This window comes from Phalacrocorax carbo, chromosome 1, assembly GCF_963921805.1.
Source record: "Phalacrocorax carbo chromosome 1, bPhaCar2.1, whole genome shotgun sequence".
Classification (NCBI taxonomy): Eukaryota; Metazoa; Chordata; class Aves; order Suliformes; family Phalacrocoracidae; genus Phalacrocorax; species Phalacrocorax carbo.
Genome location: NC_087513.1, coordinates 180,854,537 through 180,926,625, shown reverse-complemented (window position 1 = coordinate 180,926,625; position 72,089 = coordinate 180,854,537). Strand labels below are relative to the sequence as shown.

At 37.5% G+C, this 72,089-nt stretch overlaps 1 long non-coding RNA gene and 1 pseudogene across 1 annotated transcript; both read right to left on the bottom strand.

Annotated features, from left to right (window-relative positions):
• Nucleotides 1–10,633: 10,633 nt before the first annotated feature.
• Nucleotides 10,634–26,843, bottom strand: LOC135312647 (uncharacterized; annotated as a pseudogene).
• Nucleotides 26,844–30,487: 3,644 nt separating this feature from the next.
• Nucleotides 30,488–47,336, bottom strand: LOC135317864 (uncharacterized). The gene is made up of 3 exons (XR_010376482.1): nt 47,024–47,336; nt 35,086–35,164; nt 30,488–34,409 (listed from the first exon to the last, which is right to left on the bottom strand). It is a non-coding gene; the product is annotated as an uncharacterized LOC135317864 (long non-coding RNA).
• Between the last annotated feature and the right edge of the window lie 24,753 nt (nt 47,337–72,089).

Here is a 72,089-nt window from a genome sequence, read left to right as displayed (position 1 = left end):
CTTTTCCGCTTCCTTCCTACCTTCCAGCTTTACACTTGGAGTTTCACATATGGGAAACTCAGGCAAATGGGTGCACTGCCACCACCTCCCTTACTTGGACAGTCAGAGGACCAGAAACAACAGACTTGCAGCAGTGGATACTTGTCTAGATGGTGCCTTTGAGTCACCCCTGCAGGAGTCAAGCTATAAGCAGCCTCTTCTCTCAGGGTGGAGTTTTTATATACTTGTAAGAGACTGACATCACTAGCATTGATGTCGTATGGTCTCAGAATATGGCATTCAGGAACCCAGTAAACAAATAATTGTTTCCTTAAAACCAGAACATTTCACAGGAAAACCCCTTCATAACAGTCTATAATCTGTCTGTCTTTTCTTATGGCTTATTATTTTCTGTCATCTGAAGAAGACCCCTATTACTTTGAGACTTATTTCCTTGTCTCTGGCTATTTTCTTTTCATTAAAACCTCAGTAACAATATACCCTGTTCTTTCTTTCTCTGTCCTTCTCAAGAATCTTTTCAACCCTTTGAACAAAATGAATACACTCGGTTACTTTATGCACTTACATGTTGTTGATCCTGGACAGGTAGCATTCATGTCTTACTGTTAAATTTCCATCATAAAGTGAAACAGATACCAGTCAGATGCATTTTTGGTGCCATCCAATTTACCTTCACAGAGCGGGCACAAAGTCTTGTTTTTCTAAACAAAGTAGAAACAAACAGGAACTGGCAGTTTCCTTGCCCACAATTTCTGTGCTGATCTTTCTGACATGGCCAGGATTCCTCTCACTAAGGAACATGCTGCCCGCTGGCTTTCCACATCTGTTTCTACCTCACACACAAACAGACCCAGTCAGTGCCTGTGTCTATGAACGCACAGGGAAAGCTTTTGGATTCTCAGGCCCTTCTTTATAGCTCATTACATTGGGTCATGGCTATATTGTTTCAACTATATTACTCCAAAAAGAACTGTAAGTACTTCTTGCATTTAGAGCTTGTCTACATGTGGAGCTATTGAGAAATAATTACTCAGTAATAGCTCAGAAATGCATGACTAACTTATAAATGCATTCTTATTTCAGACCTAAGGAAGTATTACATGATAAATAAGGAAAAGGTACTATTTAAAGTAAGTTCCCAGTAAGCTGTTGTAAAATACCTATTCTAGTATAGGTTAACATTTTCTGATAGTTTCTAGATTACCACATCCCACATTACTTCATACACTAGTTGTGTTATTTTTGCCTACAACTAATGGAACAGGGCAGATACCTTCAAGAAATGATTCATATTTTAGGGAACAAGGTTCTTTTCAGATTTGCAGAAAATCACCTGGGGGTCTTGCTGAACAGCAACTTAAACATGAGCCAAAAATATGCCCCTGCACCAAAGAAGACTGATGGATGGCATCCTGAGCTGCATTAAGAGGTGTGTTGCCAGCAGATTGAGGGAGGTGATCTTTGCTTTCTACTCAGCACTGGTGAGGTCACACCTGGAATCCTGTGTCCAGATTTGGGGTCACCAGCAAAAGAGAGACACGAACATACTGGAAAGAGTCCAGAAAAGGGCCACAAATATGATTATGGAGCATCTGTCCTATGAGAAAAAGCTAAGAGAGGGGACTGCTTAACTTGGAGAAAACTCCAGGGAATCTTTCTAATATGTATAAATACCTGAAGGGAGGGTGCAAAGACAGACCCGGGCTCTTTTCAGCAGTCCTTAGTGACAGGAACAGAGGCAATGGGCACAGTCTGAAACACAGAAAGAGTCATCTGACCATCAGGAACCACTTTTTCTTTCTCCCTCCTTGGAGATATTCAAAATATGCCTGGACGTGGTCCTGGGCAACCAGCTCTATGTGCCCCTGCTTAAGCAGGGGTCCCTTCCAACCTCAACCATTCTCTCATTCTTTGATTCTGGTTCCTAAGAGTTGCATACCTCAGTTAACAACAAAGAATATGAGCTCCAATTTGAAAATAATAAGACCTTTGTAAATTTTACTCTTTGGCTTGCAAAAATTTTATAGTATATATTAAAGACATATCTCTCTATATCTATCTACATCTTTATCTATATCTATATCTCCATATATCAGAAATTTCAGAAAAGCAACAATTATTTAAGAGATATGTTAAAGTGTATTATATGTGACAAATATCATGCAAAATACAAAAATCTCCATACATGCATTGTCTGACAAACAAAAACTAAAATATGCTTACAGATCAAAAGAGATCATCACTTAGACAACAGGAAAATGTGAGTCCACACCACTAACCATAATTTAAAAGTACTCATTAAACTGTTTGTCACTTCAGATAAACTAACACAGAGGAAATAACAGACAGCACCTAAGTGAGAAGAGTATAAATGATAGGAAAGGGTAACATCTGATGAAATAATTATTGGGTTTTTTATAAATATTCTGATGTAGATATAGGAAAGAATACAGTTTATATTTTGTTCAAAGACACAGCAATGATTATAGATCAAAGTAATCCTATAATTCATTTAGGTTGTGAAGGGACTGTATCTTTGTTTTACATATATGTATGCATATGAGCACTCAAAATGCTTACCAGAATGAAATTATAACCCTGATATGGAACTTCAATAGCAACAGTAAATAATTAAAATAATAATAATTTGTGCTGTGAGCAAAGGCAGAGTACCTTGTCCTTAAAAAGCTATGATTTGTAAATGGTGGAAATTCAATGGGAGTAGAAGCCCATGAAGGTGAGTCTCAGGTCTTAGCTACACCATACTAGCTGTCCTAAAGCCCAACAGCAGCAGTTTATAGACAATCTGCTATTTTATAAATAGCTAGAAAAAAGGAAAGCAGCCATTATAAGATAACCTGTGAGGTGACTTTATCAAATATTTCAATCCAAGAACAAGTCCTTTATTTAATAAGAGCAATTTGTTCACAAATGAATTTTGTCCCTTTGTCCTAAAATGTTACTTCTACAAATAAAACCATGTGTAAAAAGAATTCTGTCAGCAAGACAGAAGAAAAACATATCTCAAAACTGCAACTACAGAAAATGAGTTACAGCCATTTTACAAGTGTAAAGATAACTGTCTTTCTCTCCATCTAAAATCCCTGACCCAGAGGAACTCAGCCAAGATCAGCTCAGAAGGACTGAATGTTCCCTAGATGTAGGGACCTATACCTTTAGATTTATTTAATGCAGCTACTTTCCAAATTCCAGCACAAATCTAAAACGATTTAGTCAGCACAGGATAAATTATTTTGGTGATAAGCTTTCATTAGAAAATATCTAGAGAGAATGAAATTAACTTTTTTTATTGGATCTTTGGATTAATTACCCAGTGAACACCTATTGACGGAAGGTTGAGCTTTTTTTTAATTTCCATTTCAATGAATGCTTTCCCTCATTCAGATCTTCAGTTATTCATTGTAAGTGTTGATGAAGCATCCCCTAGGGCCTCAGTACCTCCTCCCTAAATTTGAGAGCTTTGCTGAGATGCTGTTTAGGAATCTCTCAGTCTAAACTTTCTTTATAATCAATGGTGAGAGATAAATGTCTCCAAAGGGATCTTCAGTCTACATCAGCACTTGGAGGTGCCTCCCTATCTGCTATGTAGGGAACTTATATTGGCTGCATTCCTATTCAGACATCTGATGTACGAGCTTAAAGCTAGGTCAGATGTATTAAGGCCTAAATTCCCAAAGTCTCTTCCTCTCATTTTTTTCTTAAACTTTTGCCTAATTTTCCTTTATTATTTTCTTATCTGAAGAAAATCGAAGTTCTGATCATATGTTTACTCATTTAGTTTCTTACAGACATACAGATTACAGTATTCCAGCTCTCCATGTTGATAAAAATTATGCTTAATCAATATTTATGTAATACAAACCATACCTACTTCAGTACATTATTGCCAGTGAATAAATACTAACCTGGCCAGCACTCTCAGCCACTTAAGCTGCAATACATATTAAAGTTGTTAAGAAAGTATTATAAGATTAATGATCTTGGACTGAAATCCAGACACCAATTGCCTTATAATAATACTATCCTGTGTTATAGACTGAATGCAAAGAGTAGTAAAAGTAAGAAAAGATGATGAAACACTGTAAGTTTGAAGTTAACTAAGCAGGCATTGAGAAAAACCAGCTAGGGTACTTATAGCATTACAGTACAGAGCATTACATTAAAGGTAGGGGTAATTTTAGAAAGAAAACCTAAGAAAATTAATTGCAGTCATCCCGTGCTTTGGACTAAAAAATATTAAAATTACTAACAAATTTTTTTCCTTTATTTTGAAGATTCTGCATTAGATCATTAATTTTTAAAATATAAGCCTCCAGTAAAAAGTCAGAAGAGAAATCAAAATATGAAAACATAGAGTGTTTGAGAATTGGGAAGAATTTTCAGTTGTTATTCTTAGAAGTCCTATATGGAATTACATTCCATGTATATCTTTTTTCTGTTGTTTTTTATGCTGCCTATCACCATTGTATCTGATTTTTGTCCATGTAAAATCAATAGAAATAAAAAAAATTATAATGAACTTTAAAGATTAACAAGGAGGAAAAAACTGAACAAAATTTTGCCTAGCTTCTTTAGCAGTTTTTTTGTTTGGGTCAATAGTTTGTCACAAGTTCATTTTTATTTATTTTTAGTGTTATTTCAGTGTGTCAGTAATACAAACATCATTCTTCTATTCAAGCTGTCTTGCAATATGTTGTAAAGAATTTTTAAACTTGAAAGTAATCTGACTTCATAAAAGACAAAGTCTAGGTATGTAAAATGATGCTGGAGACAAATAGAAGACCAACAAGTTTTACTTTGAGTGGAATGCACTGCATCAGCTACATAAATTATACCTGCTATATAAAATAATTAGTAAGTAAATGCCCCCAAAGTCATCATGCTCTTTCATTTATATTTTATTTCAGTTCTCAAATGCTCAGTTAAATCCACCTAAAGAGATTGTATATCTGCATGTTACTGTTTTGGAGATAGCTGGCCATCATAAAAGCACACAACTGAAAGACCTGAGGCATCAGGAAGGATATTCTTGAGCCTTCCTCTTCTGCCACTCTTTCCACTCAATCTCAGATAAGTCAGCAAGAGTCAAATTAATCTCATCTAACTTCCATTCACTTTATTTCAAGCTGATCAGCAGCATCCCTCTGCAATAGAAAGAACCAGGCACCCTGAGGTGCCAAATCATCATCTTATGAAACAGGTGTTCATATCAAGAGATATATCTAACCCCCTAAATTTATGGAGGATCTGCCTCCCAGCTGGTGATAGAAGGTACCTATGCAACTAATTTAATCTATATAAGTAGTTCATATGTGAGACAAACCTCACTCATATAGAAAGGTGTTTAGGTAGTTAAAGATGACAATTCTAGCTGTCTTTGAGATTTAGACAATGAAGTTCCCTAGAAATTCCCATCTGAAATTTTAGGTGCCTAATCACTTTGCCTTGCTGTCTTAACCTTCACATTACCATCTTTATTACTGAAAAACAGAATGGAAATAATAGCACTTGCCTACCTCAGAGGGATCTCTATTGTGAAGGTAAATGCATTGTTTGTGAGGTGATCAAACTCCATGATAATGGGGACCACATAAGTATAAAGACTTTGCGTTTTATGTTTGAAAACTACATCATGCACAGTGGGAGCTTCTGAAGACTAGAAATAACAGCAGTAAGAATAACTTTCTTGGTCCTTTTTTAAGAGCTATTTCTGTAGTATAATATGGAATGACTAATACTATCACAATTTAGTGGTATTATTACAATAAACAAATGCTAAACGTGGTTTTAGTGTATAAATGCAGAACCAAGAGCTTTTGTTATATATCATGTAAATATATCATACAAAAAGAAAAAAAAAAGGTAGAAAGAACAAAACTGGAGTGATTTTAAAATCCTGAGCTGTTTCAGACAGGTACATCAGTAACAATACCATTAGAGTTTTCAGAATGCACCACAAGCCTGCAAAGTTTATTGTTTCACCACATGCTGCAGAGTTTATTATTTCAGGAGTGAAATCTACAAACATAATGAAATTGAATTGAATATACAAGGCTGGATATGTACCTTGAGGGCATTTCAAATATTCACACACTGAGAAACCGTAGAGAAGGAATATAAGGATAAACAAAATGTAGCAAATAGAAATAAGCATCAGAAAACTGAAGAGAGCAAGAGGAGATAAAACTGGTAAAATAACAGGATGTTTGGGGTTTTCTCTGCATTTTCTTTGCATGCTTTTTCACTGTCTAGGTGGATTTTAGAAGCATAATTTTCTTTTACTAGAGAGAGGCTACATAAGCAAGATTAAAATACCTAAGCAGCCCACAACTATAAATTACTCTGCTGACAACTTTCTACCCAAGCCCACAGCAGTACATAAAATCTCCTTAAAAACAGATTTGGCAAAGGATGTAGCTTTTGGGGTTAAAGTATTTGAATGGAAATACCTCAGAATTTTACAGCTACTTAGGTTGAGTAGAGTGTACTCAGATGATTGGCTCAGTCATCACAGTCCTCACAGTTCTGCTCAGATAAGTAGACCTGGGGTCCCTTCTCTGATAGAGGTTGGTGCTAGGTGCATCAGAAAGTTCTGAGGCAGCTTGTCTCCAGGTAAAACTTCATACTACCACTAAATAATTAAAGGTTGGCTTATATCTTAAAATGTAAGTTGATGGCTATTTTGTACCAAAGGACTATTTCTGTCTTGGAAAATAATCTTCAGTTTCAAATATCTCAGAACTACGAATTGGGAATTAAAAAACATTGGGAGGCTGAATTAGGTATCACCTTGTTGCTTGTGTATTTAGAAGTAATGTTCCACTTGCTTGGGTGAAGTGAACACTCAGGTAACAAAGGCTAGGGCTAAGAAGGACTTTTCTTAGGTTTTCTTTGCATTTTTCCTAAGAGAAAGGAGCTAGTCAAAACTAATCTAATGTCTACTGCCACTGGGCAAAATTCCGCTGTTATGTCATTACCTGTATCTTAGTTAAGGGTCACTTTTACCATAGAGGTGATTTCTAGTCACCAACAGCTACTAATCAATGTGTTTTCCTGGTCTTGGAGGGTAACATTGCTATGAAAGTGGAAATTAAGTTGGAGGTTGGTTTTTGTTTTGTTTTTGTTTTGGTTTTTATTTTTTCCCGCTGACAGTGTAACCAGAAATTCGCTAAGGCAAAATCCTGAAATTAGCCAGCTATGTTATGAGTGAAGGAACATCATCCCAGAAAGGCCTTGCACTGCAAATCTACAAGAGAGTTACAATTTATTCAGAGTAGCTAACAGATACTTTAAAAAGAGGGGAGCAGCGCCTGAGGCTCTCAGGATACAGTGCCTCGAGCTTGATCAATCTGGTTCTGGGTCAGAGGAGGGATAAGAAGAGTATCTGTTTCTCAGGAGTGGGAATTTCCTGGGATTTGTGGTCATCTATAAGCTTTATGTTTCCAATAAGACTGCTGCAGGCTGCATTGCAGAGCTGCTGAATGTGGGTCACATTCTACCTACAAGTAATAATTTGGCCACCCTAGAAGTTAAATAATTATTTTGTTAAAGTCAGTTTCTTACCATTTCCACTTTAGTTTCCAAGGGTTCTTTTGATGGTATTAATGCCATAAGCAGAACTAAATATCTGCAGAATTATGGCAAGTTTTTCTATAACATTTCACTTGAATCTTATTCTTCCCTCAATAGATTAAAAGGTCTTTCATCTCTGCAGTTTTAAGTAGTATTTTCCACCGTAACAGGGGGAGGCCACATCTCTGCTAGTCGGTTTGCTGACTGTTTTAATGCTTTATAATTTTGTAATGTTCTCCCCTAAGGCTGTCCAAGGGTGATACACAAACCCTGCTCCAATGCCTGATATTAGTTGTCCAAGACAATGTGTTGATTCTTGACTTTTTCCTTTCTTCTACTCAGCTCACAGAAGATAAAGGGAGACTGTGCTGATACTGTCAGGGGACCTTGGGCTTTTAAGACAACATATTTTTTTACTATTTTATTTAGGAAGCTTCTCCTAATATTAAGAAGTAAGATCCCTCACAAAAAGACAGAGAGTAATGAAAGATAAAAGACTGAATGTTGTCACAATTTTTTCTGCTCTACCCACAGAGGCTGTTTCTCTTGGCCAAAAATACCTAGGATGAACTTGCTTTTTCAGTATATATTACATAAACATACTACAGTTGTTTTACAATTGTATTGCTCAACTTTGACAATGCATAACTGAAATTCTGTAGAGATAAATATGAATATCATCAAGGTATCAAAATACTTTGAATGAGTTTGTTGCTTCCCAGTGACTATGTCAAAGATATTGACAGTTTTGTTATTCACCAAGGAAAGAAGAAACTGGAAAAACTATTAGTCTATTTACAGGTATTTTTATTAGATATACTAAAACTGCAATACCAAGGAAATGCCCATACCAAGTAACCTGTGTTTAACATGATGAGGCAGAAAAGCATTTTCTTCTCATTCTTTCCTGGGCCTGCAACAGCACAGCTATTCTTTGGGTTGACTGACTTTTTGTCTCAGTGTAGAAAATTTTCCTGAAGAGGAGGGTAGACAAATGCAAGGTCTTTGTGCAGCTATTTCTAGCTAATCAGATAAAAGTTAGGTCAACTCTGGAACTGCATAGGTGCAAAATAACAGTGGTGTGTCCTAATGTATGCAACTGAAAGGTATGTGCAGGCTTGATAACATGCTAATGTAGCCCTGTAGCAACAGATTATAGATGGCCCACATCTCATCAGATTGGAGTATGATGCAGATGACACCAAGTTGTGCATAAGTGTTGATCTGCTCAAGGGTAGGAAGGGTCTGCAGAGGGATCTGGACAGGCTGGATCAATAGGCTGAAGTCAATTGTTTCAGTTTTAACAAGGCCAAGTGCTGGGTCATGCACTTGGGTCAAAACCAACCCATGCAATGCTACAGACTTGGGGAAGAGTAGCTGGAAAGCTGTCCGGCAGAGAAGGACCTGGGGGTGTTGGTTGACAGCCGGCTTCTATCAGGAATACTGTAGCCAGCAATAGCGGGGCAGTGATTGTGCCCCTGTATTTGGCACTGGTGAGGCTGCACCTTTAATATTATGTTCAGTTTTGGGCCCCTCACTACAAGAAGGACATTGAGGTGCTGGAGCGTGTCCAGAGAAGGGCAACAAAGCTGGTGATGGGCCTGGAGCATAAGTCTTCTGAAGATCAGCTGAGGGAGCTGGGGTTGTTTAGTGTGGAGAAGAGAAGGCTGAGGGGAGACCTTATCGCTCTCTACAACTACTTGAAAGGAAGTTGTAGCGAGGTGAGTGTTGATCTCTTCTCCCAGGTCACTAGCAATAGAACAAGAGGAAACGGCTTCAAGCTGCATCAGGGGAAGTTTAGGTTGGCTATTAGGAAAAATTTCTATACTGAAATAGTGGTCAGACATTGGCTGCCCAGAGAGGTGGTAGAGTCGCCATCCCTGGAGGTATCTAAAAGATATGTAGACATGGCACTTCAGGGCATCGTTTAGGAGACAGGGTAGTGTTGGGTTGATGGTGGGACTTGATGAGCTAGAGATCTTTTCCAACCTTAATGTTTCTATGATTCTATGTTTCTATGATGTTGTGGTTTAACCCAGCTAGCAACTAAGCACCACACAGTCATTCACTCACTTACCCCTAGAAGGATGGGGGAAGAGAAGCAGAAAGGTAAAAGTAAGGAAACTTTTGGTTTGAGATTAAAGCTGTTTAATAATTGAAATAAAATAAAATATAATAATAATAATAAATTGTAAAGAAAAGGAAAATTACAAAGGGAGAGAAATAAAACACAAGACAGACAAGTGATGCAAATGAAAACAATTGTTCACCACCAGCTGACCAATGCCCAGCCAGTCCCTGAGCAGCAGCGTCCCCACCAAGCTGACACCTAGTTTATTGCTGAGGATGATGTCATATGGTATGGAACATCCCTTTGGTCAGTTGGGGTCAGCTGTCCCAGCTGTGTCCCCTCCCAACTTCTTGTGCAACCCCAGCCTACTCGCTGGTGGGGTGGTGTGAGAAGCACAAAAGGCCTTGACTCTGTGTAAGCGCTGCTCAGCAGTAACTAAAACATCCCTCTATTATCAAAACAAATCCGAAACATAGCTCCGTACTAGCTGCTGTGAAGAAAATTAACTCTATCCCAGCCAAAGCCAGCACGTATGAGTAGAGAAACATCTAACTTCTACATGTCATTTTCTAAGAACAAACTTCTAATAAATATGTGTATTGAAGAAACTCTGTAACTGAGATCAGAGTCACAGACAGATAGAAAAATAAAGATAGAAAAATAAAGGGAAAAGAGGCTCCTAGGCTAGAAACTGAGGCAAAAGCCAGGAACCCACTAACAAGTTTGACTTATGCGCAGTAAGGAGGGAAGCCCTTTCTGGATAGTGTAGATTTTAAGAACTCTAGACTGTATCCAACCTTAATACAAAGGGGAATGTTGACACAATGGGAGAGGCACAACACTAAGAACATTAAAAGTTGACAAAATAGTTTGGCTGGTATGATCATAGAATCATAGAATCGTTAAGGTTGGAAAAGACCCTTAAGAGTATCGAGTCCAACCGCTAACCTATCACTGTCAAGTCCACCACTAAACCATATCCTCAAGTACCACATCTACCCTTCTTTTAGATACCTCCAGGGATGGCGACTCTACCACCTCTCTGGGCAGCCTGTTCCAATGTCTGTCCACTATTTCAGTATAGAAATTTTTCCTAATAGCCAACCTAAACTTCCCCTGATGCAGCTTGAAGCCGTTTCCTCTTGTTCTATTGCTAGTGACCTGGGAGAAGAGATCAACATTCACCTCGCTACAACTTCCTTTCAAGTAGTTGTAGAGAGCAATAAGGTCTCCCCTCAGCCTTCTCTTCTCCACACTAAACAACCCCAGCTCCCTCAGCTGATCTCAAGAAGACTTATGCTCCAGACCCTTCACCAGCTTTGTTGCCCTTCTCTGGACACGCTCCAGCACCTCAATGTCCTTCTTGTAGTGAGGGGCCCAAAACTGAACATAGTATTCGAGGTGTGGCCTCACCAGTGTCGAGTACAGGGGCACAATCACTGCCCTGCTCCTGCTCACCACACTATTCCTGATCCCATTCCAAGCTGGGAGGAGAAACCTGTCCTTGTGGAAGTCAGCCAGTGTCTACCTGGCAGGGAACTGCCAATGGAGGAAGAACTTATGGTTCCAAATACACCCGCATTGTCACAGGCATTTTCAGATCTGTCATGCTTGACAGGCTAGCATTTTTCACATGGGCAACTGCATTGGCAACTGGAATCCTAGCATGTAGAAAAGGTCAAAAGGTAGCTGCAGAAGCAGCCAGTTAGGGACTGGAAAACAGAAGATTTTTTTCCCTAATGAATGGATAAAATATCTTGCCTACCATTGGAAGCTAAGACACTTTTGTACTCAGTGGTAGCTATGCCTTAAAGAAATAAATGTGAGAACGGCTTTTAGTGCCAGGACCTGGGATCCAGTGCAATCAACCACATCTTTCAGTCATATGTGGAAGGGCAAGACACAATCCCAGCACAAAGGAATAAAATTCTGTGTCCCATGCCCCATATCATCTCAGTTCTGTCTCCATTCCTTAGAGCTCCTTGTTAGCAGGACCCCATGGTCCAGAACTATCAGTGTCCTCAAACTGCTTCCTCCTACTTTTATCCTGTCAATAAATATGACTGTGAATGATCACTTAATGGAGATCTTTCTTTGTTCAGTTCAGAAAATGTCATCTAAGTCTGTTTGCTCTAGGGGTCTGATTATTTTCTTAGATCTTGTTTCATCCTGCCTCAAGCACCACTGTTTTATCTGTTTTGCAATGAATTCCATTCCCAGCTCAGTGAGCCTCTGTGACACCTGAGGATAGACTTCGGTGTTTTTCATCATGGAGACAAACACCCTGGACTGTATTATTATTCAGATCCTCAGGAAGGGCTGTCCTGCCAGTCTCAAGCCTTTGCTTGCTTGAAATTATTTCCTAAAATCAACAGAGTAAGAAGCGTGGTGCTGAAAGAAGTTGTTAGAGAAACCCTGCAGTAATTACCCAGGTGGATGTTGGCATTGCATCCTTAGAGCAATGCATCCATATTAGGAAATCTACTAAGAGACTTTTTATATAACCAAAGAATCCCACACAAAGCTTGTACATGGAGTATGGCATGAACCTTGTCTTACACAATTTGGGAAATAGAGTATAAACCATGACAATGTAGCCAGATATTAGCTAAGGAATTACTCATTAAAACTACCACCAGAGACTTAACCATCAAGAATGGAATTTGCAGTGAACTGTAAGAGTTTTAGCTGACAATGCTGCTGTTAAGACTGTATAAAAAGGTTTTGTTGGGCTTTTTTTGGCAATTGTAAGGTGCACAACACAAAATATTCATAATGATTTATTACTTAATAGTTTAACATGTGATACTAAGTGTCCCAGAGAGTTTACTGTGTCATGATCTGCTTGAAAACAAGTGCAGTATTAGAGACAGTATGATGAGATCAGTCCTGTGCATGCATCTGTCTGTGCATCTGTATGTGTTATTTTAGTATTTCTGTAATATGCATGCTTATATTCAGGTTCTTCTTCAGAAAATTGCAAACCACAATTTCTGTTGATAGCCCGATTCAATGTTGTCTATTGTCATAATCTGCCGTGGACCGATGAAAGTTTAGACAATTTGTTATTAAATGGTTTCCTCAGTGAAGAAAATATTTTAAGGACAGCAGCTGTGGTCTGCCTTCAGTGCTAGAGGTTTTTTTTAAGTCACTTGTTTCACTGATTTAAGCTCTGACTTTGAAAAGGCCAAGCAGCAGGGGAAAAAAATATAAAACCTTACGCCCTATTTCCTAAGGGATACGTATTATCATTATTGACCTATTCAAGGAGAAGTAGCAGCTGGAGGTGGAGTTGCACACAGTGTTCCCTGGCATGCTTTTACTTCAACTACAAGGACTCCTCTCCAGTTATCAATGTTTGTACCTACCAGAGCTTTGACTTTCATGTTTCCTTTTCAATACAGGTCAAACAATCAATGCAGTAATACTGTTCCTCTTCAAACACTTCAGTTTTGTAGGGTTCCACTGTTGCTACAATCATATCCCCTTTAATTTTCAAATCAGCTTTGGATTTGTTCCAGCGTCCCCTTTAGTAAATTGATTTTTAACAGTAAGTGGCTTACATTGTCCATGTTTCTTCAGAAACCGTCTTGCTTTGGCAACTTCAAAAAGTTTGAGAGAAGAGAGAAAAACTACTCTGAATTCTTGTAGAGGTAGAGTGTCATCTAACATTTATTCTTTTGGGTGGCATTAAATCTATCTTGCGGTCATATACTTACGCATGCACACTAACCATCCCCGTCCCCTTTCTTTCCAATTAAGTGCACTTTACAACTTCTGTCCCTACAGAATCTTGTTATCAACTATAGGAACTGTCTTAATTCTCATACTGCTTTTTCTAGCTACCTGTTTTCATCATTTCAACATTGTCATCACAATTTCATTTCTGTACTTGGCTCCTTATACTTTGATTCCTTAATTAGTTTTATAAATCTTCTTTCTCTGATGTTTTGTCTCTGTTTTGTATGAAAGATAAACCCCTTTCGAGCACCATTCTTCCTGAATTTACTGTTGTATATCTCCACTTTTCTACCAGTTGTAATTTTTCTTTTGTAGTTGCCAGCTTCCCTTAGAAATTCAGCCTCTTTCCTAACATTAACCTATTTTTCATAGTAAAACTAAAAAATTTACAAGTGAAAATATACAGAGGATGACTGGCTTTATTATTTGACTGAATATCTAATCATAGATATTAGTATTCACACTTCATACTTAGCACTTAGTAGAATATTTTCAAAGTATAATTATCCAGTAATTGTCCAGATCAATAATGATCCAGTTCAACACTGGACTAAATTAATCCCTGATATTATTCCTTGGAGTAAATGGATTATGCCATTAATTATTTTTTTTCCATTCATTAATTAATCCTCCTGGACACTTGGTGTTATAAGTGCTAAAAGTTAAGGTAACTTGCCCAAGGTATGAAACAGTGGATCAGTAGCAGAACTAGAAAAAGAAACCAGTAATTCCTTGATGGGGGCCCAAAACCAAAGTTCAATAGGCTATACAACCTGTATTTCTGAATACCAGTAGATACTAAGTAAGAATCTCAATATAAAATGCCAAGAGGCTTTCATGGATTCATGTTTTGCCAGTAAGAACTGGAGTAGAAAGCCTCTCTCAGCCACAAAATCCTCTGTGGTAGAATCCATCCTTTATCAGGGATGTCTATGTGCAACAAGAAAAATATCCAGGTATTAATGCTATATTAATTAATGCTGTAACATTGCTCATAATATGTGGAAAGAAGAATGTCAGAAATGGAAATTATGAAAGCACAGAAAATTGTTATGGCTCCGAGATGAAGAGCTTCCAGCCAACATCAAGCTCTCTTCTACCAAAAATATATTATCAATGTGCATGGTAGGGATTTATCTTGACAACATTATTTGCGTCTTCATTTCCAGAGTGATTCAGTCACTGGGACTCATTTTAGAAGAACACAAGTTTTATCTTTCAGCAAAACTTTGAGATAGACCACCATTTTGCTTTTCTTTCCACCAAAAAAGCTCTTGACAATAATGGCAGAGAGAGAAGCCCACCCACTGCAGCCTGCAAAATGTGAATCTAAAGTACTTCACTAAATTGTTCAGTGGTATTTGCCAGAGATAAGGTGAGGACAAGGGGCACCTGTGGTTTCTTTTCCTACAGCCTAGTCTAGTCTGATGCTATTCACAGGTCATTCTTTGAATGACTGACAATGAATTTTAGATTCCTATTGAGCTAAAATCTTGACATTTAGTACATTCATTCTTTATGAGATGCCAAAGAAAAAAATCTCCCAATTGAATTTTGACTTTTCCATTGCACATTCCTAAAAGGTCACTGGCCCTTTTTATTAGCTGCAACCATTGTCAAATCTTTGTACTAGAGGGTAACAGTTAAGAAGAGGGAGGTTTTATGAGACCTGTGGGGAGTAAGGAGTCACTCCATCACTAAATTTCAAGATTATATTCATTTTTTGGCAGTACAGTTTGCTACATCTCTCATTTATAGGAAAGAAAGTAATATGGAGTTATAATTATAAAAGTTTAGGCCCCAATAATGTATATTTTGCTCATCCATACAAATATTGAGATTAAATTAAAAATTATCTATTCATGATGCCCAGATGATGTGGGGATTCTTCTCTGCATGAGTGGGTATTAAACTATCAAATGTACAATCTTACATTGTGTGTGCTATTTCTATAATCTTTAAAACAAGTATGAAAAATAGTCATAAAAACTGTGATACCAAATTAAAATCACTGAGTGACAGTGAATATTTCACTGTGTTGTAATTTCTGTTTCCCAGAACAACTACATCACTGTAAGGAAAAATACTGAAAAATGCTCTTGAGTACTGGAGCTCACCAAGACTAAACAAGAGTGTACAAATGCTAATACAGTAAGAACAAAGAGTGTCGTAACATATGTATTTTACAGAATCAAAGGATCACAGAACATTTGACAATGGAAGACACTTTTGGAGATCTAGTCTAGCCTCTCTCCTCAAAGCAGAGTGAGCTGGAGCAGGTTGCTCAGGGCCACACCTGACCGGGTTTTGAACATCTGCCAGGGTGGAGACTTCACAATGTCACTGGACAGCCAGCCTCAAGTCTTCAACCATCCTTGCAGTAAAACATTTTTCTCTTAGGTTTAAATACAATTTCCTGTATTTCAGTTTTTGTCCACTGCCTTTTGTCTTTTCAATGGGCACCTCTGAGCAGGGTCTTGCTCTGTCTTCTTTACCACCTCCATCAGGCATTTGCATTCAGGGACAAGATCCCCCTGAGCCTTTTCTTTTCCAGGCTGAATAGTCACAGCTCTCTCAATCACTTACCATGTCAGAGGCTCCCTTTGTCACCTTTGTGGCCCTTTGCTTCAGTATGTCTCTCTCGAACTGGAGAGCCCAGAATTGGACCCAACATTCCAGATGTGTCTCACCAGTGCTAAGCAGAGGGGAAGGATCACCTCCCTCAACCTGCTGGCAACAATCTGCCCAATGCAGTCCAGGAGGCTGTTTGCTTTCTTTGCCACAAGGATGCATTGTTGGCATATGGTGAACTTGTCCATGAGCATCCTAAGCCCTTCTCTGCATAAAAACTTTCCAGACAGTTGGCCCCAGACAGTACTGGTAGATAGGGTTATTTTTCTACAGGTTCAGGACTTGGCATTCCCTTCTGTTGAACTTCTTCCTATTTCTCCAGCCTTTTGAAGTCTCTATGGATGGCAATAAAACCACCTGATTACACCCCTCTAAGGATATCAGTCCAGTCAATTTTCAATCTCCCTCATTGTCCAATTATGTAGTCTGTAACCCATCAGTTTGTTTATGTCGATGTTACCAGAGACATTGCTGCAAGTCTTACTTAAGACTAGACAAGAAATAACCTTGCTCCCTTTTTCATTTCAGAGACAATTAACATAATCTAGTCATTTTCAAAAAATACTAATTTCCAAGTTAAGCAAGGGTATCCTTGCCATAACATCAGCTGACTTCCTCAGCACTCATTAGCACAACCCTTCAGGCCCCATAGATTTCTATATGTCCGATTTGTTTATGTGTTCCATGACTTGATCCTACTCCACCAAGGGTAAGTCTTCTGGAGTTTTCCATTGGTCTTTGGGAATTGGAATTACTGGTCTCTGGATTGGACTGAGATTAAGAAGACATTGAGAACCCCAGACTTTCATCTGCCCTTTGTTACCAGGTCCCCTCTTGCATGCAGCAGTGGGGCATTCTTTTTGCCCTTCATCTTACTCCCAAGATTCAAATCAAGGTAGGTTTTAGCTTTCCTAACCTGATGCTTTCATGCTTAGACAGTGTGTCTATATTCCTTTAAGGTCCTGTACCTATTTCTACCTTTTGTTTTTATGTCTGAGTTTAGTCAAGAGCTCCTTGCTCATCCAGGTAGGCCTGATCCCAACCTTCACACCCCCTACTAATCCTTCCTTGTTTGTAAGAATCAAGTCTAGCAGAGCATCTCCGCTTGTCAGCTCCTTGAGAACCTGCATCAGGAAATTGTCCTGGATTGCCTCTTCCCTGCTGTATTGCCCCTCCAGAAGATATCAGGATACTTAAAGTCATGCATTAAGACTAGGACCTGTAAATGTGACATTTCTTCTATTTGTCTGAAGAAGGCCCTATCTTCTTTCTGATCAGGTAGTCTGTAGTGGACACCCACCAAAATATCACTCATGTTGGTCTGCCCTCTAGTCACCTCCCTCAGCTCTCACCTGACTTATCACCCACCCCTAGGCAGAGCTTCATGCATTCCCACTGCTCTCTTACAGAAAGGGCAGATCCACCTGCTCACTACCAAGGCCTGTCCTTTCTAAAGGGCCTGTATCTGTTCACTGCAGAGCTCCAGTTGTGTCAACTATCTGACCACATTTCTGTGATGACCATCCTGTACACTTTGCTTGCCACGCCCATCCACCACATTCTTACTTGATTGAGGGTCATCTCCGTTCCCCATAATTTTTAAAGTTCTCCTCTGCAGGTTAGCTAGCCTGTTGGTGAAGATGCTTTTGCCACACTTGGTCAGCTGTATCCCATCTCTTCCTAGCAGTTCTTGATCCTGAGAATGGGTCCAATGGTCATAAAAGTCAAATCCCGGTTGTTGACATCAGCAGCACAATGAGCTGTTAATTCACAGGATCCATCCAGTCCTTAAGCCCTTACCAGCAGGACTGAGAAGAAAACCATCTGGACTGCAGCCTCCATGCCCTTCACCCTCACCCCGAGAGTCATGCATTCAGACTTGTGATATGCTCCAGATTTTCCTGACAGTTATCATTGGTGCCTGTGAGGAAAAGCAGCGAGGGGTGACAGTCCAAGGGCTGGGTAAGCCTCAGCAACCTCTCCACAACATCCCAGATCCAAGCACCTCACAAGCAGAAAGTCCTCCAGGGCAGCAAGGTAGGTGGGCAGAAGGTGTCCTCTGCCCCCTGAAGCAGCAGCCTCCCACTGCTGTCACTCACCCCTTCCTCCTTGTGTTGCAGTGGGACTCAGGCTTAGCCTTCTACCAGGGCACTGACCCTGTCCTATAGCTGCAGATCTTCAAGTGCACCATTTTATAATAATCCTCTAAGAAGAACTAGATAGACTCTGTGCAACATAAACATCCAGTAGAAAATATCTATCTAGAGAATGTAAGTAAAAAGAATATAATTACTGACAATGCTAGCTTGTATACACATAGATATTACTTGGCATATATATACTGAACTAATTATTCTGCCATAGTTCTATCAGTCTTAGGTCCCGTGTGGACATCCTGCATGCCAAAACTCTTATATGGTCCCAGAATAATTACTCTAGAGTAAATATTCCGTATAAAATGCCTATTATTTTGAAACAGAATGTCCATACTGATCTTAAACCAATAAAGCTATAGCAGCATAGTTTATAGATATGCCAAAAAATATCTATTTGTAGACAAGCCCTCCAGTAGTAACAAAGTTGCTATGAGTAGCAACAATTTAACAGAGTTTCTTTTCTTTCTGTTTTCAGTTCGGTTTTGTTGGTGTTGCTTTAGGTTGTTTTTTTGTTGTTGTTTTGTTAATAATGAGGTAGAGATTTGATTCTGTGGTACGTGAGAATGAAAAATCATCACTCTAGGTGTCACTGGGCTCATTTTATGATTGTTTGCCTGTGTGCTGAAACACTGCTCATTCAGAATAGGTGGTTTTACAGATTGTTCCCTATGTTCTTCTGAGTGATTATGAACCGTGTTATCTACAGAATCATGCAAAATTTCAGAGCTCAACAAGCAGTAAATGACCATGATTAATGCAGTTTATTCTGTGACAGTTTTTGGGATCACAGCCATGAGAGATGTCATGGTTATTGCTCTGAAATGGTTTTCCTCCATGTTACATGTCCCTATTCCTTTGTCTATTGTTCCTTTTTTATCGTCTCCTTCTTCTATTGTTCTCTTGTCTATTGTATCCTCTTTCTTTCAGCCAATTTTAGTATGTTTAGTGAAGCATTTTCCTTATATGGTACAATAAATATAAACAGCCATCTTTACATTTCTAGGCTGCATAAAAGAAGTGACCTAAGAATGAAGGGCAACAACTGCACATTATCATTGTATATGTTTCTTTTGTTCTGAAATAAAGTAAACACCGTTCTAAGAACCTGAGGTCCTCAGAAAAGCATTTTACTGATTTTATTTGGTAGCTCAGCTGATAACAAACCCTTTGGTATACTTTCAGTACCCGTGCAGATACACATCAATTCAATGTAAATGGCTTTCTTTTGTCATTTCAGCTAACCTAAAAGAGGGCATTGTCTCCCACAAATACTTTACTAAGCCAATGTTTTAAGTTCTCTAAAATTCTTTGATACCTTCAGCTTTTCTTGATACAGAAACATTTGAAATTCATTCAGGAGTAATAACCACAGCCACATGTTTTGTTCTTTCAAGGATACCTCTAGGTTTTATACAGCGTATTTTTCTTGTTGATAGATGGAAGTACTCTGTTCTGGGGATTAAAGACAGAATACACTCTCTGGTTTTTAAAAGTTCTTTGCTGATATAGGCATTTAGCAGCAGAGCTAACAGCTTGATTCTTCTGAAAAAAATCAGGCAAACTTACTCTTTGCAGGGGGGTATCTGTCACTCAATGCAGTGAGAGCAGCAACAGCTCATTCTGATCTCATCAGCAGTAGTGAAACCAGTAACCCATTTCTGCAAATTAGCATATTGAAAAGAAGCTGTCTGAGGAGCCAAGTGGCTGAATAACTTCCCTGAGTTTCATAGAGAGCATTCTGCGCTGACTAATATTGATGCACTGCAGCATTAAGAAATTATGACAGACATCCCAAGAAAAAGAGAGACCAATAGATCCTACTAAAAATGCCTGTTTGAGTGACAACGGAAGACAAATGTCTAATTTTCCTGATGATCCCATAGAATAGTAAAAATCAAGTAACCAGGAGACATATAATATTGAAAAATGCAGTCAGTTGAACATATAATCTTAAAACTCTTTAAATTCATATTAAAAAGATAAGAAGAAATAAAAACAAATCATTGTGTTAAAATATATACATTGGAAATTACTGAGCTATGTAGCAGATCTGCTTGTTTTAATAAAAGATGGTAAGCTGCAGGCTGTTTGTACGTACGTACCCCAGACTAAATTAATTAGGGAATTATATCTGGGGATGACAATTCTATATCATTGTTCTAAAACCAATATAATTTTCTATTAAAATTCTTTATTTCATTTAAAAATAATGTCTCTTAAGTTCCATAGGTTTAAAAATATGTCATTCCTAAAAGACAGAGTTCTAATAATTCTGTATCCAAACAGGAAGATGCATCCTACCAAATTTTATTAACTGAAAAATCAGATTCCTATTCTAAGGCAAATGCTTAGGTTTCCTATACGGTCAATGGAGACAGACAGGATTTCCAAAACACAATTCTCTCTGTGTATCTTTGCCACCATTTGAACTGCCGGCTGGAGATGCCTGAGAGAGCCTCACAAACTATCTTGGACTGGGCATCTAACTTTCAGATAGCCAGGGTGTGCCTGAGAGGCATCCTAATCTAAGGAGTCTAAGGCCTTAGCTTTTGGTTCTGAGAATTTATAAGTTTTTTTTGTTACCTCCTTCGAATATTTCTTATGTGATCTTTCTGCAGATCAATAAGCAGAGTCACGCAGGCTTATGGTTTTCATGGATAACATAAAGCTGCTCCACCTTTTGCTTACAAACACTGAAGTAGGCAGTGGGTCTTCCTATCAATATGTACTCCATCCGAAGCAGAAAAGAAGAACTATCAACAACAGTGTCTTACTCTCTCTTCTCTCTTCCCAATTAACACCAGGGTCAAGCCCAAAAGTTCAAACAAAAGGGTTATAATTTTCTCTTTTAAAGAGAAACACTAGTTTTAGGAAAGAAGTTATTGATTCACTTGAGAATTCTTAAACACATGGGTTTTTATTTGTGACTTATTTTTCTCCTATTTATCATATAGTTAAAGCATATTCTGTTTGGACTCAGTGTTTTCTGAAAACACCTCTATTCTGCAACTTGTTCTTAGGAAAAATTTAATCCCAGTTACATTCTTGTGGAAGACTTATGTGAAGATGAAAAAACTTCAGACAGGAGACTGCAGGAGCCTGAAGGAAGGTATCCGGACTCGGGACTTTTTTCCATGTTTTGTTTGCACTTAATCCATGTTCTCTGATGTGATTTATAGCAATGTAATATTTGGATGAGTAAATCACTACTTTTATCCAGGGTAATGCAACAAATTAATTATATTGAAATATTTTATTAAATATCTTTAAATAATTTAAATATTTTATTATTACTTTTTTGTTGCTCAAACAAAAATATCGGATTTTAAAAAACATGATTCCTTTACAAATTCCCAGTTTTTGATTAGATGCAATGTTTTAAGAGTCTAGATTTATACTGAGTATGACCAGAAACATTGACTTCTTAGTACATTATTGGGCAATAGATAGTTACTGCTATCTGAAAATCTGCATTCCTCCTTTGCCTCCTATTGTCCTTTAATATATGATAGTCTAAATCCTTTTCAATGGGGTTCCTCACTTCTTCACTTTCTTTAAAACATCAGTTACTAAAGTCAGAACTATGGCCATAAGCATTACGTTTAAATAAGTTCATTTTTAAGTAGGCAGTGATAATAACTGATGTTTAGTAACTCAGTTGTAGTTACTCTTGCAAATCATCTTATTTTGTAGTCAGCTTTATAAAAGGCTTTGTTGAACATTTTCTTTTCCTAGAAAGCTAAAATTAGTTCTTTTTTTTTATATCAAACCTATAGTCTGTGATTTCAGTCCCCTTCTGCCCTCCTTTAAAATTTGCCCAAATGCTTCAGAAGTCCATCCAAGCTTGCAAGCCACAACAGAAGTTAGACAACTCCTATACTCATGACCTAGAAAATTATTGCTTTTCCTTATTTTCAGAAGAGTTATCATAACTACATGAGAGTGTCTCATATCTCTGATTCCTAAAGAGATGGAGATATTTTCAAACCTTTTGTGCGGTATTACCCTTATAGCACAGAGACCCCAGCTTATATTCGTGCATGGGGTTATTCCTCTTGAGGTTCAATACTTTGCCCTTGCCCTTGTTGAACTTCATGAGATCCCTGTAAGTCCATTTCTTCAGCCTTTCAAGGTCCCTCTGGATGGCAGCATGACGCTCTGGTGTATCAGCCACTTCTGCCACTTTTTCGTCATCAGCAAACTTGCTGGAGGGTACACCGTGTACCGTTATCCAGATCAGTAATGAAGATGTTGAATAAGATTGGACCCAGTATTTAGCCCTGGGGTACACTGCTAGTTACTGGCCCCCAACTAGAGTTTGTTCCACTGATCATCACTCTTTGGGTTCAGCCATTCAGCCAGTTTTCAACCAATCTCATTGCCTGCTTATCTAGGACATACTTCAATGGCTTCTCTATGGATGTTAATGGGAGAGTGTTGAAACGAAATTATATATGTAGCTTCAACTTCAACCAAGCAGCTTATCATCTGCTACTTTCACAACCAAACAAGGGATTTTTAGAATGAATATGACTTTCTAGCCCAATAGCTTGGCTGCTCAGCTGGGTGATGGAAAATTTGCAGTCTGATTCCTGCTCTCAGGAGTTTTTGCATATTGACATTAAACAGACATTGGATAAATGACTTCAGAATGGTTTCAAGTGTGCTAAGCAAAGCAACACAAATTTTATTCAAGTTTAGTGGACTACTCATGTTTCATCAAATTAATGACAAAATCCTATTTTTACTTGAAGAAATCAAATCTTTTCCTAGAAACACATGACTGCAACACACTGCCAGAGTCATTGGGTTCTGGCCCCCATCATGTCAGGCAAAACCAATGTATACTCTGCTTTGTAACCCCAGAACTCATTCAGATGCATATTAAATAAAACCTCTTGCAATATACTCTAGCAGTACATTTACATTTAGAGAAATGACACTTAGTATGTAACATAAAACTGTAAAAATTTGAGTAAGATATAACATCTGAAACTTGTTTAACAACTTTATGAGTGGAACTCTGATCATAGCTGGCATTTCTTAAAATTCAAGTAATTAAAAATAATAATGTATTAGAAAAATTTTGTAAATTTCAAGAAGGTAGAAACCTGCATGTTGACATTAGAATTTGGAACCACTCAGAACCCTACTGAATTAATTTACCAAATATTAGAAAATAACTAGATAACATCAGTTGAATCCTATATTTCCTAATGAAATTAAATATATGGTTTTATCCTTTTAAAGTATTTTTCAGGTGAACATGTGCCTGCCATAAATAGGAGTTGGAGGGGAGGCAGGTTATGCACCTTAAAATTTCCACTTCAGTACTGACAACCTATGCAGATTTGATAACCTCTGTTTCTACCAAACAACAATGGAGGAGGCAAAATTTCCTAAGAGAGTTAAAACTTCTCTTCACTATTTTATATACATTCACATTTCCATTAGATTGACTAATAAATAGGAAAAAAAAAAAGCAGCAACAACAACATGAATAGGCGGAGTCTGATTGTTTTGGATTCTTCAAAATATATTAAAACGTGGTTAGAAAAAGATGTTATAAACACCACAGGAGGGCATGTTCTCTTATACAAAAGTAAAGATTTTACAGAAACTGTTTTCAAACAAAGCTAAAATGGATTAATAGAATACATCCTTTACAAAAAAATAGAGTGCAAAAGACAGGGATACACAGCAAGGCAACATACTGGGTCCCTTTTACTGTTTGATCTGATCAGTTTTGACTTTTTAGGTATTTGTACTTCATTTTATTTTTACATCATGGTTATACATTATTGAAAGAACCACTAACTGAGCCAGATTTCAGAACTGGCACACTAAACAACAGGGAAAGGACCAGCAGAATTAGTGTGAATTCCCAGAATAATGGGACCCCAAACAAAAAGAACTGGCCATGGATGAATGAAAAATGCTTGATCCAGCCACCTCCATTCTGCCTGTTGTACTTCAGACTGGGTAGTTTAGGAGTGTACATATGGACAGTTACTGCATCTTAGCAGCTGTAATAGAGCCAAAGGTGTTAAATTCTTCAGGTAGCCAGATCACTTCTGTCATTGGCCAGTGTCATTTATAGATGTGATTCTTTTTATCAAGTTTCTCAGACATGGGTGATTCTGCTGTCCCTGTGTTTTCTGTAAATTAAAACTGCTGAGCTAAAAGAAAGGTCATGGATGGTGATAGGAGAGGTCATATTTTAAAAAGTTGTTAAATGAAAATGTAAAAGTGAAAGAGACAGTTCCCTATTAATATTTTTATTTTAAAAAAATTCTAAAAATCAGCAGATTTAAGAAAATATGGAAAACTAGAATGTATACCAACTTATGCAGATATTTGAAATAGGATTTGTCTCAGACAACTTCACATGTGTACATCTGAATTAATCAACTTGGTAGCTGTTGAAAGTGAAAGAAAACAAGGAAGTTCTTCATATTACTTTAATTTAGACATCAAAATAGATCAGGAGAATTATGCCATAGATTTTTACCTCAGTGACTATAGTATAAGCAGCTGAGATGCCAATGTCAAAGATTTACGCATCTAAAATCAAACATACGTAATGTGATGAATCATTCAACTGTGCACCTCCCTTAGGTTAAGGAGGTGTGCTTAAAAGCCATTTGCTCCTAAATTATTTTTAACAGTGGTCTCTGCTTTGCTGAAAAAAATAAAAAATCTATAAGTTCTCAAGCTGCTGATATTACATGCCCATGTGTCCACAAAGACTCCTGGTGACTCTCATTTTGTCTCAAGCTGGGCTGTAAGTTTTCTAGGACATTGCTTTTCTTTGCACCATGCTTAACATGGGACAGAATATTATGTGCTCTTATGCTTTCTGATAATATTGGAATACCTTGATACATAAGAGGGGGAAAAAAATCAGTGAGGGAGAAAACCTATAGTTTTAACATTCACGGAAGGCAAGACAAGGAATTTGCCTGTAACAAAAGAAGCACAAACATGAGCATGGGACCTGCTTTTGAAAACAACGCATGCCAAGCAAAGCATTTTCTTACCACTTTACCTATTGATGTTTGAGTCGTCCCCATTCAAACAACTGCATCTAGTTCAGCTCCCTGCCATACACATATGGTCCTTATAGTGCTCAAGAGCAAAGCTTTTCTAATCAAGCAAAATTGCACCACATATCAGATTTTTTGTCCTCTTGGGCTTCCCTCTGCAGTAACAACACAACAAAGCAGTCCAGCTGAGTGGATGATAGAACAGATGCATGTGACTCTTCAGCTTGCTGAAAGAGGTGGGGGGAGGCATACAAAAAATGAAGGGGTTTTAGGCACTAGGTTTAACATCTGCCTGTGAGAAGGACTTCGAGAACAGGACTTTGACACTCTGTACCATAGATATGTAAGCACTCACTGGATAAAAGTATACAGGGAAATGAAGCGTCAGTTAACATTTAAAAATGGGAGGTAAACGTTCATATTTTCAGACTGCTCCGCAAAGTAGGAAGCACACGCTTGTGAAGGAAGGTTACTTTTAAGAGTTTCTATTACAACTACTGCAAGAGAGTTTCATTAAACTTCTGAAAGCAGAAGCAAAGGAAGACAGCCACTACTTAGAAGCCTCATAACGAGATGTGACATACAGGATAGAAAGTGGGATATTTTTGTCTTGACAAAGGTAGATGTTTGAAAAAGGCACATTAATTTTCAGACAAATAGCTGGATTTCTGAGAAAGTATTCTGCTGAGATCCAGTATAAAAAACTCTCATCAAAGGAAATCATCTGAATGTATCAAAAAAAAAAACTGGTCACATAAAGACGTGGTTGCTGCATAAGTTTCACTGGGGGAAGCTGGCATGACTGTGCAGTAAAGAAAGTAAAGAAATATAAGAATCATGAGGGAGAACCCACACTCTTCTTTCAAGTCTTTACTATTTACTTAAAGACACCAACCTGTACTACAAAGCTTTCAATCTTCCCTTTTTCAAACACCTAGGGTATTTAGGTGTAGGAGTTTGGTTAGCACCAATCCATAGCTAAAAAGTGTATATTGCAAAACTGTTACATATTTAATTAGTCTGCTGTGCAATTTCTGTAATAGAACTGAGGGAAAACTTCATTTTATTGAACTTCAGTCAAGCTTGTAGAGAAGTGACTTTGGGAGATTAAATTAGTCATCTATGCTTTCTCTGAAGTAAATGGACAGAGAGAGACACCTCCAGCAGGCAATTCATTCTAGCCTAAGTTAGCTGTCTAAGACCATTTGGATGAATCACCTTCTGATGGTGTCTGTCTCTCTTTATCTATTTCAGAGGGCATCGAGTTAGCTTCAGCTGCCTATTAAATTTTGAAATAACTCTTTTTAAGCAAAATGAACTTTACCAATATTTATATACATCTGAATAAGCATATACATTTGATCTGATTTCTAGAGTTGTTAAACATATTATTGATCCACAACTGAAAACAATTTTTCTTATTTTGAGGAAAATTTAAAAAAAACAAACCACATCATTGAAAAAAATTGGACTTAGGTTCAATGTACTCACTTTTGTAACAAGGTAAATCCTTACAGCTCTGATGTACCTCTGCCTAGGACCCCGGTCAGAGCTCTTTCCAGTCAAACCTGGTTCATAAGACTTAAACTTCATCAACTTCCCCATTACTATGAAGTATTTAAAACTGTATCTGAGCAGGGCAGCAGTTCCACTTACATTGCCATGATGTATGGCTTTCCATAGAAAAGACAACTGGAGGATTGAAGGTAACATGCGCTATGCAAGCATTTGTATAAAATTTAAACTTAGAGCAGTAGGAAGAATTGAGACTTGCAACACTGGCAAAGAAGATGAAAGAAGAAAGAAGAAAGAAAAAGCCCTCTGTAAGCAACAAAAATAAAAAGTTTTATTGGAGTGGATGAGAAGTAATCAAGTCTGCATGTCCATATTAATTTGTATGTAATAGTGTCCTCTTCCCACTAACAACAGTAAAAATTGCATTGCATGGCAAAATGACACAGTCGTCCCTAATAATTGCCTAATAGTGTTAGGACAGTAAAAATGCTTGCACGGGGTAACATCTGGGATATAAACACCATAAAGGTGAAGGAGTATTACTGTATTTCCTACACTGACTCTTTAAGTCAGAAAATTACAGGTTTTGTTGCAGATTTTAAAACCAATTCTGTCCTTTTGTAGTAGGACAATTAATCAGTTCAGGAAAGCTACATTAGTGTATCTGAGGAAATACCTTGTCTGGACCAGTCTGTGGTGTTGTCTGTTGAAATGTACCTGTGGCAATCAGAATTTCTGGTTTTTTACATATTCACCTTTCCTACGAAACTGTATATTATTGATTTTTTTTAATCATATGCACAAATATTAATCCCAATCACTTTGTGTCAGTTTACTGGCAAGTACAAAGACACCTGATTTTCCAAACACTAGTACTCCTGTAAGAATGTGAATTCCTGTCCATAAAGATTGAGCTATTCATTAACAGTGCTTAGAAACTTTTTTAAAGCAGATATTTCAGTTAGAGGAATCCCCTTCTTTAACGCTATCTTCAGACAGTGGAGCAGAAAATGGCCTTAAATCATACTTTCCTCTTTTGAAGCCACACTAGCTTTGAAGTTACACTGAAAGATAAGAGAAAGGGACTGGACCTCCACAATATAAAATTTTGTGAGGTTGCATGGATGTGCCGGAAAATAGGCTAGGAGAGAATACTGACTGGAAAACTGTGGATAATATGCACAGTCTTTGCTGATGTGAGCTGCTAGTTATTAGGCATGCTGACATGGACCCCAGCCCAAACCTGTGCATGACCCGTGTGATCCCTGCCAGCCCAACACTTAAACTTAACCAAATATCCCCTGACAGAGATACAGTAAATGCAACCCTTTCCAAATCTGACCACAGCCCTCACTCCAGCCCATTCAGACCCTGGGTGTTTCAGATCTGAACCTCACAGGAAGAGGGGAGTGAGGGGGGAAGAGATGCTCCCAAGTGCCAGCCTGACCTTGGCCAAGCGGTACCTTAGGTTATGTCTAACATATGTACTAAATCGAAGAAGGGTAAATATCGTTATTTGTCCCCGAAGCCAAATCAGCACTGACTGGCTTAAATATATGCTTCTGGGCTAGTGAATTTCATAATTTGATTTGGAAATACACCCAAGCAGAACCCCTGAGTGAGGTTTTTTCTGGTTATTCCCAAGGTCTCGGAAATGCTTATATGACAACTCAGGCCAAGTGCAAAAAGTGGTGTGTAGGAGACAGTTAGAAAATTATTTACAATGTAATGGGCTTTTTTTTCTGCTATGGAACGTATGACAACTAAATATTCTCATCTTGTTAGTGTTATCTTGAAAATTAATAACATGCACTTTTCGTGTTTATATGATAACTCTTGCTTAAACCTCCGTTGCATGACGTACTTCCTTGCACAAATACACAGATTCATATACTAATATATACCGCAAAATTTCCCATTGAGATCCCTCCCACATAATACATGGATGACAGGGACAAAGCCAAACCCCTGTATCCCTACCATACTTAAACTTACCACTCGTGTATTTGTCCCCAGAAGCTGGAATCCAGTTCTTAGCTGTATTTTGTCCTTGGCAGATTGAGATCTAGTCCTATCCAGCTGTTTCTGCTATCCCATACCACGTTCTGATAGTCCACAGTGGCCTCATTTCCAGCTATAACTTGTCAGTTCCTACTAAAACCCAAGTGCCCAGTCCTAACCGCCTTCAAACACAGCCACATAGCCTATTTACCAGAATTTACTAGTTAAAAGTTAACTTTTAGTACAGTCTTGGTCTTTGCCTTCTTCCTAGCTCAGCAGTCATAGCTGTAACATGGTGAACTCCATTAACCCCTATCCTAAACCAGCCACCCAGTCCTAAAATTACATTGGTCTTAAACGTGTTCTAACGTTGGTACCGAAACATTCACTCGGCAGAAGATTTCAAAGAATTTTACCCATATATTTTTTCAGAAAATGAAGGATGCAAATTTAAACTCACAAATCATCACAAATATTTAATAAAAGTGCAATTGGTTTACTTTATAGGGGATTCATTTTTTCAGATTACATATATTGCTTCACCCAAATACAGCTTTATATCAACATATAATATAACGGTCAGTGTACAGGTTGCAGCAATCTGCAGTATAACATAATGAAGGCCTTTAAGTGAAGTGGTCTTTCCACAAATGATTTGAGGAAACCTGGGAAAGTATTCAACAAAAGCAGAACTGGTGTTAATAGAAGTAATATCTACACCTTAGTTTACAAATAAAATTAGTTTTATCTCTTCCCAACAGATTTTGTTACCCTGCTAAGTTAGATCAAACTGTTTATCTCAACAAAGATTGATTACCAATTAAATATCACATAAGCTAATAAAACAATACCTTGAAGTTTATCCAGATGGCTTTATTAAAAACAATAATCTCTGACATAAACACAACTTGGAAGGATCACATTGCTGAAATATTTCAGAAGCTACAGGAAGTTTTAATGATATCTTGACAAAGCAGGAAATCTCAGTAGATATGTAGTGAAACTTAAGGTGACCTTGTAAATAGCCTATATAAAACATTTTATAAAACTGTTGTTTCCTGGCATTCTACTTTTTCTGCCATTTGATGTCAGGTTACATCCAGTGAAATGAAACTAGATGAACAGCCATCCTTCAAATATTAAGTTCCATCATTTTTCCTGCCTCCCAGGCCATGAAATAGCTACCCACCACCTGCTGTTCACAGGTTGGTTTGTCAGGTTGCAAGTCAGAATTGATATACACTGACTTTTAGAGCACCCCAAACTAAATTATGTCTCTGTAGTGCTTAGGATAGCCACTGATGCCCTATGCTGGTCTGCAAACATCCCTAGAACTAAATTAAAACAAAAATAACTCTAGACTAGGCTGTGTTTGAATTTTACCATATGTCATTCAAGGACTTTGAATGAAAATTGTATATTTGGGGCAAGTTGCAGAACAGCCAAGGGCAAATTCATTAAGCATCTGCAGCCGAAATTATTTTGGGTTCATTGATTCAATGTTTTTCATGGAATAATTGTATGTGGCTATTCAGACTTACAAACACTTCTGTTTTCCAAAATGATGACAGCAAGAAAGGACAAGAACATATTCAAGGAGCTTTTTCTTAGCCAACATCCTCCAGGTGCACCCCATATATGCACTTATTGAGGTGTGTTTCCCCTTTTATATTATTTATAAACAATTGAAATAGCAACAGTATTTGTTTACTTAATTGTTTTGAACACATGAGCTGAAGGTAAGTACAAAATGAATGAGAAGGTTCAACCCAGATAAGCAATGGGGAAGGCTGTGTTTTTCTCATCGCTGTTCACTTGACGGAAAGAAACTAAACTCCTTGACCTTGTGTTAGGTATCATAAGCTTAGAATAACATGTTCTAAATAGGTTAGCAAGCTAAGTTTATGCCATTTCTATGATGTATCGTGTCCTGAAACAGGTCATATTCCCAAAAAATGAATGGAAATAAAAACTTTTTTCTTGTAAAAAAAAAATAGAGGTTAAGAGCTAGTGGCAAACTAATCATAAGACATGCAGACATGCAGACATGCTGCTATTTCTTAGAAACACTGAACAAAACCTAACAGGTTCCACAAGGAAGGGTTTAGCTAAAAATCAGGCAGACTTACAGAAACTACAGAATTTAAAGAGTTCCCTAAAATATATTTCTATTTTAAGAAATCCCTAGTGTTGATATGGCTTGTATTCTTGGTAAATATATTTTTAATGACATATTTACCCCACTGTTGTTAGCAGCTACAAATCCAGCAATGGTGACCACCCCAGAGGCTGGCACTCTGGCTGTTTGTGCCCTGTGCGTTACTATTTCTGCTGATTTTTTTTTCGTTCTTCCTACAACTCTTTCTTTATTGACATGACTCTCAAAAGGGTCCTGTAAGTACTGATTTCTCCAGGAGAGCAGAGAAATCTAGTAGATCACTCAGACTTGCAATAACATACACTGAAGGTATTATATGCTGTCATTGGGGAAACACAACAGGGAAATTTGATGGCATGCCTCCATCCTTTTCATTTAAAAAAACCCCAAACCACCACAACAGCAATAAACTCCAAAACCACAAAACCAAAAAACAAATAAACAGACAAACCAAAAAAAAAAGCCAAGCAAACTAAAAATGAACAAATGGGTATGCTTTAATGGCAACACAGATTTATACCAGCTAGTTCCAAGACATAATGGAAAGCAAAGATTGTATACTTTTGACTGTCAACTCTTTTCAAAAGTTGTTTAGAAGATTCTTCCATGTGATTTTATAGCTGCACAAAATAAGGAGCAGAGAACTGCCTATAGTTTGAATAAAAGCTAATAAAAAATGAAATTAAATTGAAGAAACATTTATCTGCAAATTAGAGATTTCCTTTAGTAAAGAACACAAAAACCTTATCTGGCCAACACAACACAAGTGATTATGCCTAGATAGAACGAGACTTTATCGGTGTCCTTGCATACTATTTGTAGCCATTGTTTAAAAAGATTCTCAAATGTTCAAAAAATAGTTCCTCTGTTACACGAGGACATACTCCAGAATCACTTTTAAAATTGGCAGTGCACCTATGAGGTCTATGGGAATAACTGTTACTCTGCACAGTTTAAATAACAAAATTTGCATCAGGTCATATTTCTGAAATATAGCTGATGTGAGAAATTAATTTGCATAATCCACAGTAAATGGGTGTATTTTTTACCAAACAGTTTTTTGTGACCTCTTTGGACAATATTTATTTCTTTTCCAATATTTTCTTGCTTTTCTCCTGTCGATTTCGGTATCCTGAATTGTGTTTCTTCTCCCAAGCACAACCAAATCATTCATAAATACATTAAAAAATTGTTATGGTTTTATTGACTTAAAAATTTATCTAAAAACCAAAACCAACCAAACAAAAAAACCAAACTGAAAAAAAAAACCCTCACATGAAATGCCAGTGATGCAATAAGAGCAACTGTTTTCTCAGGCTGAAACTGATTGAAAGCATCTCCTATATAAAAATGAAATGCATTTCTGTGGATGCACTGACGCTTCACCATCTGTCCAACATCTCAGATTTACTCTCCCAGATAACTTCATATTTCACCCTGCAGTCCCTAAAGAAACATCACTTTAAACAGGGCCACATGGAAAAATGCACTTCAATAACATCTGAAGGTCTTGCATTTAGCTGCAAGGGCCTCTAATCTAAATGAATGATGTGCCTATAGAGTAAGCTCCATTTAGAGGTATGGAAATAGGAAAGAGCAAATGTAAGGGAAAGAATGCTAAAAAGAAAAAAAAGACAGAAGAAGAAAGAAAGAGAACAAAAGGTTGGAAAGAAAAGGGGGGCTGGAGAAGGGGAATGAAAGAGAAGGGGAAAAAAATAACAGCAACTCCAGAATGATGGCAGTAAAAGACACAGGGATTTACAGATAAAGCCAGAAGATGCTGGCAGCCATCTATCAGTCTGCCTTGATGAAACAGGTATTGGAAATTAACTCAGGAACCCTATGAATTACATTCAATCCATGCTCTGGGCTAAGCACTTGTCAATTTTAGCTGCTATTGCAACCTATTACTTACAGACTACATGGCTGGCAAGCTAATGACACTGGAGAGTGTTAAAGAATAGCAGCATAAACTGTATACAGCGATGCTTGTCACAGTCTGAGCATATCTTCCCATAGTCTAATGTGAAAACTGAAAGGCCAAACTCTTAGTTCCTCAATGAGCACTTAACCTCATATCACATTACTTCACATAGGAGAAAAGTACATATCTGAAGAATTAATCAGTGATCTGCCTGTCCACAGAAATCTTTTACCAAGGTTTTTTGAGCATTGTGAAAAAGTGTTTTAATTAAACTTTTCTTCAACCTTCTTCCCTCTCCCCGTAGGATAATCCACTCTGAAGCACAACTCTTGAAATGTTGACAATGTCCTGACAATTTTTTGGAGGGCATTGATAAAGGAGTAGGCAAATATGCTGTCCCTATAAAACTTCAGTCTCTTTTATATACAGTGTATTACTAGGTTGTGGACTGGGACTTCCCACCTGACTAATGCTTGATTACTTAGCTTTCAAAACAACGTTCCAGGGAAGGTGAATTTAATTTTATATCTACAAGTACATATAGTAACAGTTGTGCACTAACACACTAGAAATGCAAATTTTTTAGAAAGTCGTTTACCCAATATACTGGAAGTTTTTTATTGTATATTTCAGCTGATAAGCTTGCCTAACAGTGAAATATTTCAATACACAAGTACATTCAGAGTAAATGTTAGACAGTGTGGTCCTGTGACTAACAGCTGCTGCTGCTGGGGGGCGGGGGAGAAAGAGAGAGACAGTACAAGCACCAAAAAAACAGCGAAGGCCAAATTTGAACAAATGTTTGTCAAGTAAAAAGGGCAGTTTTTTGTCTGATGGAAGAGATTTAATTAGAAAAGTCACAGAAAGAAGCTGCCATGAAAGTACCAGATCCATTTTCTTCAGTTAAGCTAATGAACCTCATTGAACTTCGCAAAGAGTTGCTGAAGCAATAATACAAGGGGGAAAAAGAATCCAGAAAATCTGCCGCAGCATCCCTTAGAAATGAACTAACCAATTATCAATGTGACTTTCCATCCCAGGAAAGGAGTAATATGACACATTTACTTACTGATTTTTCTTCCATTTGAGTAAGAAATGGACAAATAAATGATTACAGAAAGAAATTATTTTAGTACATTGTTTCTTTTTTAGAGCAGACTATAAGTTCAAAATTTAAATCACATGTTGTATGTGCTAAGTCACCTACATGGTACATTATCTGCCCAGTCTGTTGCCTAATTCTATCAAGGTTCTTTTCTCCTAACAGCAACCATAACAAAAAACTATTAAGGAACATAATATTTTGCATTAGACAAGGGCATCTTGAATGTATTAAAGATCACAGTAAACAAAATTCTTTTAACAATGACAACGCAATTAAAAACAAAATCCCAGCCCAAAGGAAGATGGTTACGTAGAAATTCAGGGTAACTCAAAAATTCTCTTTAAAAAAAAAAAAAAAAAAAAGAGTCCTTTAAATGCTTTGGATTGTTTTATGCTTCATTGGTATTCTTCATGTACTCCTCTCCCTGTTGTTTCACAGTATATCCATGTTTGGCATAAAGCTGCAGGCCTCGAATTCAAGTATACAGCATGTATGGAATATAATCATAAAGCTTCTATACTCCCATGACACTAATTAACCAAAAATATCTTCTTATCTTAGGACAGACAACTACAAGAAAGATGTGTTAAAAACAAACAGACAAGCAAAAAACATTAATGCAACTTAAGATTTAAAGGTCCATAGAAAATTCGTATCATATAGATTTTCAAAACAGAAAAAAACCTAGCTTTTAAGAGGAACTTCAGTGCTTGATATCCACATTTTTTTTTTCAGTGCATTTTTGGTCTAAATTTTGGAATTGAGCCTTTGTGTATGGGGTTCTCAAAAGGTTCACTGAAATATATGGAAAGTTTCTACCCATTTTATGGGATGTCATTTTCAAAGGAGACCAAAGTAAGGATAAAGCTAGAAATTTTAAAGGTTTGGAATACATAATAGATCAAACACTTGTCTGTAACTGGAGATACTTTATTTAGGTAACAAAAAGTATTCAGTGTACTTGGTGGAGAGCCTCCTACTCTGACAGAGTAAGGAAGAGAACAGGTTGAGTTGATGAGTAAATCATGTACCATTTTATAAAAAGATTCTTTTAATAAATATGGTTTCAAATGCTCAAAAAAAAAAAGATTTTGATTTGTCAGATATACACTTCTTTAAGAGTATATATTTTGGGCATACTTACAGTTGCAGGTTCCTTTCCCCTTCTGTTTTTGGATGAGGCAGGAGAAGGAAGAAGAAAATTTTTTTCACTCTTTCCCACTCTGAAACCACACTACAGAGGTAGTTATACTCAATAGGAAAAAAGGAAAGGAGAGAAGTAATAACATTTTCCTAAACATCCTGCTAACACACAAACCAGTTGCCAAAAGTTTGCACCTCTTGCTACATCTGAAATTTTGTATGTACATAAATATTCTTCAAAGCAGATTTTGTGTAGAGGTAGATGAACCTTCTGGATGTTATATGTTTTATTATAAATTAAATTAAATACATTTATATAAATTAAAAAGCATAATACTGCTTTTTTGCAGGCATACACACCTGTAAAGGTTCTTGTTGTATTCAGAGAGGCTGAATATACAGCAGTGGATATTTCTGGCAATATGTCTTCTTACATTAGTAAACATTAGTAAAAGATTTTTTAAGGTTAAAACCATGCCTGATCCCTGAAGACAATGAAACTGAAAGAGATTACGTGGATAGTTCATGGTTCACATAGATATGGAAAAAAGTGGTTGGAATCATGGTAGCATTATACAAACTACTCCCACAGTGTCATAAAGTCTTGACAATGATATGTCAGGTTGATGGGGGTCAAAGCAGCGGAAAAATGAAGCAATACCAGTCCTAAAATCTAAAATACTTTCTACTGCTTGAAGAAGTACATGGGTTTTTATTATGAGGAATGATGCTGCTCTGTGCCAGTCCAAAATATCATTGTTCAGAATTCAAGCTGTTGACAAAGGTGATACTATGCTGTTGCTAGGTCAGCTCTACTTGAACATTGATTTTGCCTGCAAATGGAAAACTCCAGACAAGTCACCTCTCCTGAATGCTCACTTTCTTAGGTTTGGGCCTCTCTGTGGGAACACAAGCAGGTACACTTTTAAAACACATATGGATTATTTTTTCTCCATTAGCATTATTTACAGTTATTAATTACTGCTCTCTCCAAACCAGGATGGATAGGAATACACAACATGTGCCAGCATTAATATTTCTCAGAGCTTCTTGATCTTCACTACACACAAGGTGTCCGAATGCTAGTAAGGATAAGAAAGCAGTTTGCATAGCCTGCTTTTGTTTAGGACCTCCTGGTTTTGTGGCTCGCTATTTGTTTAGGTCATGCCTTCTGGTAAAGAAGGGTGAGAACCCTTGATAGTTTCTACTGAATTGTTGAGACACTGTGTAGCCTGTTGACTGTGTGGAATAAAAGTTACACTTAGTTTTGCCTTTTCAACTGTGATGAGGATTATTTATTCCTGCTCTGGCGGTGAAATAAGAAATCCCAATGCTGTTACCCCATTTCAGTGCACAGATGCCTAATAAAACCATTGCTGATCTACTGGATTAAAAAAGGAGACAGGGGTCTAGTGCAGTATTGCACCACAGGAATAACAACATCCCAGTCTTGCAGCTTCTTGTGGTTTTGCTTTCTGCAGGAAACTAAGAAATCGTTAAGCTTTGAAACCTTTTTTTTTTTTTTTTGTAAATAACAATCTTTGTCTGGATGAAGTGATAATCTGATTAAGTGTTATCTCTAGTGTTCTCTGCTGTAAGTCAAGACCATTCCTACATTCTTGTACGCATGATACCAGACATGAATCATTTTCCATGGAGATAACATTTGGAGGATGTGTTATCTGTAGGCAGACTGCAGTCTCTGATAATGAGTCTGGGGGAGTCATTGCCATATCGGGCACCTAACTGATGAGTTCTTCTAGAAACCCTGATAAAACCCTTTCCGCATAATGTCCATATGCATGTAAATAATGTTTACGATTCCACTTCAGTGAAACTCAGCTCAAAACACTGAAATTAATGGGAATCTTAATTACTCCATTGGGAGCTGACTCATGCATTGCAATGTTACCTAGTTTAGATTTTTCCTGTATTTCCTGTTTTTCCTATGTAGTATTATTTTTCATGTGGTACCTTGACCAACATTAAAAAGCTGACATTCATTGTGTCTTGCTGTACTATTGAATACAGACACCATAATGCTTTCTATTAAAAAAAAACGAGAGGAAGTAACACCATGATGCTTCAGACTCCCATGTGATAAAAAAAGAAATAAAATGGGGGTTTTGACATGTAGACAGTCCTTTTCAGGTCTCGTCTCTGCTTTAACCATCAGGACATGGTGGGAAGGTGGCTACATAGACTTGAAGGAAGTTCCACTATACCTAGGTTAGTTACTTCATCTGGGCAACTGAGAGACCATTAATGCAGCACTAACCATTGTTTTACAGGCTATATACAGGTTGTACATGCCAGCTTCAAAGAGACATAAATGATATCATTATATTTATTGTCAAAAATAGATAATTAAATGTAAAACACTGAGTCATATGTACCCTGAAGACAACATAAGAGTTACTTGGATCTAAATAGGATTTGTAATTGTACAATTGGTTCAAGATTACCCTTGTTATAGTGTGCTTTTAATGTATATTTACACTAATAGAGCTAGACTACAGTATTTTCAGCATCAGAAAAGACCATAATCTTGCTATTTAGATCTAATTTGCAAGTTATTGTCTTCCTGAAGTACATGAAAAATGTATTTTATTTTCAATACAGGCAACTATTTTATTACGATTTAGGTAAGGTAAGTTATTAGACTCATGACTGGATCAGCAATTTTTATTGTATGCACTTCTCATTACTGTAAGTTTCTTTCATTTGCTTTGTACTGAAAATATTTATGTTGACCACCAGCTACCTGTGGTCAGTTACAACTACTTTAAGAAATTTTCAATCTTTTCAATTATTTCCCATTCTATTTGGCTCAACTTTAACCAGTATGGCACCTTCTTTTCATTTTTCATACATGGCCACAGTTTATAATGAAGTTCCAGTAGTTCTTTATGCCCCTGTGAAACATACCTATAATTTTCCTTTCACTTTTTTTAAAAATGGAAGCCAAACTGGAATAATATAGGGTGTGATAAATTGGTATATTTTTCATTACTAAGGAATGTGAACTATTTTCTCTACTATATATTTAGCTGGTTTTGTTTTTGAGCTTTTGCACTTCAATCAAAGTGTAAACGGGAACAAAAATGTTTCTTAACTATTATAGGAGGCTTAGCTAGATTCCCTTTTTCATTGTAGCTAACCTGCAGAAGAAAAGATATCAGCAGAGGAGACCTGTCAGGCATAGATCAAAATACCTGTCAAAAATAACCAAAGGTAAGCACATATGTATATACGTTGCCAGGAAGTAATTACACCTTTGTGTCACAAAAGCAGTGGTTGCAAGTAACACTTAAAGACTTGCGGTCTTTATACGGTGTTCATTCCCCTTAAACTTTTGCTCTTCCTGCTGCCACCAAGGAGATAACAGCAGGAGCACCAGCAGAGACAAAACATTGGCTGGCTGTTGTTGTCTCTGCTCAGCAAAAGTGTCGGTTACTTTTCTAAATATAAAGTTTTTAAAGTGCCTGAAAGACTCATATTCACACAATTATTTCTTGGTTTGATGAAGTTAACATGATTATATAATCCTAGAAATATTATTGGACTCCTACCATGTTCTACAGTTTATTCTGCATAAAGTTGCTGTTTGTCATGTTATTGTTATTGTTATGCCTGGAATTATCTTCTGTCTTTTCAATTGTTTGTTTGGGTTTTTTTCTTTGTTATTGGTGGGGGTTTTTTTGTCTTTTGTTTTTTTTTTAAATTGCCATAATATTTCCCATTTTGAATAGGATAACATTTGGCATTGAGATGGTTATTCTAATGACTATACACTAGAAATCTTATGAATGGCACATTAATTCTGTTTCTCCATAAATCCACAGTGCAACCCTCCATAGCTAATCTCTCAGCATTAGACAGTTTAGGGGAAAAGAGCTGGCTATTGTCGTGTTTCCTGATTTAAGAGAGATTATTTTCCCTTCTCTGTACCACAATAAAAATGCTGCAACATGACCTATTTATCTTTTATTGTCCAGCTCCTGGGAGGCAGAAGGTGTAAGCAGAGACTGGAACCTGCATGTCCAGCTTGTGGATATTTTCCACCTGTGGAACAACGAAAGAATGTGTGCAGCTGGGATCTGCATCCACCCCATTGCTCACAATTTCTCATACCTTCTAGAATTGAAGTGGGTTCTTTATTTTTTTCCAGAGGTAAGTTCATAAAGCTTCAATAAATGAAATAAGAGACTAAATCTGAATTCTAAGGAACATAATCTCATGCATTGCTCTCAAACAAGGGGATAAGAGAAAGGGGAAGAGAGGGCAAATTAAGTTGTGACTTTCTCCAAATTTGTCTGGCACACTTCTTCCTCCCTTTTCTAAAACAGCTCTGAGCAAGAGGCTTGTGGCATAAATACTATTTAAGTAAGAAGCAAAAAGACAAGACTAACTGAAGAACAGATAGTCGTTTGTAAGTAGACGATAGAATAAGATACTTATTTGTTCTTTGTCAGACAAACTCTCTCCTATCACCATCCTTTTTGTGAAGGAGAAAAACTAAAATAAAAACAATCCTTTTCTATACTTGTGAGGATCTTGGAAAACCAAGCTTTAAATGGACCTGAAAACATGTGCCACCAAGTTACATACAGATAACTATCTCTTTTTTATTTATTTTAAAGAATTATAGATACATTCAGAAGACAAGTCATCAGTCAGCAGTGACAGCCAACATGAAAATGTATAAGAATAAATTGGGCTTTAATTTTTCTTGACTAAGTATAGACATCTATCATAACTAATGCACTTCTAATAGCACAGCATTTTTTTCCATGAAGTAATCTCATCTATTTTGTTATGTGTCTTAAACCTAATTAGAAAGCAACAGTCCTAGCAGTTATACGAAGAAAGGCAATATTTCTTTTGACCAATGTAGGTGAAATCTACTGCAATTAAAGTTATGGCAAAGTTTATGCAAGAACAGAAAGATCATATCTTTGCTAAATAGGCTGTGAAGTCCTCCTACTTTTGGTGCCTAATTACTGGTGTCATGCTTGTAATAGCGGCATCTGTGCACACTCAACACTCTAATGGGCAGCTCCTACAGGACTAATGAATTTTAATTGATGGTGTTTAGCGTGGCTTTGGGTTTCTGTCTCTTGTAGAGGAGGCTATGCCCTTCTGCTCTTCTGTCCCCAAGTGAGCTGCATCTCTGCTGGGGAGCTCATAGATACAGATGGTCAACAAAAGGTGAAGAATGCCAAAACTCTCTGGGCATCAGCCGCTTTTCAGTAAAGATAAAGCTTGAATTGCTAATCAGCTTCCTTTTTTCCACCCAAGCTGTTTACGCTGTGGGCTTAATGTTAATCTCTTTTAGTAAGATGACACATTCTTTTTCAATTCAAAATATGCTTCCTTGGTTGACAAATCAGAAGGCGACCTTCTTCCCAGCCTCCTCGTAGGTAGTTTTAAAAATAGCGTCTTTTGTCAGAGGAAAAACAAAAACACCTCATGGTGACACTTAATCATTTTACCCACTCCCAGAGTTTTTGCAACAGAGTGAAAACAAAACTACATTTTCCTGGAAGTGCAGTTACCTCTCTAAATGTTAGTTGTTCTGTAAGTATTCTGTTTTCTCAGAACAGAAGTTCAGTCATCACATTGATACTTGCTTCGTTTGTGCTTTCATATGCTATAATCAAAATCTAGCCCGTATATAGAAATAGGAAATTCTCCATCGGTGTTGGTCAGTTAACAGAGCTGTTTGTTCTTAGTTTTGAGACAATTCCTTGCCTCCTTTCCTGTAGATTATCCACCTCAAGGGAATAATCAAAAGGTAGGCGTGTGCTGTTTGTGAGTGATATCTCTGAACAGCTATAATCTGTAGTCCTTTTTGTTAAAAAAAAAAAGCCAAAACAAAACCAAAACCACAATGCCTCTTTCCTTTAAACATAGTGTCATATTTTTTAAAAGACAAAATGCTAAGGAATATTTTAATCTCAGGCATGTATTAAATAGATGTCATCATGAATGAATGCTTCATCATTTAGTATTTTTCAGATGAAAAGAAGACTGAAAAAGTCTGGTTTGAGTACTGAAATAAACAATATTTGTGTTGCTTTCCAAAACTCATCTGTAGCACCTTCATGCTGCCCACAGCCTCCATCAATTTGCCAACATGCACCATGGTGCTGCAATGCAAAGGTGGATTCATGGCACTCAACGCCATCTGCCTATACACTATACACAAAATCACAAAATTTAATTGCAATATGCTGTGATGATTTATTTCTGTGGGTGTGGTTTTACCAAGGTTTTCAAATACATCTTAGCTAAAAATAATGAAACAATAATAATTAAAATTCATAAAGCAGTAAAATAACAAAAAAACCACACCACAGAATCACAGAATCACAGCATGGTAGGGACCTCTGGAGATCATCTTGTCCAACCCCTTGCCTAAGCAGGTACACCTAGAGCAGGGGGCACAGGACTATGTCCACATGGGATTGAAAATTCCTAGAGAAGGAGACTCCACAACCTCCCTGGGCAGCCTGTGCCACTGCTCTGGCCCCCTCACAGGAAAGAAGATTTTTCTCATATTGAGGTGGAACATCCTGTATTCCAACTTGTACGCATTGCCCCTTGTCCTGTCATTGGGCACCACTGAAAAGAGTCTGGCCCATCCTCTTGACAACCACCCTTTAGATATTTATAAGTATTGATGAAATCCCCCCTCAGTCTTCCCTTCTCCAGGCTGAACAAACCCAGGTCTCTCAGCCTTTCCTCAGAAGAGAGATGGTTCAGTCCCCTGATCATCTTGGTAGCTCTCCACTGGACTCTCTCCAGTAGTTCCCTGTCTTTCCTGAACTGGGCAGCCCAGAACTGAACACAGTACTCCAGATGTGGCCTCACTAGGGCAGAGTAAAGGGGGAGGATAACCTCTTCCATCCTGCTGGCAAAACTCCTTTTAATATACTCCCAAGAAACTGCTTTCCAGCAGATCAACTGCCAACCTGTACTGGTGGATGGGGTTGTTCCTCCCCAGGTGCAGCACCTTGCACTTGCTCTTGTTGACTTTCATGAGGTTCCCTTCAGCCCAGCTCTCCAGCCTGCCCAGGTCTCGTTGGATGGCAGCACAGCCTTCTGGTGTATCAGCCACTCCTCCCAGCTTGGTGTCATCAGCAAACTTGCTGAGGTTACACTCTATCCCTTTGTCCAGGTCATTGATGAATATGTTGAACAGGTCTGGACCCAACACAGACCCCTGGGGAACACCACTAGTTACTGGCTTCCAACCAGACTCTGTGCTGTTGATCATGACCCTCTGAGCTCTGGTGTTCAGCCAGTTCTCAATCCACCTCACTGTCCCCTCTTCTAAGCCACACTTCCTTAGCTTGCCTGTGAGGATGCTATGGGAGACAGTGTTGAATGCCTTACTGAAGTCAAGTTAAACAACATCCACTGCTCTCCCTTCGTTGACCCAGCCAGTCACGCCACCATAGAAGGCTATCAGGTTGGTCAAGCATGACCTTCCCATGGTGATCCCATGACGACTACTGATAACCTTCTTGTCCTCTACATGCCTGGAGATGACTTCCAGGATGAACTGTTCCATCAGTGTTCCAGGGATGGAGGTGAGGCTGACTGGCCGAAGTTTCCCAGGTCCTTCTTCTTGCCCTTTTTGAAGACTAGAGTGGCACTGGCTACCCTCCAGTCCTCCGGAGAGCATATGTGTCACACATGACCTTTTACAGCTATCTACAGCACAGGCCACAACTTCCCCAGGGAAGTCGTGCTCCCACACACCTATCCCAACAGGACCTGGAAGAAGGCACGGACACTGGCTCAGTCATAGGCAAGGATGGGTCATGTCAACCATAGTACAGTTTTCCACACATCAATCAGGTCTGCTGATTCTTGGGAGTCTTCAGAGCATTTTCCCCAAAGTTTTCTTTACCATGCAGGGCTTCTGTCACTAGTCTCTTGTTCTGAGTGTTACATGGGTCAAGAAATCAAATACTTCTGGTGGTTTCATTCAGTCATTAGGCTTTTCATGTACTGTCCACTTTCTCATGTTACTTCTGCATACTGATTTCCAGGCTTAGCTGTTTACTTATGGATATTCCTTCTGGGTCACTGTAATCACTTATCTCCAGTCAAACATTGTTTGCTTCCTTCCACCAAACATTGAGTTCCCCTTTCTTGCAGCTGTTCCGTAGCTAAAATGCTACTTCTACATGATCTGTTTGTTAAGATGAGTGTTACTTTTGGATTTGAACCTTAGTTGAACAAAGAATAAGACTTTTATTGGAAGATACACATATGCTTAATTATCTTACTCAACCAACCTACCTATAGAACAGAAATGCTTCTGCCAGACTCGTAACCCTTAATCTAAAAATTTACAGGAAGACCTTGCTGGGTCTTCTCAGCTGTAAGCAATGCATTGCAAAATCAAAACCTGAGTTTGGCTCACGTGTGGATATTTGAAACCAACATCTCCCAGCTGTGGCTGTGTCCAAACTTCTACACAGTAAATGCAAGATTCTCTTCATCTAACTTGGGTTATCTGAAATGCTGTGTCTGCTTTAAGCTAGGTATGTATGTTTCCTTTACAGCCATGAGAGACAAGTTTCCTGCCTACTTTAGACACCTATTTATTCAAAGGTATTGCAGGAAAGGTATAGCCCAACAAGTTTGCATTAACAATTTTAGCTCTCTCAGGGCCAATAGTTCGCACCAATTTTGATCTACAGAAAGATGATGTCATAATGCCAAAATCATGCATTTGGCTTTTTAAGGAGTTGTACCTTTTTACATATGGCTCCATTTCCTAGCAGCTAGGCCCATGTCCATCAAGCCTTTAACTACACGTGCAGTGGCTCATTGTGACTACTAGAAATAATGCTATAATAAGCTGCTCCAGAGGAGCTGACAAAAAGAAATTAATAAAATTAGTCACTAAGAAGTGCTTCTTTTTCCTTGTATTCCAACCTCCACAGCTAAAATATGAAAGGATTTCTGTGAAATTGTCAGTATTTGACAAGGACATATCAGTAAGAGGTGATACAGTTTTATAAAAAAGATATTCAGAAACTCAAAACTATTGACTTCAACTTGCAAGTAAAACTTTCAAAACAGATTTTAAGAAAGCTAATTCCATCTGTTATATTTGCAAAGAACAGATCTTAATTCAGTCAGGATTTGGTCAATAATAAGAACTGCACAAAGACTGAAAAAAAAAAATCTATATATGTTTATGAAGGTTTTAAAACAAGTTAATCTTCCGTCATGTTTGTGCACCTATTGCACCATATGTGTTAATACTTTCTGGCTGTATTGGCTTTCTCTATGAGTGTAAGACAGCAACAAAAAGAATTTAACTAGCCAGTGAAGCCAGCTTTACACCTGCTTCAAGCTGATTTTTCCTGTAGTACTAAGTCTCCAGGTCACAACTATGAAGGTGGACAAAAATCTTGATATCTACTTATATTCTAGGAAAAAGTATATCCAGAAGGAATCAGCATAAACCAGAGAGTTAAAGGAATGTTGTTGGGCCTTCACAAGATCTGAAGTTTTGTTATTAAAATATGTTAAAACATTATTGAAAGGTATGTTTTTATCCAAACATAAACATTATGTGTTTGCTCTAAACTATGAACATCAAACACTGGGTACTTGGAGTAAGGTCCTTACTGTAGACTAAGATTTCTAATTTAGGATATGTGTGTAGAACTTCATATGAAACACTAGATCTGTTAAAAATGCTTTTAGTAAGTCTGCCTTAATGTCTTCTGCACCCAAGAGGGTTGGTAACAATATGTGAGGATCACAGCTGGGGTGATCAGACCTTTCTGCTACCAAACAAACTGTAGTTATTGCATTTGTAGAAATGGCAGTCTATTTATCAAGTGAGTTGGAATGTCAATAAGTGGGCAGGTGAAAAAAGTTACAAAGATGGGGTCAATGAATGAGGTACAAAGAAATAAACAAGAGCAGCAAAATACTCCCCAGCGCAGCTGAATGCTGAAAAGTAAGGTGCATGGGAGGCTTCATGGCGCCGTACTAAGTAAATAATCTCTAAAGTGCCAAATTTCTTAGAGAATTATGTATGTCAGCTTCATATAGGGTTATACTCCATTCTCTGATAGTTGTGCAGTAAGTGGGAAAAAATATGTGTATTGTTTTTATTTAGGTTTAAAGATACTAAAATTATTTCTACAGCAGATGGAAGACAGCCCATCAGATCACCTTCAGATCACTCTATATTGTTGTTACATACTCATACATACACACCCACAAACCCACACCCTTATACAAAACAGGAGTAACGAGGTATCTGGATAAATTTATTGATACCACTTAAATCTGGGAAGCCTATCAAACTTACTCAGAGGTTCTGTGCTCACCATGAAAAAAATACAGGCACAGAATGCAGATGTGCAGGGGGGATATTTTTGAAAGATGAGCAGTTACTCTGCAAAGATGTCTAAGTGTTCACATTGTAGTTATGCCAATATGATAGGTCCCTGGCAATGAAGGAACAGCCCTGTCTCCCAACCCTGCCCTTTTCCTGATCATATAGCTCTGTCCCTTCTTTTTCACCCATATGGTTGTTCATCAGCTCTTCAAGTGAGCCAGAGCAAATATTTAAACCAGCAGAAAACTGTTTGGTTTTTTTTATTTTTGCCTTTTATTTTGGGTGAAATGGGAAGAGGACACATATTTCAAATACATTTTACATTTCTGAGTCTACTCATGTGTGATCAGACATCCAACAAAAGACAAGCATGAAGGGTGGGGCTGCTCCTATCAGTAGGAGCTATTTGTTAAATTGTGATAGCTGAAACACAACACTTAAATCTGGGTCTTCTGAAAAAGAATAAGACTTAACTGTTCTGCTACCAGGACCGTGTGAAGCAGATTGCTTAAGGCCTGTACTAGGCAGAAATATCCTTGATAAAATGATGAGTGATTAAAGAAAAAGGAAAGAAAGGGGAGAAAGACCATGTTGTAACAGACATGCTTCTTATGAACTTTCATTAATAGACCTCCTATAAAAAAATTTGTATCATCCTTTCTCAAAGAAGGTATAGAACAGATGTTTAGAGGGTTTCAGATGCTATTATAATTGATAATAGGGTTTAAAGTTTCAATCCTATATCCTTCCACCTTCATTTCTTCCTGTGCTTCAGTCAGAAACTGTCTGGATCTTCACATCAGCACAGGAGACCTGGACCCCAGAGAGATGGCAAGCAGCATTTCTGCAGCCTCCTCTAGATGTTTTGCCAGTAGAAGGCGACCTTTATTTAACCTAACAGAACACCAAGAGATATTCCAGCTACCAATGAAACAAATTGTTATCAAATCAGAGCACCCTGGCAGGCTTTCTACCATTGAGTGCTGCCTGCTATTTAGGTTTCTTGTAAAGGGGGCTGCACGCTGTAAATAGATTCTTGGCAGATCGCCATTCAGGGCCCAGTGCCAGGCGTTTACCCCTGGCCTTGTTGTAAGCCTGGACCCGTGGGGTCACCTGCCATGATGAGGTCAGAAGTTTGAAAGGCACTCATATTATTTAAGGCAACAGTTTAATTTACTTTAAACATTAAAAACAAACAAGCATAATGAAATCCACTGCAATGGTAAATCCGTGTACACTCATGTTGAGCAAATATATCGATCACCCTTTGCAAAGATGTACTTTAATATGTTGTAAAACCTTGCTAATATAGTATAATAAATAAAATAGGGGAGGGTTAGGTGCATGTTAGATCAGCATATTCTGTAGAAGAGATATGAAATAGCTCAGGGCACTTGCTTCCTAAAGGAGAATTAACTAGCTTCCATATGTTAGTCCAATGATCAATAGACAGTTCAATTCCCAGACCTTTGTTCTAGCTCTCAGTAACACGATATTATCTAATCCATGTCCTATCCATTATCAGTAAAAACAAGGGTGGTGTAAACTGGCATACCTCCATCACCTCCAAGGGAGCCCTGTTGAGATGCTTTCAGCCAGACTTCACTCAGGGTATCTGCTTCCCAGCTTTTCTTGGTAAGAAAAAGAAGTTTTAAGGTCACTAAGTAAATATTGCACAAAACAGCTGCTCTACAAGTTGATAGCAATATTTTTTTTTTTAAATGGGTTGAGCTCAAAGTCAAATGTATGGAGGGTTTTGGTGTGCAAAACTTTGGGATATGAACATTTTACATTTCTAGTTTTCTTTCCTTTCTCATTTGTTTTTTCTGTACATTTCACTCCTGGGATCTATCTTTCCTCTTCCTTTGTCAGCTGCTCGCTGGCAAGAAAAACATTAAGATAATGTTTGAAACAGTTCTGTTTCCCAAGTCTTTTGACTACCGGAAGCTCTAACAAGACATTTATGTGAAATACCATACCTACAAAGCACTAGTGAAAAAAGTAACATCATCCTGAGATTCTGTCCTCTGCTTATGAAACGCAAAGTCCACCCACCTGTGAGGTCTTTAATTCACACATTTTCATGTAATGATATTGACTGAGGAGAAAACAAACCCTGGCTTGAAATGCCAGGGTTTCTTCTAGAGTAAAGATGGACTTTCTTCTAGGGTGTCTTCTAGAGTAAAGATGGACTAATTTTTGTTCTGTGAAAACCTTCAAGCAGGATTGTGCGATATGCACAGATGATCAGTATCAGAATACAGAGTAAAGTATCCTTCCTGAGCATCTAGCAGCCCACAGGAGCACCAGCCGATTCCACTTCTTCTTTGCTAATTCCATGAGTCATACAAAGCTGTCAGAGATGTGGTTTTACCCCCAGAAGCACCAGCCAGGACTGTCAAACCACTGTAAGGCAGAAAGGGATGAGGTAATGGTTTGTATCGCTGGTGGTATAACAAGTCATTGCTCCTGCCCCATCCAGATGGTAGCAGGGAGAGAGTTGTGCCATCCCCACACCGCTTACTGAAGGGCACAGAACTGAGCTGTCCCTCACCTGGAGCAGAGCAGACTGTGTTCTGGCATCTGATGACAAATAAAACAGATTACAAGTTTGTCTGTGCGGCTTGACGAAGCATCCATATGCAGGCAACAATTAGCACAGCGCTGCTGTGGCCTTGATACACTGACTTTAATGGAGTAAATCCAAAGCATATTGGTGTAATCAAGTAAAGCATCACAGTTCCATGGTGCTGAGGCTGAAATCAGAGTAACTGAGGTTATTTCTAGCATACCATTTTATTCTAAAAAACTAGGTTTATCTGAGGAGTTGAATCAGTACATTAATTCTGGAAGCCTTCTGCAACAGGACGCTATTTAAAAGTCTAACAATCAGGACAATCAGTACAGACGCCTAGAAAAATAGACAGAGTTCAAAAGCCTGTGCTGTTTGCTTTTGTTTTGGTAGTGGGTTTTGGTTTTTTTTCCTAACAGCTAAAGCAACTGTTTTTAAGGGTCTGAGTACAACAATACTTAAATGCAGATCTTTTGGGGGGAAAAACAGCAGCTACCCCCAGCCCCAAACCCACAGAGGAAAGCAGACGAAGGATGCCTTTTTGACGGAGACTAAACAGGAAGAAGACACAGACAAAAGCTGGTGAGATATAGCTATTAGCCTGCAAAAAACTCACTCTTGCACAATTACAAGGTAGGATTGCTGTGAAACAGATTAAATCAATAAAGAGAAAAGGGAGAGAACAAGAATAGGCTGCATTTATTTCTGCTTCTGCTGGTGTCGTGTATATAATGCAGAAGCCTAATCACTTCAGATGTTCATCCACATCTTAACAGATTATATCTATTTAAAATAAATAAATAAAGTAAAAAAGGACTAAAAATAAATAAAGAAATAAATACCAAATAGGGACGAACGTAAGCCATTTTTGCCAAGGCAACTTTATTTAGAAAGCTGTTTACCTTTCTGAAAAGCCTCATTAGGCTTAAAAACAAAGAATGAAGTTGATTAATGTGCTGTAAGTGTGATGTTCAAATTGTAATTTTCATATACGTAAATGGATGCTTCTGCTGTATTTTGTTTGATAATTTACAGAGTTAGCACCGTCCAAACCACTAATCAGTTTCTTTTTATGAAGACAGCTGCAGAAGTTCCTTTTGGAATGCTAATTTTCATTAGCGTCTTTGCTCACCAAGACTAGGGCTTTCTCACAGATAACCTCATCACTGTAAACTGGGCTTGGGGAAATTTGGTTCACTAGCAATTCAGTTATTTGGGGATATTTTTTTCGTTTATTTTGGTTTTTTTTTTCAGTAGGGTAATCTGAAGAGAAGAAGAAAAACAAGCAAAAAAAGCCCAGGTGGATGGATCAAAAAGAGAAGAGTGACTGTAAATCAAGACCAAGGTAGTTTATCTTTTCCCCTTTTTTTGATATTATCATCTGCTGAGCTGGCAGAAAAAAAGAACAAGTTGCACAAAGGTAGCATTTCTCTAGGTACTGTCTGTATGTTTTGTAGGATGGTGACATTAATACAGATGAGTTTTAACACACCAGATTTCTAGTAATTCTGTTCTAAAGCTCCTTTAATGCAAAAGGTAGTGCTACAACCATATGCACTGTGGCAGGAAGCAGAAAAGAAAATAGATTAATACACTGGGTTACCACAAATGAAAAATCAGTTTTAAATCCGAAATAGTTATAACATGCTATGCTATGTTTTACGAATTGCCTCAGTTTCTCTCAGCAGTGCTCAAGCTGGATCAGTGGCAGCATTAGTTTCTGTTAATTTGGAATTTTCATGCTCCAGTGATGGTATTAATTTTTTATGCCAGTGTAAATAGTAAGCAACCAATCGAATGGTCTAAATATATTAATGTTATGCCTTTGCGCATAGGTATGAGAAGATTAGACTAATTCTGCTGTACAAAGAAAACAGCCTCATGGAAGCACTGAAAGTACATTTACTGTTGCAAGGAAGAATGATTTTTCTCAAAATATTTTGCACAGGACCAGAACAAAATTAGAGGTACTCCCCTAGCTTTAATACTGCAAACAGCAGTAATGAAACAGTCTAGCAGTTTTTATAACAAATCCAAGTATAAGGGTGTTAAATAAACTCTGACAGTTTCAGAAATAAGTCTGAGAACAGCTGACACATGTTCAGGAGCCCCTGCAGTATCTCCATGATAATTAGAGATCTGAATCTACATTTCAAAATGGAAAATGTCCTCTGTTGCCTTTCCCAGAAATCCGTGCTTAAACCCATAAACTCCAGCTTGAGCCCTTTCCATTAAGTCTTCCCATCTTTTCCACTTAGTTTATACCATGCTCCTCGTCTGCCCCTTGATCCTGCCAGCTGCATACAGACACCTGCCCACCCTGATCTGAGTCACTGAAGTGATACTTAGGGTCAAGCAAGCAGATTTGGGATCCCTCTTGTGGAGAAGTAGTCACACTGATGGGACTACATAAACAGGGTGGGATTTTCCAAGAGGCAAAATGATATTCTGTGGTTAGGCACCCTGAGTATCAGTCTGTAAAATTACTGCAAGAAAAAACTTTGCACTTGTGCACTGTTTGTCTTTCTGCCTAACTTCCATAATTCATTGGCTCTATGTGATGTGTTTATAAGTGATTTCACAGAAGAGTGAGAGAGAACAATTGTGGAAGCTGTGCCTTACTGAGAGCTAGAGTGGGGGAAAGGTTTACAGTGTATTATTGAACTGAGAGGGCATATACCAAAACAGCACAGATGACAAGAAAAGAAGATTCTATAAAAATTAGGGGGGTGTGAGGTGCAATAAGTGTTATTGACAGATTGAGAAAGGCTAAGAACATCACTTAGGTTGACTACTAAAATGAGAAAGTACTACACTGCTTATGCAAAACTGCTTATTTTAAACAAATGAACTGCCAAAACAGCTACCTTTTTAGGTGTGTGAGAATGTCACTCTTCAGCCTAGATATGTGGAAACTAGACTGTGTTATATAGTGTATGTTATCTGTGATAAATACAGCAGATCAGGATGAGTGAAAGAAGAGGAAATAGAAAATGCTCTTGGGTCATAAATGATTACCAGAGTTAGGGTGCCGAAGGCTGATAGCAATAGAGGTATTGGAGTCAGAGAGGCAGAGTGTAAGAAGAGAAATGAAGGAGCACTCTTACTGTTAAAGAAACACTGCTATGGAGGTGCTACAAAAGTCTTCCTCCCTGATTTCTGCCTATTTTCTTTCTATTTCATATATATAAACATATATATAAACAGTGACTGCTAGATTGTCACTGTGTAATCCCATTACTGCTACTCCTAACTGTTGGATCGCCCCAGGCTATAGAAAAAGTAAGTTAACAGAAAGAAAGAAAAAAAAAATACGTAAGCAAGTAGTTAGGCAGTAAGAAATACTGAGAATCATGGCAAAATTGTCCTCATTTGGCTTCAGAGCGACTTTGACAGCCATTTGGCACCCACAGAAATAATTTCTCACACGTTGACAAGCCAATTGTTACACCTGATACATGAGTTGTATTCAATGCTCTTTGTAACATCTGCAAAGTAGGGCTTGCCTATCCATTCCTTTTGTTTCACTGGTTTACTGCACAAAACCTGCATAAAAGTGAAAACACGAGCTATGAAGTGTCTTAATAGCAGAGATATTTTAACTGAATATTCTGAAAATCTAGACTACTTGGAATGATATAATATTATTTTGCTAATTTGTATCTATTCTCAGGAAAAAATGTTTTGATATGAATAAACACATCATTGTCAAACTGACATAAGTACAGAAAATCAAATTAAGTATGACAAAATGAAGACATCTAGTAACATGAACTAAAAAACCCTTTGTGTGCTGGTACATTATGTCTTTTTGTGGGGGAGTTCTATTCCTTTGAATTCCCCCGAACAAGCTCTGTCTGAAATGTGGTTCACTGAAAATACAAAAGTTATGGGCAAATTAGATTTTCACTTAATATAACCACTAAATGAAATCTCATCTTTTCACTGAAAGGACACATAGATACCCTGGGATAGATGAAGGATGGTGTGTTAGTTTATAGCAACTTTTCCTTAGAGTGATAACTAAATCCAACAAAACAGACTCCAGTGTTAATTGTCCCTGCTGATATCTAGGGTTTTAATTGTATTATTATCAAAGCTCACTTTGAGCTCATATGCTTGCCTTCTGCCCTTGAATGTTACTGATACAAAAGACTATCTCAGAGAAAATTTATTTCCATTAAAAATTTTGCAGTCACATAGCATATTAAAAAGACTATAGTGACTGCAGTACATTCTGATGTACAGTCCAAAATTACATAGAATCAGACCATAATGGACAACTTCAAGAACTAAGATTAAGGAAACCCACTCAGAAAAAAACCCCTAGGAGCAGAGGTTATTACACCTTGATCCAAGTATCCACATTCATAGATATGTAGGATAATTTAAGCTGTAAGAGACCTTTGGGGGTCATCTAATCCAAACCCTGCTCATAGCAGGGACAAATACAGTTAGAACAGGTTACTTGTTCACTGATCAGCTGAGTTTTAAACATTTCCTAGGACGGGAAGCCACAACCTGTATGGGCAACCTCTTCCAGCAATCAACCACCCTCTCTGTGGTCTTTTTTTATTTAAATCCAGATGTAATTTGCCTTGACGCACCTTGTGTCTGCTGCCTTTTGGCTTTTTGTGAGGTTTATCTGTCAAAAGTCCCTATGACCACCCACTGGGTAGTTATGCATGGCAACTAGATCCACCTCAGCCCTTTCTTCTTAAGGCTGAACAAACCCAACTCTTTCAGAGTCCTGTGTCACGTGCTCCAGCCCCTGGCCACCATGGCAACTCTCCCTTACACTCAGTCTATTTTGTCAACATCTGTCTGGCACTGGGCATCCCAGCACTGAATGCATCAAGCTGCTTGTGGTCTCGTAAGTACCAAGCAGAGGGGAATGACCACTTCCCTCGAAGTGCTGGCTATGTTCTTCCTAATGCAGCCCACCCTGCCATCAGCCCCAGGGCACACTGCCGGCTCACATTCAACTTATCTTCCAAGACGTTTTGTCATTTACTGCCAAGCTCCCAGCTTTACTATTCTCCAAGGGGTAGAGCTGCCTCGCAGGCTGTACTGGTGTACGGAGTTATTCCATCCCAGGTGTGGGACATTGCATTTCCTCTTGCAAGCTTCATGAGATTTTTATCCATCCATCCAGGCTTTCAAAAGATCTCTGAATTTCAGCCTTGTCTTCCAATATATTACCAGCTGTTTCCCATCACAGTTTCTGAGAGTGCACTCTGTCCCACTGCCTATATCCTTAAGAAAGACAATACATAATTTCAGCCCCAATATTGGACCCTCAGGTATGCCACTCATAGCTTGTCATTGCTGAACTTTGAACACTGACCTACCACTTCTTAAAACAGATGAAGAAAATTCAAATTAGAATTTTCAGATTTGAAATTTTGAATGACAATTCAAACAGGATAAGTTTATGATTCTTGTTTTCATTAAAAAATTATTCTAGACAGGTTGTATGGGGACACTGCAGGCTCATAGTAAGGACTAGGAAGAACTGACAAAACAGATATAAGTGGGTAAGAGTATCCCCAGGGCAGAAAAAAGATTATGTTATTATCTTTATAATTGGAGAAAACTTGAAATTCTTTTACCTCAAAAGATCCAATTTGGGTGTTTGAGTTTGGGGGTCTTTTTTAGGGGGGTAGGGAGGAAGGACACAGTTTAAAGGCAACTAAGTCTGTGGATACATTTCTGCAGAGCTTAATAGTCTTACCTCAAATGAACAGAAGAAGTTTCCCTACCTCTTTAGTTGGCTTTTTATCAATAATCACAAACATTTCTTTCTTCTAAGACCAATGTAACCTTCCCACCATTTATGGTGCTTATACTCAGCTTCACTTTGGTCTCTCCAGCTCAGATTGACTCCCTTTCTCTTCATCCTCTCTCCATAAATATAAACCCAGATGGTATCTGGTTCAATGAAGCAATGTAGACTCCTCTAGTAGACAGAAATCTACTGTCTGGAAAAAGATTAATTGTTCTTCATGTTAAACCCTAAAAGACAAGAAAATTAGCTTGATTTGTAGCATAAAAGTTTGAAAATGAGAAATTAAGAAAATGTTCCTTACAAAATATAGGAAAAACACATACCTAAGCTATCACCTTAATCCAGTGTTAAAAATGCACCTCATTTTCCAAGACCTAAGTCCTCCACTATTTGCAGTGATCCACATAGTTCTCTCTTAGTAAAAAATGCTTATGAATTAGTCAAAGAAGCAACTTCCAAATCCAAGGATTCAAATAACCTTCCTCTAGTTCCTTTGCATTTAATCCCCAGGATCTGTTCTTGAATGTATCATCTAATTAGGGTCAAAGAGTGCCTTGGACACGTGCTATTTCATTGCATTAAAGGTTTGATTCTGCAGCACTGAAGGCTATAGAAATACTTCCTTTGAGATCTACAAAGGCTGTACAAGGCCATGGTGCTTTATAAGTACAACATAGGTTTAAACTTATGATACACCTAAAAATACAGTAGAGTAATATTTTTTTTGTAAGAAACACCACTTACTGGGAGAGCAGCTGTGTACTGCACCAGATCAAGTCTGAGTGGTTTTAAGAAGCCACCCCATGTAGAGCCCATTACAGTAATCCAATTTTGATGGATGAAATCCAAGCGTACATGCTCTCATGGTAATTTCCTGCCCTGAAAATATTTAAATACAATGAAAGAATTACAGTATTAAACATATTTCCTTTTTGGTATTCAATAGGCATTGAAATAGGAAACTCCTAAGTGCATGGCAGAGCCCTTATACTTTAAGTGGTAGAGTGTATACGCATAAGCAGCTCACCACCAGCGAGATTTAACAAAGTTATTCTTAATAGCCACTCTGAGTGCTTTGCCTTCATGAAGTACTGGCCTTTTTCTACCTTATAATCAGCATTTATGGATGGCATGTCACTCTGTGACCACTACCTTACCATTTCTTCACTCTGCATATACCACTTGCACAAAAGGTGAATGGAGTTTACTCTTTTTGGAATGCTATCTGAAGACACTGAACAATTGTATGAAACATTCTCCACAACACAAAGCAGGTCTTATTACCAGTTTTGCACTCAGAAATGGGTGTTTCATGTTAATGACTCCAAGATGCTTTCCAGTAGGTATTTCATCACAGGAAAACAGTATTAGAACAATATACGGAGAAACTAGCATGAGGAGATTAAGATGCGCCAAAACTAGAATTGCTTCTTCCTTCCCTCAGGTACAAGCAGTCAGAAATAATCTTGAGGATTCCAAGAACAGCGAGTGATTTTCCTGTCATTTTCTCTTTAAAAGATAGTAGCACCCAAAGAAAAAGATTTTTTTTTCAGTGATCTTTCCCCATATATTGCGGTTGCCATGTTAGTGCATGCTTAAAGACAGGTTTTGCCAGACATTTTTAATCCAGTAAAATTGGTATCACAGATTACACACACACCAACAGATCACAGCATCAATTCAAAATCCCCTGAATCTCTAGCAGAGTTTCAGTCTCATTTTGACAAGACACCCAAATATTCACCAGTACTTCAACAGTCACCATTCCTGAGCTTCGGCTTCTCTGTTAAGGAAATCTGCCTGAAAGAACGTTATACTATAACGTCTGTAACAACCATCAAAGGTTGAAGACTTGAGGTTGGCAAGTTTTGATTATGTATCTATAGTTATATATGAATTAAATTTTGCAGGGATAACAGAAACATAATACCATGAAGCAGAGTTATTTTAAATCTCTGAGAAAACCAAAATAAGAAAGAAAAGAAGATTAAAAAAAGATTCCTGGGATTCATATGTGGGTTTGATACCACTTATCTTGGATATGTCTTGAACAAGTCTAGCGTTGCCCTTGTGGTCTTTTTAATTTGTAATTTTTAACTAATAAGGAACACATTTCTTTTTGCTTTGTAAAATTTATCCAAAAATTGTAATGTGCAGGACATCAAGCATTTACACAATAAAAATAATTGCAGTTATTACTATATAATACTGTAAAGGAAGACTGGAAGTTAAGGCAAGATTTTACAAAACTGCTGTTTATGATGCATGGACAAAGAGTGTTCTCACAAAGTTCTACTGAAATAAAAAATCTTATCTTTAGTTCATAGTTCCATCACTTCAGGTGTCTACACTATCACAGGTACTATGGTCCCTGACACAAAGATCCTAAATAAGATATAAATATTTATATGTTTATATTTATATTTTTTAGTATTACATACATTTTAATAAACTGTCTTTTTACTGAGAAATGTTGATATTCTTAGAACAATGAATGTATAGTCATAATAATATTAATAATAACTTCTCTAATTTCTAATGTGTTCCCTTCATATATCTTCATGATTCTAGTTTGTTTTCTGGAATAAACATTTTAACAATACATTTCATTGAAAGGAATATTAACTGAAATAATTAACAGTAGGCCAGAAAGGTAACCAGCAGTATTTGAGTGCAAGTTCATATGAAAACAAAAATTGCATTTCTTTCCTTGAGTGGGTATTTGTAGCTCAAGCTATATGACCAAACAGAGCTACATGGATTATATCACCTATTCTACTTGAAAATAAACCAGAGCACAATTTAGAATCTTTATTCAGTGAAGATATTTATAGAAGAAAATCATGGAGTATTTTTTCACAAACTGAATATGTGATATTCATCAAATACAGTTTAAAATTAGTAGATAAGATATTCACAAGCTAGTGATGAGTGATGCTTACCAAATAAATTCTTACAGAAACAATAAAATAATCTGTTTTTAAAAAAGTCCTATGTAATTTCCTGCCTCCAAACCAACCTGTCCCCTCAACTCCTTGTCCTAACCAAACCAGTTTTCCTGCCTCCAAACCAACCTCTACCCTCAACGCCTTGTCCTAACCAAAACAGTTTCTACCCCAGCTGAGAGAGAGATATTTCAAGTCCACTGGGGTTTATACTGTACTGACCACTGTTTGTAAATTATATCAGACACAGAAGTGCTAAGTATCATCTCCAAATAACCATAGCTGTATATTCTCCAAAAACATTTTAAATCAAATATCTTGATTAATGTGACTAGAACAGGCTTAAACACAAGTCTCTCTCACATCACCGTGAGACTTTGCTGATGTCAATGGATGTTGCTTAAGAGAATGCTGGCACAAGAAATCAAATACTTAAAAACAACCACAACAATAAAGGCATATGAATATAATTTTAAAATTATATAAAATAGCCACAACAGTCTGGCTATGTTGTGAGCTCAGTGACAGAACATTCTAAAAACATCCCTTTACTAGTGATTGCTGTAAATAAACCTCTTACTATGATGTATATGACTATGAAAATCTAGTAAATGACAATATATTTAGTCGGCAAATATTCAGCAAAAACTTACCCTATGAGATAAGGAAGTGATTATCCCATTCCCTAAAATTCACTACTCCCCCGCAAACAGCAGTACCTAATATTGGTGTAATCAAGTGATTAGAAGTCCCCACTCCATCTGATCACTCTCAGAGAAGGTAGGCTGATCCAATATGGCTTCCTCATCTTAAGTGCTCAAAAGTATAAGTGCCTTTCCTACAGGCGCAACCCATGCAATTACATAGCAAATGTAAAGATTAGAGGACTGAATTCAATGAGAAGTGACAACAAAATGCTACATGATGAAGTTGTATTACTAGCTCTTTAAGGAAGAATATTTTGTTCCCTACTGAATGTTTTTAGTGTATGAAGTGAGGTGCAAGTCAGACAGAAACAGTACTAACCAATTCCATGAAAGAAGTATAACCAACATCCATATTCATCATATAATGAAAATTATATTTCATGTTGTGTTACAAGATCCATAAAAAGAACCGCAGCAAAGAGCAGAGAGAATAAGAGTAACTGCCCTCATTTAGTAGCCCATGCCTAAACTATCAAAGTCACAGGGGAGAGTAATTAAACTTAGTAGAAACCACCCATGATTTAAAGCTGCCCTCATTTTAGGAATGCAAGGGCAAGGAATTCACTGCACAGTTCAACTTCAATTATCCGAATTATTCAGTGTCCCATGGTAATCAGATAAAAGTGCTTGTATCCTGTTAGAAGTAACAGTTTTTGGGAAACATACACAGTATATAGAAATATAAGTCACAGAACCAAGACAGATTAGAGAAGCTCTGATGTTCAGCACAGCTGAATTGGGTAGAAAACTTCATGAAAAGAGCATTATAATCAATTCAGTTTTGAAAATTAAAATATGGGTTAAATTGGTGGGTTTTGATCAAGCATTTATAGGGCATTTACTTCCATGTAACAATAAATACTGCCATTGTGCTTCTGAAATTGTTTCAAATAGCATGTAGAGGTGAACATGCAAGGGAGATGTGATGCATAGCACTGCCGAGTAGGGAGAAGGAAGGGAGAAGGAGCATTGGGATGACCTGCTTGCCTTTCGACAGTTCACTATTTCTGCCCCTCAGGAACATGACAGCTATAATCTGATAACTCCATTTTTATTTCAGCACTGGAGAGTGTCTCAAATCTCTTTTGTTCTTTGGTTTAACAGTGATCTGATCGGTACTTATATCCAAATCTTTTAAATATTTTTTATGGTATTCATGCACAAGCTTGCTAGACGCTGTCACCCTGCATGGCTGCTAACTTGCCAGTCATCAACAAACCTAGCCTTTTCAGTACAACTTCCGTCATAAACACTGAAGACCAATGTGGAATAAACAAAAATTAGTGGTAACTATGTTTTACAAACAGAAGAAAAATCTACAGATTACACATTTAAAATTCTGGGAAAGTACTGCTTTTGCAGAATGGGGTTACTAATAGTAGACAATTACCCTTACTATTTCAAACTATTTCAAGAGTGTGATAGTTAAACACTGATTTGCACAACGTTCATCCTTGCATAGCTTGGTCATCATAAAAGAATAGGATTAATGTTATTTAAAAAAAAAGGAATCAGCTAAAGATTACTTCATACCTTATAAATCAACACATGGTTTGACTGGGAATTTTCAAAAAGGTTTGGCAGAAAGTAATAGGTGGGGAGGATTATTGAAATACTGACATCTTGTAATGCAAAGTTGCCATCTTCTAAAAGTTTCATCTCTACAAAGATGACAGTCATCATATATAATTTAACTCTAAATAGTATCTTTGAAAGCTCTTTTAATATTAAGATACAGAAAACTGTCCAAGAAATCTGTAATAAAAAAAGAAAGTGTAGGTGGAACAACAAAAAATGCATTATGATAGACCTGCAAAAGTGCAACTGATATTAAATATTTTTCTGTTCATGTATGAAGCAATTCAGGAAGAAAATGGAAAATAACAACACAGAGTACATTTACAGTACATATTTGAAACAAAGACCATAAGTAATGCTGGACAATAGCATAAGAAAATAAAAAGCAAGGTTTAAAAATATAGGAAGATATAGTTTTAAAACTATGAAGAATATAAGATAAATTGTCTGCTTCTGTTGTAATATCAGATGATTTCTAAACAAAAAAGAGTAAAAATGTAGGTGTTCAGGACAAGAGTGATGTGTAACCCTCTGAAATAAATGTTGAATAGCTGTATGAGAAAAACAGGTATGCTAAGATAAACTACTCACAGAAGAAAAGAAAAATTGTTTCATTTATTAACCACAGAGTTTAGACTCATGCATTTATAGCAACGGACTAGTATCTACTATTATCATAGCCTGTAAAATTAAATTTAAGCAAATAAAATGCATATATACTTGTATCGGTATATTAATACTAAATACAAAGTAATAACACTCTAGGAATATGTTAGCAACTTATACTTTAGTAAAACAAACATAAAAAATGTTTCAAAAAGACTATATTGCCATATACCTATATTTTTAAACAGGTTTTTATTACAGCACATTGGGCATTTGTTGCTGCAATGCACCTTGCAGTCTACAAAGCTTCAGGATAATCAATGATTGCATCTTGCTTCTGTGCAAAGATTTGACGTACTTCTTTTCCACTACCTAAACACCTTTCAGCACCAGTTATCTGCATTTTTGCAAGACAACAGTAAACAAATTTTAAAATGACACTATTCCATCTGAAAGCATTGAAAAAATGAGAACACATCTACCAAGGGAAAGAGCAGAATCTAGATCATCTGGAGCAAAAGACAAGTGCAATGCTTTGTCTTCTGATACCTAGTTTAAAGGATAACTTAGGTTCCTCTATCACTTCCGTGTTCTTGGCAAAAAAATTTCAGTGTATGCAAACTGGCAAAGGGACATCACATAAGTCTGTTTAACATACTACTATTAGTTCCTTCATTAATGAAATCATTATTATTTTTACTATGCCTGCCCTAAAGGCTTGATTTATTTAAAAAAATACAAAAATAAACTAAAACTCTATTAAAGAAACTGTTTCCCTAGCTCTAATTTTGCAACACCTTTCTCCTTTTTATTTGATCCTTGTGTACATTTTTGACTGTTGACTCTTCCATCCAGGCCACTAAAGGTGTTTTAAAGAATTTACCTTGCCGCAATGCTCATGACAGAGCCAATTTGTTGCAACAGAGATTTCAGCATTCTGTGCAGTGACCATCAGAACAAAGCAAAACATAAGCAGTCCTAGAGATATTGTCTTAAAATCTGGCACCATGTTCAAAGATTGATCTGTATAATACATCCTGTCCTTAAGCACAACTCTGAATGTCATTCCTATTAATTCAAAGGTCCCTTCAAAGACCAGCCTAGCTGGACCTCTATGTTTTGCTGGTTTTATAATGAAACTCTTTACACCCAAAACAGGTATTGCAACACAGCTTTATGCTGTCTGCTATAATCCACTATTACCTCAAAGAGATATATAGAGAGATATATCAATGTGTCAATTACCTTTAATTAAATGAATATCATCTCTTTAGAATCAGATCTTTGCCAAAATAAAAAAAGAAGCGTTGCGAGTTGGCTAGCCAACCCTTCATCAATTGGCTGATTGCTGACAGCTCTGTGGTACATGAATCAAGAGCCAGAATGTCACTTGCTAACATACCAGGAAAATTATTTCTGGCACCAAACTGCACCTGCATGTGATAAGAAAATGCTTCTATACATCTCCACAACCTGTGCAATGAGACCAAGAGAACAAGTCTGTTTGTCAGGTCTTGTATGCCTGTCATTGTATTAATATGGCAGTGAAAAATATTCAATTTCTCTAATAAATCTTAATGAACAAAAAGAAGAGCAAATTGTTACATTTTGAAAGTCAGTAGGTAGCATTTACAAAAGACCCTAAGTAGCTTAAAAGCTGAAAGGAAAAAAATAAAGATTTATATATATATCTCCCTAGTGGATGGAGGTCCCTGAATGCTGGGAGTGTTTAAGACTGAAGACATGTTTTAGCATTTCTCTATTGAGTAGTTAGTTCAAGTTTTTCCTCCTTTCCTCGGAGTGCAAAGGTCCTATTACTTCTTTCTGCAACCCCATTCCTAGGCATTGTATATGACTATAGACCTATGAATTCTACCATGGGACTAGGTAGCTAGAAGTTAAGCACCCTGGTGTCTTTGGGACTGATGTAAATGATTTGCGTACCTAAGTGAGAAATTATGGGTAGAATTCAAAGCAAGCGATATCACCATTGTATCCTTAGGCACTTCACTGAGATACCTAAGAAAGATTACCTTAGATTCCTTCTGCAAAGAGAAAAAGTGCTCCAAGAAGATAATTTATCCCATTAAAATGATGCTTCTTTTTCTTCATGAAATACTAAGTCTACAGCAATGGGTTCTTGACATCTGTGCCTCAGTTAGGCAGGGTGAATTTTCTGTAGGAGTCCTAGGACAAACTATCAGCTAAAATATTTTATCCATATACCTCCCACTATGATATTACAGTAATCTACCTTCCAAGGACTGCATTTCTTAGTGGGTTTGGAACAGCTCATATCTGTGCATCAAGGTGCCTGTCTCTGGCTTCAGCCTAACTAGGAAGAAATATAACATTCTGCCTGAGGATGCCCATGAGGTAGTATGAAAGGTGACCTCAGAGCATGTAACACATTCACTCCCAACATGAGGTAGCTTTCCTGTTTTGTTTTCTTTTTTTTTTCCTTAATTACTTAATTACTTATTTGAATAAACAACTTTTAGGTCTGTTTTCTACTGATGAAGTCCGTTTTTATAACAGCATCTGAACATTACAAACACACTTTGAGGAGACAGGGTCGCTAATTTCTGTGTCATGACTATGGGTTCATCATTGCACATCTGAAACTGTGTCACTGTGCAGAATCTGAGAGCACTGGGGTCAGAATCGGAGAACAAGTCTTTCTTTCCAGGAGTGCTTATTGAGTTTATATTAAGGTGCTTCTTGAAAAACAAATGAAGAACAAAACAATCCACAAGAAGCTAGAAATCATGAGGAAAACAGAAGCCTGAACTCCTCTTTTGCTAAGCAGTAGTATGCAGGGTAATAGTCCTTTCGTCTTCTTCTGATGCATCTTGCACTCCCCTCCTCAGGAACCAGCACCAGTAAGGCAGATACCTAGCATATTCATAGAATCATAGAATCATTTAGGTTGGAAAAGACCTCTAAGATTGTCAAGTCCAACCGTTAAACCAGCACCATGCCTCGTAAAACATGTCCCTAAGTGCCATGTCTACAAGCTTTTTGAACACCTCCAGGGATGGTGACTCCACCACCTCTCTGGGCAGCCTGTTCCAATGCCTGACTACTCTTTCAGTGAAGAAATTTTTCCTAATATCCAATCTAAACCTCCCCTGATGCAATTTGAGGCTTCTCATTCTATCACTAGTTACCTGGGAGAAAAGATGAACACCCACCTCATTACAACCTCTTTTCAGGTAGTTGTAGAGAGCGATGAGGTCTCCCCTCAGCCTCCGCTTCTCCAGGCTAAACAACCCCAGTTCCCTCAGCCGCTCCTAAGACCTGCTCTCCAGACACTTCACCAGCTTCGCTGCTCTTTTCTGGACACGCTCCAGCACCTCAATGTCCTTCTTGTACTTAGGGGCCCAAAACTGAACACAGTTTTATATATTCTATAACCTGGTAAGTGTATTACTCTTCTAGTACATATAGAAAGGTAGTATCAGGACAGCACTAAATTCAGATCACCTTTTCCAAAGGGATTACTTTGAACACTGGGCCTCTAATTCTTTAAAAAATAGCAAATGCCTTCTTTCCAGTTTTCAAGGTCCTTCATGGTCCTGGCCTTTTGACTGAACACTGCTGGGTATTTCTGCTGGGTATTTGCTCTCCAGCAAACCCTTTCCTTCCAAGATCAAACTCAGGGAAATTTCTGGGGAACAGTTTACTACATCCTATAGCGATACAGAAACCACATTGATTTGGACTCCCTCCAACTTATCTAATCGTCTAACAAATTCCCCAAATTCCCAACAGGTCTTGCCACAAACATTTCTGCAAATGTTTATACCATGCTACAAAGTATGCAACACATACTCTCAGACCTATGCTGCAAAATCATATTCCAGTGGGCTGCAGGCCATTATATCTTAGTCCACACACAAATTCCCAGGCAGACCAGTGACAAGTGATAGGTAGTCTGGATTTGGCCCATCTATTCAAGAGAGAGACAGTTTTAAACAGTGTAGAATAGACATAATTTCCCAGGGCACATGCCTAAAGAAACCAGTGAGTTCTGCTTTGAAGTTTTTTTGCTTTGAGTTTTTGTCTTTGAAGAAGAGGGGCAGCTAGCTCCTCTGAAAAGATGCAAGACACTTGATCCCAGATGGACATAGGCTCCTTGCAACTCTATGTTGTACATCTGAGCTTTGTTAAGGAGGACACAGTGAAGGCATAGTTTGGTGTTTCCCAGTGGGGAAATTGCTCCTGACTCACTGTATTCATTGAAGGGATCTGAAGTACCTGTGAACTCTGGAAATTGCTCTAATTGTAAGAGTTAGGCTTTTTATTTGATACAGGCTTAAGGCTTATTTTGAATTTTACCCAAAAGTGTTAGTAATTTTTGAAAATTATGTTCAAGTCTAGTGTCTAGTATTTTCAAATGGTTTTATGGTTTTTCTGTAGGGTGGAACAGATTATTACACCATTAAGATTATTGTAGAGATATGGAGCACTATGATTCCTATCATAAGTGCTTTTAAAAAGGTGCTGTTCATCTGCAGTGGTTTTGTTTGAAATGTTAAACTTAAGTAATATAATGTCAATGTTCATATTCATGACTGTTGCTTAACCATTCTTTGTTGTGCAAGTGCAGCTGGAGCTATATACCAAAAAAATCTCCAGCAAGGAATGTAATTTTTAAAATTTCTTTTGCATTCAAAGACCTTTTTAAAAAAGGCAAAATTATTTTTTTAATGTTCTCCATTCCAAATATCAAATTTTAGCCCACAGGTAATTTCTGTATCTAAGTTATGAACAACTGGGACACTGAAAAAAAGGAGACTTTCTATCACCAAATTCTGAACAAATATTTTTATAAAGACAGACAAGAACATTTTTCTAAACATTTCACCATTTTGAGGGTAACATGTATAATGGCTGAGTGCAACACTTATTTAGATTGTGAAAGCATTCTCTATGTGGGTTCAGACAAAAAATAAATGTTAATTCTTGCATTAATTTTAGTTCAAATTTAAATGATCTTAATTAAGTTTCTATTGGAAATGACTTAAGGTAATTTTAATCAGGGCATTTTATTCCTTTGTGATGGGAGGAAACTCGTTGGACCAGAGGGTGATTTGGCATTAGATATCCATGTGTAAGAGTCATTCAAAGCTGAACCTACAATCAGTACAGACCGATGGGCATTTCTTGGGTGCAATCCACTTGCTGTCAGATCATATGAAAGAGATCTTTGAAAGTGCCTCCATCTTTCCAGTAATAATAAACAGAGCCTAACATAACTGTGTATCTAAGCCTAGTTAAAAAAGTTAAAAAAGGACTGCATTTTAGATATTTCAGAATAATTTTATTTTAATCTTTCCTCGGATATCCAAAATTATTTCAATGACTATTATACTACATACAAGCTAATTTCATTTCTCTATTATTTTTTTAAAGACGTACCATATGAAACAATGAGTTACAAATATACATTTGTTTTTGAATGGAAGTAAGCTGGTGTGTGATAAGTTCCCTCTTCTTTTAGAGAAATTCACAGCAAATTCAATACTTGCATGAGGGCTAGGGTCAATACTACTTGAGACCAAATTATTTTTATCTGCACGAGAAGTCAAGTCGAGCTAGAATAAACCAAATATCTTTATTCTCCTGTACTTTAGATCTATTCGATAGGAAATGTGTTCAGGAAAGTGTTAGGGATTTCAGTCTGCTAAATCATTGACACATCTCATAATCTGTTTCACATGGTCTGATCACGAATTTATTTCATAAAATAGAATGAAATTTCACTTTGAAAAATTTAAAGTTCTCAACTCTGAACTGCCAGATTTTCAGAAAATTTCTTATAACTCCTATGCCAATTGATTGAAAAAGCCAATTACACCAGTACAGATGGAAAAAGTAGAGATCCTGCATTTAATACAATAAAATGTAAGAACAATGTTGCCTAACAGTTATATTGCAATGATTCTTCATCACTCCTAGCTTTCACTATGTGTGATGATAATTACTTCAGTCTTTGCATCTCACTTCCTGTAGGCTCTGAGCCATCAATTACACTAGTTCACAGGAGATTAGAATTTGGACTGCCCTACGTCCTTTTGGTCTCAGGCTATGTAAAATGTCCTTTATGGACTGGAAACAGCTAAAAGGCAAAAAACTACTCTAGTACTTCCTTTCGTATTTGAAAGGAGTAGAGTAATCCCAAGAGACAAGCAGGTAATTTATAGTTAAACATTTTCCTTTGATCTGTATATCGCTTTTTCTATTTTGAGCTAATTTGATTAAGTAGGCACAAAGGGGGAGCCAAAGGAGAAAGGTTTTTCTTCAGGCAGCCAGCCAGGAAACACAGTAGCAGAGACCTAATTTATTATTATTATTATTATTGATCGATCTCCAAGTGATACACATAATTGACTCAAAATAACAGAGGAGCTGAATTAAATCTGAAACATTTGAGCATACTTAATATGGGGTTTTCCAGTGCAAAGAGCTTGGATAGTTTCAACTACTTTCAATACCACAGAAAATGTAGGTAAAATTGTATTATGGCTTCACAAGTTATTTTGTGTCAGCTGAATTTCAATAACTGACAATATGCATGCTGTTACCCCACTGCAAATATGAAGAAAAATGCTCTAGCTTATGTCCTCTCTTGTTAAGACTTAAGCAAATGCATTTCATATTACATTTCCTGTAGTTACACAATCAAAGTACAAAGTAATTACCTACATCCGATTTAGTCATCTAGATGCCTTTTATAAAGCACAGGGAGAAATGGCAGCTGTGTGGAGTGATTCATATCATTCTAAAGTAGACAGCTGAGATATATCAGAAGAAATATGCCTTAAAAGTACCTATTTCTTTTTTACTAGGGACCCTACAAGTTTAGATGCAGACATCTAACCAAAGTGGCACAAGACAAACTCAGCCACAGTTACAACAGCTCAGCTTACACATGACAATTCATTTCTGGCAGTAATTCATTTGTACGTTTGAGCTGTAAAGACCTTTTCTATGTAAAAACAGAGAAATGTAGTGTTGGCTCAAAGTACTTATTGCCTATACACACACCACTTTCTTGCCCCGATTATGAAAACCAAAACGTGATGAATCATGGGTTAGAGAACAGTGACTCACTTGAGTCTTTTGGGTGCTCCAAGGGGACACAGGTCTATGTCCTCCATGGTAAGTGAGACCTGTGGGCAGAAGAAAATCCCCTTCATAAATTTTATCTTCAGAATACGCGCTGCTTTTAACTGACTTCAGCAGGAAACATGCATTAGTTTAACCCAGTAAGATAACCAATTCTCGTCTTGCCTATATTGCTATTTTACCACCAATTATATACTTTTACACTTTTTTATATTTAGAAATTGTGAACGGTTGGACAGCAAAATTGGTCTAGGCATATATTTACTAGGTATGTACACAGTACTGTGAGAAAGATAGGCTGTTGCAAAACAGAACAACCAAAACTAATGAGAAACAGTCAATCATCACCAGTTAAGTTAACCAACAATTTGCAAGGTTTGCTCATTCTTCAAGTCTCTGTTCTAGTGCAGAAAGATTTAATCTTTACTTGATGGGTCAACCTCACAGAAAAAAACAGACTTCTCTGACCAAAACCATTAATGTGTATAGTGTTTAGACTAACATTTTACCAGGACAGATGTTACCACAAGTCAACTACCAATGAATTTACACCAGTTAAAGGAGGAATACAAAATAACACAAAATAACTGTAGGAAAGTAAAAGAATCCTATGCTTCATATATAAAATGTACAAACACTTCTATCCTACATAGTTTAGAAATTATTCAAAGTGTTTTAAAAGAACACAAACAGTATAGAATTTATCTTAAAAATTAAAATAGGTCCTTCACTGACAAACAAAAATTGCTGTCGATGCCTCGTCTAAGACTGTGATTAATGGTATTTAGAAACAATACTGCTGAGATATAATATGTTTTGCATGGTGGATCCTGGATCTTAGTTACTTAGGAGATTATCTGCTAATTGCTGTTCTTCATTTGAATTAATAACATCACCACTGTAGCAACAGTTAAGTTGTATTTAAGGATGCACTTCAATATAATCCTATGTTTTCAGAGGCTTATAACTTCATATAAATTATCTGCTCATAAAGTTATTCTCAGACCAAAGAAGGCATTTTAGAACAGTCTGACACAACACCATTTGACTGCTTAGTATTTGCATGTTCAAAAATGTGCTACTTCTTTTGCCTGCTTTTTGATGACACATTAACATACTTGTTAACTTATGGTACTCAAAACTCCCCAGGTTTTTTAAGGCGCCAGCTTGCAGTTCTCAACAAGTAGAAATGCTTCTGACACATTTGGGAGACTGCTTAGAAATAACACAGGTTTAAGTGTTGCTCAATTAGGGAAAGGTCAGCGATACTCGAAATTGCCCAAAAGGAGCAGTGACACTGAATAAACTATCAAGTTTTGTTACATTTTCCAGTCAGTCAAAAGGGACCAGTCCACTGGCATGGAAAATCCTGCTCATGCCTTTTTCTTTCTCAAAACAAAGTAGACATAAATTTGTTTATACTGGCTAGAAAAAAAATTTACCTGTCCTAAACAATTATTATCCTGTAAGGATACTACAACTAAACAGGTGACCATGCGTATCAACATCTGATACTTGGCCACAGCTCAGTGGGCTTCAGTCTAGGCATTCTGCAGTGAAATATGGGTCTAGACATCTAGCTGCTCCTCTCACGTGATCCCCAGTCTAATGATTTAGTGACAGTGTCAAAGTAATTAAGCACTTCAGAAAAATGGCTGTAGAATCCAATCTGGCCTCCTGAATAATGCCAATGAGGCATGGGCTGTCACCTCCTCACATTTGCTCAACAGAAAACCAAAACCATTGATGTCAGACTTACCGGGAATTTGCAGATGTAGAGGGGAAGTAAAAAAAAAAAAAGGGGGGGAAGCACCTTGGTATGGTTTGGGCTTCCAGCAGTTGTTGAATCATCACAAAAATGAAGCTGTATACACCACAACAAGAAACAATGGTCACAAATAGAGGCGATATCACAAGAGGTATCCTCTTGGTCTTATGAGCTGTCACTCCAACTGACATATACTGTGAAGTAATAAGCAACACCTTCTCCAGATCTGAGAAAGGAGGGAGATAAATGGCACTGAATTGGCTGTGTTTCCCCAAAATGTCTCAGACAAGCTACAGCCGCAGCAGGCTGAGCATCTGAGCCCTCGGAGACTGGGCTCAGAGTCTCAGGCAGAAAGAAAAGATTTATTGCCATCTGGTAACAATGATGCTGATGTCTCAGAGAGGCCCACTGGGCTACACAGCAGCACCTAGCAGCCCTAAAACTAGACGTATGCAATTAGGTAGCTTATAAAAGTTGGAAATTCTGCATTATGTTTATGTTTGGCAGGGAAAGAAGGATGTGGGAAACTAAACCTTTAAGAGGCTCAGATGAGCCAAACCTAAGCAGTCACTGTCATCTGCTGTCTTGTTATATTATTCAGGGACTCCTGTTATACAGTATGGATCGCCTAGGACTCGGATGCTGAATGTAGCAACCCTCTATCATGCTGCTTGGCACTGAGTGACTGCTGAAAAACACAGCAACCTTGGTGGTTGACAGCCTCTATATATTCACAGGACAGCTACAGCATGAACAGCTTATAGTACAAGTTTCTCTACTCTGCCTCTGCCAAAATATCACTATACTCCTAAGCTTAGGTATACAGCAATATTGGAAACTCCATTCCCATTAGAATGCATGGTTCTCTACAGGCTGCTAATTAATAACTGTAGCAGTGGCAGCAATTTGAAAGAAATAAATACTCCTCTAATTTTGAGTAGAGGTTTGAGACAGCAGGGCAGGGCAGAGAGACAAATGCTTTGTTCATGTTTGCAGCCATAACCTCTTAGCAAAACCAGAAAGTATTGATGCACAAATACGGTTGTTAGCCACACACTGGACATACAGAATTCAAAGGATGCAACAAAACTAGAAGCTGACCTCCAAGCCCTGAGCGTTTGCAGTTTTCACATCAAGACCAGATATGAATATGAAATATTTTGTTAGTTTTCACTGGAAATCTCCAACTGGAATGTCAAACTAGCTGGAAATTTGAAATTCAATGTAGAAATTTGGTGTCTTACTGACGTTTTTATTCTAAAACTTACTGGTCAATCATTGTATGAAATCTCTCACAGTTCCTGAACAATTCAACAACAGTTGATATGACTGTTTACATAGAACATTAAGTGGCCTTAAACACACTAATCTCTCTCCAGTACCACGTTTGTTCTTGCTAAGCCATAGAGTAACAGCTTTGTAAGTCATGAAGAGCAGACCCAACTAAAAGGTGAGTATATTGCAGTTGCAAAATTATGCATGTTACACAACCAAAATATATAATATGTAAATGAATACATTCAGTGAAGGAAAGAGCTGTCTGTATTATAGCACCTTCCTTTTTTTTTTTTTTTTTAAAGTCTAAAAGGCATGAATAAGAGACGAAGCCAAATTCAGTGTCTGGAGAACGCACTCTACTATGTTAACCCAGCAGCAAAAAGAATAGTAAGCAGCTATCATCAAAATAGTCCTTCAGGATTCTGCAGAGCACAAGACAATTACTCATTTTGAGGTGAAGCCCTCACCCTTTACCCACCTTTCTTTTTTTTCTAGACCAAGATCCAAATTGTTTTTCTTCCAGAAAATAACCTGCTTTATTTCACTTTATAACTCCAATGAACACAACTGCTATGTATACTAACTAGGTTTCTGTGTCAAGGGGCACTGAAAATATGCTAGTATTGTTGAAGAGACAAATAGAAAAACCTTATTTGGCAGGGTGTTCTTGTCAACAAAGAACAAACATAAAGGACCACATGAACGCTGAAAAGCTTAACCAAAAAAGGAATCACACAGAATGGTATTATTTTAAAAGCTCTAAAAAATGTCTTAGAAGTACCTGGCAGGCAAATGAGGAAATCTTTTTGCTTGCTTCTTAGGGCCTTTGTGTTGCATTTTACAACATAATATGAAGCCTAGGAACATGTTATAGTACTTTGTAGTAGAATTTAAGACTTGGTAAGTGTCTGTATTTTGCATAAAGCCATTGGAGGAGGCTGTGTTTTCTGGCATAGCTTGCTACTGTTTGATAGCATTTTAAAAGCATACTGTGCTCGAACTAGCATCATACAATATTTGTTAGTTTTATGCTCCACAAGTTACTTTGTTATTTGCAATAGAATAATTACTATGAAGTTTTGTACTGTAGCACTTTTATCACAGTTGTTTATTAAATATGGAGCCACATTCTAAAGTTTTTATTTGCTTCCTATGCTGTCACTTCCATGACATTTGTAATGTACTGTGATTTAATTGGAAACTGGACTAGACAACGTTAAAAGGAATTTTGGTGATTCCAGTCATTAAAGATTTTCCCTTGCTGGCACACAAGTGGGGTTCTTTACAGGGTGCTTTTTTGTTTGATTTGTGCTTAAAGGATATTTATTTAAATCCATTTCATGAAATAAAGCACTGGGCAAAAAGTAGTATCTAGTGGGTTTTCCCTGCAATCATCTCAAAGCACTAACATTATGACACGAATACAAATGTATATCATAGAATCATAGACTAATAGAATGGTTTGCATTGGAAGAGACCTTTAAAGGTTATCTAGTCCAACCTCCCTCCCAATGAACAGAGACATCTTTAACTAGATCAGGTTGCTCAGAGCCCCGTACAACCTCACCTTGAATGTTTCCAGTGATGGGGAATCTACTACCTCTCTGGGAAACCTGTTCCAGTTTTTCACCACCATCACTGTAAAATATTTCTTCCTTGTATCCAGTTTGAATCTATGCTTTTTTAGTTTAAAAACCATTACTCCTTGTCCTGTCACAGCAGACCTTGCTAAAAAGTTTGTCCCCATCTTTTTAGGGGACAAAAAGATGGAGATACAGTTGGTTTTCTGGACTGCAAGCACACATTGCTGGCTTATGTCCAGCTTTTCATCCACAAGGAGCCCCCACATCCCTCTCCGCAGGGCAGCTCTCAATCCCTTCATCCCCCAGCCTGTACTGATACTGGGGTTTGTCCTGACCCAGGTGCAGTGCCCTGTACCTGTCCTTGTTTAACCTCATGAAGTATTACAGGAAAGAGTGACAAAAGACAGCATTCATCCCATATTTAAGAAAATATTAAGTATTAAAATATATTTTGGGTTATGCTGATTCAGGAGCAGAAAAAGGAATATACATGAACTCAGGTTTCAGGCAGAAATCTAGATAATTAAAGCTCAGCTCAAAAATTAAGCCTGTACTTACTGTTTATTGGATTTTGGGGGGCTGGGAAGCAAAATGTACACTAAAGTTGAAGGGGAGAGAATTCGTATTTAGAAAATACACCTCTCAGTCAGGTTTGCCTTATA